This window comes from Dendronephthya gigantea, unplaced genomic scaffold (assembly GCF_004324835.1).
Source record: "Dendronephthya gigantea isolate DGI-Jeju-01 unplaced genomic scaffold, DenGig_1.0 000115F, whole genome shotgun sequence".
Taxonomy (NCBI): Eukaryota; Metazoa; Cnidaria; class Anthozoa; order Malacalcyonacea; family Nephtheidae; genus Dendronephthya; species Dendronephthya gigantea.
Genome location: NW_021163125.1, coordinates 443,671 through 515,759, shown reverse-complemented (window position 1 = coordinate 515,759; position 72,089 = coordinate 443,671). Strand labels below are relative to the sequence as shown.

Below are 72,089 nucleotides of genomic sequence, written 5' to 3'. Positions count from 1 at the left end.
GTTAAGTAATAATTTTCTGCATTTCGCCTAATTCTACAAATAATTGCCATCAAATATTAACAGCAGCCTCGCCCAGATTTTAGCAACAGTACAGTAGGACCACCAGAAGGATGACTGAGAGGCAATATTCATGTATTTTTGTTCTGAATTATTAATTTGTTTTGAAATCAATTGTTCTTACTGCCCTCTCCCAAATTATCATTCCAGCAGCAGCACTGAGCAAGGTCCAGGCCTAAGGCTCTTTTCCACTAGCTGCAAAATCAACTTGCAAACCTGTTGCAAGTGTTTGCATCTAATAAAAAATAAACTGTCTAGCATCATCATGTTTAGACCAAGCAGTGAGCTAGGGAGTGGAAATTAGTTTTTGGCTTTTTGCAATGAGTGTGTGAGAGAATTAAGGGGGAGCATTGGAGATAATCTTGGAAAGTGCACAAAAATTATGCCCAATTTCTGGAGTTCATAGCAAATAATTCTTACATACTTGTGTTTGGATACCAAGGAAAAATCTCAAGGTAACAAATGCATAATAGTTTCGAAATATGAATACTCCAAAACTTAAAATTCCTCCTGATAATTGAGAAACTGCAAGTGTAGGCTTTCGACCATACTTGTCAGCAAGAAACCCGTAAATGAGGGAACCAACCAGAACTCCACCAAAGTACACTGTTGTTGATAGTTCACTTTTATATGCATCATCGCAAACAAGATCAAACTGCAAAATTAATTTAAACAGGTTATTAATTTTTATTAATATATAGATATATAATAATAACAGCCTAAAATTTTTGTGTCTGGTTTATATTGCAGTCTGTTGCAATTTTATATCATCATATGCAACTAAATAAGCTAGCCCTATGCATGCTAGATTTATCAACAACTGCAATATGAATTAAACTGGATGAGCACTTACATAGTATTACTAAATATAATAACCGTACACACAGATGCAAACTACACTGACTGATTTTCTTGCTTTGAGTAATGTATTATTGCACAACAGAGATATTGCATGGGGGCTCAATTTTGATGCTTCAATCTAATTACATTTACTAGTCCTGAAATCTCGTTCGCACAGTCTGCATACTTTCCAGTCAGTGGTTACCTATATACACCTTGTTAAAACAAACCAAATTGAACATATGTATTAATTACTGTAATTGGAACAAACTAAATTTATTCCATCATTTAGTCAGATTAAATAGCATTGCTCTTTGTTGTTAAACTTTTACTCCTAGCTCATTACATGTACACTATGTAGTAAATCATTATTGTCGGTGATCAATGAATAAAGTGCTTTGTTATTTTGAATAAGTTTTAAGGTCATAATTAACATTTAAGCAAGGCAGGCAATTAACTATTATCCAGCCCTTATGGGAGGAATGATACAGGATCATATCATCAATAATCATATAATCAGTAGTTTATAATGTTGGTGGTACAAGGAGAGTTATAGTTTGTCAAACTCAATTTACACTAGTCAGCTATTAATTACCTCTGATATAATTGTATTCCCTCGCTCTTCCAAATTGTATGTCCATCCATTGCGGCATGGCTCTGACTCGTTCCCGCTATGTTTTGTGTAAATCGAGCAACCGTCGAACTGTTCTTTAGTGTCTCGCACCACAAGAGGTATAAAATCACGCAAGGTCTGATTTGCAGCTAATGTACAGTGATGTGGTGTCTTTGCCGCTAAAAATACCGCTAAAAGATGGTTACACATAACATACACTAGGTTGGTCGCCAGACAAAAATATGAAAGCATTTGAAATTTGCCAGGATCACCGATATTCTTGAATAATTCTTCCACTTTGTCCATTTATATAGAACTGATTATTTATATATTATATTTGATATATTACTTTAGATAAAAAATATATATACTATGTAAAACAAGAAGGGACCCAGTCACAGAGTCACCCAGATGTTTGCATCCAGTTTAATTTTGCGATCTGTGATCACAAAGGCGGGTTTCCACTTTCTAGGAAATTTCCTTTCTTGAGAAATTGTGGCCCAAAAACCTCCCTAGTATAGCTTCGTTTTTTAGAAAATATAAAAAGCATTATCCAATTGGACGAAAACTTCCGAGCACTGCGACATGTCCCCCAAAAAAGGGGTTTCAGCACTGAGCTATATAATAATTCCTGGAGGACCGGCTCCTGATCAGAAAGTGAAGCAAAAAACATGGCGGATTTTGAGCTTTGTGACGTCACCTGGTCCCCTTTGCCCATGGTAGTTACCACTGACATACCGCGATACAAAGTGAAAAACTATGTCCGTCACCCTCCCGATTTTTGACTGATATCAGTTTTTTGAATATTATTTTATTCATCTTTCCCGCCTCACTTTAAATTAAAAAATGCCTAAGTTTTGCTGCGTTTTTGGTTGCCATAATTCCTTCTCGAAGGAGAATATTACCTCCCACCGGTAAGTTATTTATGCAACTTCTTTATTTTATTGTTTTTATTGCACAAAAACACGACTTTTTTCACATGTAAAAAGAAATGGCGTCATTTTTTGCACACAAAAAACAGTTGTAATAAATTTAGAGTTGAATCTCTCTAAAGTTTAAAATAATTTGCATTATATTGTCGTGTTTTGACTGTTTTCAGCTTTCAGGATTTTTTTTATTGTGTTTCGTGACCGCAAACGGCCAATTTATATTTGTATTTTTAGCAACTATTTGCCGATGAAACTAGGAAATGTATTTGTTGATTTGAAAAATGAAACATGAATGTAACTACTCCGTCCTAAAACTATAGAATTCACTTTAAAATGCGATTTAAAGTTTGCCTTCAGCATTTTGTTGTGGACGTCGATCTTAAAGTGTCGTTAAATTACCGAATTTACTTACGCTTACTTGCTTTATAGAAAAACAAATCAAGCATACAATGCAAATTATTTATTAACCCATCCCTTTGATGATTATATATATATATAAAGGTTTTGTACGAAGTCCAGTCATTCAATTATTATCTGTGCTCACATCATGGCTGCATACAGTTCTTTTGATTGTGGTAATGCTTAAAAATGCGGTGATATCATTTTCATGCAATAGGCAAAATCAATTTTACAAAAACCCATGTACTACAAAATACATATTTTGATATAATACATAAATAAATGTATTTAAAATTTGAGTTAAAAAACATTCAACTAATGCTAGTTTAGTTATTTGTTAACTATATAGTTACTGTAACATAATACTTTATTTTAACATTTAAAAAAAAGCTTTCCTGATGCTGAGAAAAGACCTGAGTTACATGCCTTATGGATGGAGAATATAAACAAGAATGTTGCAGTTGAGTTTGTTCCAAATAAGGGAAGTCGTGTTTGCTCTGAACATTTTAGTGTGGACATGATGCAAAAAGTTGGGAAAACCAGAAAAACAATGCTGTTGCCATCTGCTATCCCAACAATATTTCAGAAGTCTCAGGTTTGTGCCTCTTTTAAATTGGTGAACAAGTACAAACCTAATTAATTATCACTGGTCACCTGCAATTCATATAGTTGTCAACTGTGGAATATGTATATATATCCCAATACAAGGCATGAGTACCATTTTTTCTTGTATTTTACACCTTAATGATTTTCAATGCATTATCAATATTAAACTGCAAATTTAACATTTCTGTCCAGGTAACACAAAGTGTGGAACATGTAGAGGTTGCATCAAAAGATGTCACAAATTGGGTGGTTGACAGAAATTGTGTAAGTAAGCAAGAAGTAGCTGAGCATATGGTAATTTGTGAAGACAGCGCAGGAGATACAACAACTGGGAGTACTAATAAAGTAGTTGCTCAGGGTGTCACTGATGGTGTCACTGAGGTAAGCTCTCTTAATGTAAGTGTACAGGATATAACTAAAGAGGTTACTACTGATAATTTAATTGCACATGGAAGAAAAAGAAAGGCTTCAGATGAAGACTTTGATGAGATGGTTATTAATGGGGTAAGTACTGCCAAAAAAATACACGTTAGTCATGTGAACCATGATCACACCTACCATATCAGTAAATCCCCTCGCAAAATGAAGAAACGTGTAGACAATCTTGTAAAGAACATGACTAATTTGCAGAAGAAGTTTAAGGTATCAAGACAAAAAACAAGGAGACTTAAGAGAAAGGTTAGCACTTTGGAATCAGTGGTAAGTGAACTGAAGCAAAGTAATCTTATAAATAGTGATTGTGCTGCGATTTTGGAAACAACCTTTTCCGGAGTTCCAAAGGAACTGATGAAAAGGTTAGTGTCGCAAAAGAAAAGCAAATATCCTGGGGCGTATCCACCCGAGCTAAGGTCATTTGCTCTGACCTTAAAGTTTTATTCGACGAAGGCATATAATTATGTTCGGAAAAGTTTTCAGCTGGGGCTACCACACGTATCTGTGATCCGATCGTGGTATACCTCGATGGATGGTGAACCCGGTTTCACGAAAGATGCCTTGACAGCTTTGAAAGCTAAGGTCCTCGCTGCAAAAAGAAAAGGTGAAGAAGTTGTTTGCGCCCTCACCTTGGATGAATGGTCCATACGAAAACATGTTGAGTGGGATGGAAAGAGAATGCGTGGCTATGTCGACCTCGGAACGGGCATTGAAGACGACTCTCTACCTGAGGCAACGGATGCTCTTGTATACATGGCAGTTTGCGCAAACTCAAGTTGGAAAATACCCTGTGGATATTTTCTAGTAAATGGACTCACTGGTGAAGAGAAGGCAACTTGACGAAAGAATGCATTCGAAAATTGCACGAAGTTGGGGTGAAGGTGATTTCTTTCACATGCGATGGTCCTTCGACCCACCAGGCGATGTTAAAGGAGCTCGGCGCAATTCTTTCACCTGATAGCCTGCAGGCGTATTTTCCGCATCCGTGTGACCCAGAGGCCAAGATCTACGTGTTTCTGGATGCTGCCACATGATAAAGTTGGTGCGAAACACAATGTCGGACTGGCAAGTTCTGAAGGATGAGATAGGAACACAATTCAGTGGCAATTTATCGAGAAATTGCATCAGTTGCAAGAATCAGAGGGTTTACATCTTGCTAATAAGCTCCGGGCAGGGCATATCAAATGGAAACCACAGAAGATGAAGGTAAACCTAGCAGCACAGGCGCTCAGTTGGAGTGTCGCTGATGCTTTAGAATACTGCGAAGGTAAGCATAAATTGCCACAATTTCAGGGATGTTGTCCAACTGTGAAGTTTATTCGTGTTTTTGATCGCTTATTTGATGTTCTGAATTCCAGAAACCGGCTGGCGAAGAATTACAAAGCGCCAATCAGGAGATCGAATTATCAGTACGCGAAGAAGTTTCTGGACCAGGCGAGTGAGTACATCCGAAATCTAAAGGGTCCTGATGGAAGATCGATTCTCAAGACAAAAGAAAGACCGGGTTTCTTGGTTTTCTTATTTGCATCAAAGCAGTTTTGGGATTGGGCCGACGATCTGGTTATGGCGGAGAAACCAGTGCTAAAGTACCTCTTGACGTACAAGATAAGTCAAGATCACTTGGAGTTGTTCTTCGGTGCTGTGCGAGCATGCGGAGGATGGAATAACAATCCAACCACACGGCAGTTTGTCGCAGCGTACAAGCAACTGCTGATGAGGCACAATATTGAAGGAGGACGTGGAAACTGCGTTGCTCAAGATGACACGGAGATACTGACTGTGTCAAAGACCAGTGTGAAATTGAAGAAACGCCGACTGGGATCTCAGACGTGGCGATTGCAAGGCGATACGACCTGGAGTTGAGAGAGCCAGCTGCCGTCGATCATGACTACTGTGATGTGTCTAATGCCATTGAACTGTCTGAGTACAAGGAGGCTGCAATATCGTATATTGCTGGGTACGTCGCAAAGATGGTGACGAAAAAGATCCATTGCACCCAATGTACAACGGTTCTGACGACGACGAAAGAGAACATACCGGACTTGTTCGTAACATGGAAGACGAATGGGGGTTTGCAACTACCGTCACACGGACTGATTAAGATTTGTGAAGAAACAGAAAAGTGCATTATGCGAATGCTGAATGCTAACCAAGGTGGTTTACCTCGTAGCGCTGGACTATCAGGAGCAATTGCGAAGACGGTGCTGGAAACATGTGTGAAGAGCGGGGTCTTTAGCACGTTAAACCAACACATGTTTGACTCAAGTGCATTGGACAACCACCTGTTCACTCTGATAAAGTGCTGTTCTCAGAGTTATGTCACGATTCGAATGCATCATTTATGTAAGTTGAGGAATGCAAGTATGCATGAGAAGGTAATACGCAAACAGTTTTCAAAGCTTGTGTTATTCAAACACCAGTAGAGTTGACACGTGTCCTGGGCACTCTTGTGGTGCTTTCGAGGTTTGCCTGTATGCCTTGGAATGCAATGTCAATGTAACTGACCATGTTCATTTAAAATTGCAAACAATTGAAATTTCATAATATCTTTCTGGTTTATACATCTTTGCCAAAATAAACAATTGTTGACCAAAAGATAATTTAATAATTTATTCATATGCGTCACAACCTCATTTCTAATATTTCAGTTATAGACATTGTATTTTGCGAAGGTTGGGCGTATCCTGGCACAATTATTTGTGTTTCGAGGAAGAGTGTGCATTGTTGAGAATGCATTATATTGTCAACGGAACCTGCACATTTTAGATGTGTCGATAGGGGTTGACAAATTGACGTGTGTATGGTGTTTGACTATTGTCAAGTTGAACAAATTATAAAATCTTTTGATATGTCACAAGAGGTAAATATTATGTTTTTCATGTTTCTCTATTTATTCAATGTGTTCGTATTCATGCAGTTCTTCCATTAATTTGTGTTTTTTGTTATCTGTTAGATTAAAAGCAACTGAGAAGATTTGACTACAATTGTGAAAGAAATTATTTATTATTATGTAAAATTTAGAATATACTAATTATGTTTTATATTTAAATAGATGTCAGATGACTTAATCCATTTAGACTTTAATATTAAATAGGAATATGACCACACACATGCAGGCACAAATAATTAGCATGTGTACAATATAATGTTAATGTTTGGTTAGCCATGCAGATACTCCATCTTTCTTGACACTTTCCTGAGTTGTCCAAAAAACATCCTCAAGATATTGCAAGGCAAATGAAAAGTATCGCTCACTAAATTGGTACTCTCGTTTAATATTGTAACCAAAGATTGTTGAAGATTCGAAATGGCAATGAAAGATTGTGGTACAAAAATCATGATCACACACTGACTTGGACAAGAAAAAGAAAATCTCCTCAATGCAGATAGATTGGTGTCAGTCAAGTTATTAACAATGCAGACAAAATGGTTAATGTTTTGTCACAGCACCATTATCGAATGGTCCATGATCCACATACCTGATACTGTGAAAATCTTATTAAATACGCTGACAATTAAATCATGGAGAAAAGATGATTAAGAAAACCAGTCAAGCTAGTCAACAATATATTAATTCTTGCTGTCGAAGTGTCATGATGCCAATTATGGTTGCCATTTGATGACACACAAAGCAGTGATACCACATAGTGTGAAAATCTCATTAAAACATTGATAAAATCATGGAGAAAAGATAACTAAAGAAACCAATCCAGTGAACAATATATATTCAGTTGCACATAATCAAAGAGTTTTACTTTCCATCGCTTGATCATATATGGTCAATGGTCATATAGATGGTCACAGAATGAATGGAGTTCAGCTAGGGTGTCTGAGAGAGAATGGTTTATATGCATTGGCAGTTATAAACATTAAAAATTAATGCAAATTTGTAAAATGTAGCTATAGTGTATTACTGACATTAGTTTATAATATTGCACAATAATCTCTAAATCTTCTAAGTTCATTTTTCTAAAAGCGAATTGTTTTATATACAATTTATAATTTTTTGAGGCAAAACATTGTATAAATTGTGACTATAATAATAAGGTTGCATTGTAAAGATGTAGTTATTAAATTATACGAATTAATGTTTATAAATATAGTACATATGGCTTTACATTTTTTGTCTTACGTAATTACTTTCAAGGCGAATAATACGAACCAGTCGCGAATATAATTAAAATTGCATGTACAGTTATTGCGTCGTAATGAAATTTTTTATTACATTTTGACAGAGAAAATGAATACAAATCTAAAAGTATGGATGACCGAATTACTGACCGAATACAGACGGAAGGCCAAGAGGCAAGAAGACCGCAAGCTAGAGGAAAAGGGTAGTTAGGGGGTACGTATACCTATGTTTCGCGATATACGCATTTGACATTGACAAATTTGCAAAATCCCTTCAATAAATGATTTTGTAAAATGAAACGAGTTTAAGGCATCTTTATTAATACGAAGAAGCCAAACCGAGCACGGTGATAATTGAGTAAATATGGCCTATGGGTAAAAGTTGAATGCTTGGAAACAGCTTTATATGATTATAAGATGTTATTTTTATTGATAAAGCATTGCATGAGCATATGCTTCTTTCACATAGAGAACGATACAGGATCTAGGAGTAGTAATGTTTTTTTGTAATGTGTTTTTTTACTTTTACCCCAATTTTTTCAAGTTATCTGGAGCATTTATATAGTGTGAACTAAACTATATATATTTACCATGAATATTTTATCTATAGGAATGATACAATTGCAAAGAAATTAAGGTGTCACCTTGCAGACAATTGCAAAAAAGTGTACGTGTTTTGATAGTTTTTGCTATCACAGAGTATGTCTATAAGCATTGAGAGTCAGCAATGAGACTGACCTAGCATATTGTACATGTTTTTAATAGTCACAATATCATATTTTATTCATTTCAGCACAAAAAAGAAATGGAATAAATTAATACAAGAGAAATACATGCAATATCATACTAAATGATGCCATGAAATCTATAATTTTTCTCGCAGATCTCAGTACTAGCTCCCACCTACAGGCAAAGTCATATTCCATACAGCTGTAACAATTGTTCCTTCACTTAGTGTGCAGGTTAAAAATGTCAATATTAATTAAATATGCTTCAATAATTATAAGCTCAATTAAATTCTTGCATCAAAATTTGAGACCCTAGCTTGCATAGCCAATATGTTTAAACAGAATTGTTCACATTTTTAACCTTCACACTTGTACTGGTTTAATTTTATTGATTCATTTAACTTTTGTTCAACTTTAGTTAATGTTGCATTATGCAGTATAGATAACCAACCACCTGATACTGCACTAAAATCGTTTCAAAATTCAACTATTTAGATAGGGTAACAATCACATGCATATATCTACAAGTTTTCAGAGAAATCTCAAACCATATATTGATTGGAAATTATAATTGAATATAGTACAACATACGTACAACATACAATTGTTAAAAATGTTTAATAAATTTTAAAGATAATTCATGATGTAAATAAAATACCTAATTTATAATTCAAATAAAATATTAAAATCCATTAGAATTTTGTGATTCCTTTCTTCAAAACAATTGGCAACACAAGTCCATAGGGAATTGGTTCTAAAGAGTATACATGTTTCATTAATGTAATTACAACAAATTTACAATTGATTACTGTGTATATGTGGCAGATATATGTTGTATTAATATGTTAATTAATTGCCAATACTAACACAGTATGAAATGTTGGGCTTATGCAAAAATTTTCAAATGAAAGATTTTCATGCTACTGAATTTCTAATACAATACTACTTTGCACAGGTTTAATGCTTGAGACAATTAATCAAACTTAGTATCTAATTACATGAAAATGGTGGTGTTAATGTTATACATGGTAGTGGATATGAAGGTGTGTGCCTCCTCTTAGGTGGTATGCAATTATTGCACATTTTATTAGTTTGTCACAGGCTTTATACTGAGGCTAAAAAAGGGCTAACAGATTTCATGATGCATTGGGTTTTTTGGTTTCGAAATGATTGGCCTGATATATATCAGAAATGATTGGCCTGATATATTTGGTTTCGAAATGATTGGCCTGATATATATATACACAAACCAGGCGAAGAAACCTTTTTCAATTTAATCTGTGTTAGCCAAGGATTCAAAAACGTCACCACTTCTGAAGTTTTCGGGCCTTTTTTTGTCTGTAGAAACAAAACCAAATGGTTAGTTACACAATGCAAGATTGCACATAAAAAAAACAAGTGTTTGAATGTGTTTGTCACTATCATTTCTTTTTAACCGTAGGCAAATATGCGAGTGTAAAAACTGCATGTAAATGTATTTTTTGCTTGTTCGGCAATCAAAAGCAATTTTCTGCAATTCTGCTTATCATTGACGTTATACTTCGGGCCAAAAGTTTCTTTAAAAACAAAGCATGTGCAAAAAACAATACTACATTGAGATTTCAAGAAAATATTGTGTGTTTATAAAATACCTGTTTTAGTTTACTTCTAGTTCAAGACTTCACTTGCAGTCACTTTCCTCAGGCTTGTAGTTGTTTGTTTTCCTTTTCCATGTGAACAGTGACAGCGCGAGCGTTTTAAAAAATATTTAATCACTTCAAAATTAAAAACTATGTTTTAATTTCCTTCGCCATTTTGAAATCTACATACAATGTTGTACATCTATGGCATCAAATAAATTGCATCATCTCAGTCAGAGACGGTCTTAGTGCATCATCCAAAAAATACTTGTGGCGCAGTCGTACTCGTACTTTTTTTGAAAAACCAGGGGGGAGCATTCTCTTGTAGCGGGCTCAGAATTGAAACTGGTCAGTGGTAATTACCATGGGCAAAGGGGACCAGGTGACGTCAAAATGACGTCAAAGAGGCCAAAATCCGCCATGTTTTTTGCTTCACTTTTTGAGAAAAAAACATTAGGAGCCGGTCCTCCAGGAATTATTATATAGCTCAGTGGGTTTCAGGGAAATAAAAGAATCAAGGAGATCTAAGGACATTTTAGTAATTCTAAGGAAATCTAAGGAATTTTTGAGATATGTTAGAAAAACGCAAAAATGAAAAATAATACATATTTTTCAGGACACTATTATTGCGAGATCACGTATTCTGTGTTTAGTTCAATTAAAAATTATTAGGTTGAAATCAATCCGAAATTCTAATGATGAAATCGGCCTGCGAGCAGGCTACCATGAACACCGCGGAAAAACGTCTGCGCATGCGTCAATTCTGCCTGTAAGTGATATTAAAATTAATTAAAAAGCGGTTGCGAACGTTTCCGAAGGCTAAAAATGGCGGCAAAAAGGAGTGATTTCATTCGTGTCTTCAAATCCATATTTCGAGGGCATAAATAAATATTGCATGATAGAAACTAAGAGAAAAAACGTCCAGAGAGTCCTAGAAGTGGCATCCTACAAAAACACCTGTAAAAGGTGACTGTTAACAAATTTTTCGTCTCAAACATTTTGTTTATCATATGAGCAACGACAATTTCCGAACTTTTAATTGAGACACGTTTTATTAAAAAAAAACATGTCGCCAGATACGAGACGTTTGCGTGTTCTCAATGATTGAAAAGTAAAATGTATTTTACAATTTAAATAGATTAGAAAGCTTAACTTTCCGCGGGTTTTCTTAACTTTTAGGTTTAAACTTTTGTTTTCGAAAAATATTCTAAAGCCACCCCGTAAAAAAAGGAAAATTTACCGTGAATTCCAGTTTGTTCGATACTCTAAATGCTAGAAGGCTTTTAATTTATGTTCTGTCTGGCCGTTTTGTATATTTTTGCCTTTTCTTAACTTATATTTTATCAAAAAATGGGCATGTTTTGTTCCAAAAGTTGATATTTAGATTTACCATCATATTTTGATATTTCGGCGCGTGCGCAGATATTTTTCCGCGGTGTTGCTACCATGTGCTACAACTTTGACAATGCAGGCTACGAGGTGTTAATACTTCGACTACGTTGGGACAATGTTTCATAACGACATCTTCGGTTCGTGCAGCTGCTGTTATTTTTTCTCTTTAACGTGCAGTAATAGTCAAAGACGAATTTTAACACTAACTCATTTTCTGAAGCAACCGTTTATTTCTATCTTGGACAAAATAATTTGCTCTGATAAGGTAACTAACAACCAAAGTGGCAGTGTGCAAATAAAACTGAAATTATAATTTGGTTTGACACTTCCACGCACTACCTTATTGGAGTATTTAAATTAACTTTTTACGGCATTCAAATTCGGTAAAAGTATCATTGTGTGTTGCATGTATCTTGGCCCGTGAGTTTCAAAATTTGCATCACATTTTCCTAGCAATAATCTTCGCACAAACAGGCATTCCGCAGTAAAAAACATCCAAGCAGAAATTTACAACAAGTTTATAGCAAGAAAAACACTTGATTTAAACACCAAAAACAGTGGATGCGAGTGCCTTAGCTTAAGCACATCCTGTGTCTGCCAAGTTTACAGATTTCAATTTATACATCAAGTTAATAATATATACAGCAAAGGATTTTACGACCTAATGAACATTTATATTTATCTAATGAGAATCCAGATTGTTCGACGACAGGCACAGGCCTATTGTGTTCAGTATTTTCACTGCTTCTTTTCTCAACATTGTTTTCATCCAAAAAAATATGACAGAGTCCACAATAGAAATGCTAAGGTTGAGCGTAAGGACCCAGATAAACAACACTAGGTTTTCAAATTTTTCAAGGTTTTTGAAGACCGACTGCATAGCCGCAACTGGGAAAAGGCATAGAGTGAAAAAACAAATTACTACGATAAAACAAGATTTGGCTTGTTTGATTTCCTGAAGAAGCACTTTTCTCCTTGTCGTGTTTCTCTCGGAGGAAGAATCATGTGCTCTTCTTTCTGAACGAGACAACCTTCTGACAACCAGGTATATTCTGGTGTAAGCAAATACGATGAAGATTACATTAATTGATGTCATAGTAGATGCGTATATCCTGACATACATGTCACCTAATGAAAAGGAAAGGACAGTAACAGCTAAATTCACTACAATACAGGAACACACAAATTTCACAAGCCTTTTCTTTGTTACTAGGGTGGGGTAAGCGTAGGGATGTAGGATAGCAATGTATCTTTCTACTGTCATAGCAATGATTATGAATATAGAAAGCCCAATTAATAGAACTGTCCCTCTTAAAGTCAAAATTGTAAGCAAACAGTTCGACGTTTCAACCAATAGACTGATCATAAAGGTGACGAAAAGGGGTATTGCCAACACACCAACTGCCAAGTCAATCACCGATTGCATTAAAATGATAAAATAGCAAGGCTTGCTTCTCAGTTGAGACGATCTTCAGATGGTTATGATTGGAACAACGTTGAGAATTATCGCAAGAATAATCAAAATGATGTTAACAACAATGACGAAGACGTGATTGATTAGCATTTTTCCAGATGTAAGTTTTGCTACTTCTGAAAACTTAGTCCCAAGGACAGTACATTCACCCGAAAGATTCATGTTGTTTGTCTCTTTCCTGCAAGGAGCAGATGCGCGAAAGTGAAGTATGAATCTAAAAGCCTTATCGTTAACAGGCTCAATTATAAGCCTACGCCTATAACCGCTGCATAATTGTAGCTATATTGCTTTATCTTATGCGTCTGAACATAAACTACAAGTTCATGCCGGTATTATTTTAATAAAAAGTAATATTACATATATATTTTATCAGTAACTTAGCCAGTCTGACAATTATCGCAAGAATAATCAAAATGATATTAACAACAATGGCGAACATATGATTGATTAGCATTTTTCCAAATGTAACTTTTATTACTTCTGAAAACTTAGTCCCAAAAACGTTACATTCGATTCCTAAAAACTTTTCTTCATCCGTAACATTCATGTTGTTTTTCTCTTTCTTGAATGAGCATCAGGACGCGCGAAAGTGAAGTAAGAATCTAAAAGCCTCATCGTTAAATAACCCCCAATTATGAGCCTACGCGTATAATTGCTGCATAAATCCATAATTGTAGCTACATTAGTTCATCTTATATGTCTGATGTCTATGTAGCTATATTAGAACATCATAAATGTCTATGTAGCTTTATTAGAACATCTTATATATGTATAAACTTACAAGTCCATGCCGGTATTATTGTAATAATATTAAATATATATTTTAATAATATTTTAATATTTCAATTTTGAATTAGCCTATTATTGTCGAAGTTTCACGATGCAACGTAATCGCCACTGGCCGATTTTGCTAAAGATAGTGCTATCCATCCGATAGTGTTCTTCAATCGATCTAAAATTGCGCGCGTTACTCGGTATAACCTGTAACAAACCTTAGTGATATTTAATTATAGGGATTATATTAACTATTAACTGTCAGCTCCAAATCTGTAGGTTTATGCTTTTCAGGCATAGTTATAACGGCCAATAAGTGGCTATCCGGCTTTCATGCAACTGACTCCTGCTTTTTACATGAAGCGGAAATTTATCAGGCCAGATTCAGACATCAAACTTCTTATGTGCCGAATCGAATGCAAATGAACTTAAACAAAGCCTTTAGTTCATTTACATTAGGTTAGCGCATAAAAAGTTCGACGTCTGAAACAAGCGTGACGGCCCGTCGACATGGAGTGAGTTATCCTGGCTAGGCGAGGTAAAAAGCGCATCAAATGAAAGGCTTAACCCGATTAGTCTTTCATTATATGCAGTTTTCACCTCGCCTAGCCGGGATAACTCATTCCATGTAAACAGGCCCTGAGAGATTATTGTTATTACTATTGCCGCCCTAAAGTGATTCTTGCATTGGTTGATTAACTGCAAACGGGCAGGTGCCGAAGGTCGGCATTATTGAAACCAGGCTTCACAATAAGGCTCATTTTAAGTCGATATGAAAGTGAAGCCGAATTTAATCGTAAATTTAAAATGCGATGCTGATTTTAGCCATTGCAATAAATGATTATTAGTTGCGCCAGGTGTTAGCGATTGTGATTGTTGTAGAACTTTGATCCAGAGAAATGTAGAACTTTGATACAGGATTCTCATTAGATAAAAATAAATGTTCATTAGGTCGCAAAATTAAAGTCTGTAAACTTGGCAGACACACGATGTGCTTAAACTAAGGCACTTGCATTCCACTATTTTTAGTGTTTAAATTTTTTTTAATGAAATATTATCAGTTTGTTACAATTATAGGTAAAGAATTATACAATAATGCTTGCACAATACAAGAGGGAAAAAATGACGCATATAAACTTAGATATAAACTAGAGAAAGTCTCAATGAAAAATATAAACTAGAAAAATATAAACTAGAGAGTCACAATGGCTAACACCTGGCGCAGCTATAATAATAATTTATTCCAATAGCTAAAATCAGCATCGCATTTTAAATTTACAATTAAATTCGGCTTCACTTTCATTTCGACTTAAAATGAGCCTTATTGTGAAGCCTGGTTTCAATAATGCCCTTAGACGTCCGCTTCATGTGAAAAGCAAGAGTCAGTTGCATGAAAGCTGGATAGCCACTTATTAGCCGTTATGACCATGCCTGAAAAGCAATAAACCTACAGATTTGGAGCTGACAGTTGATAAATAGAATCCCTATAATTGAATATCACTAAGGTTTATTACAGGTTATACCGAGTATAACGCGCGCAATTTTAGATCCATTGAAGAACACTATCCGGTGGATAGTACTATCTTTAACAAAATAGGCTAATGGCGATTACATTGCATCGTGAAACTTCAACAATAATAGGCTAATTGAAAATTCAAATAGTAAAATACAGTTGCGTAGCAAAACTGACGATTTTGTAAATTTGCAGTCATTATAATTATTTATACAAAAACCTTTTCCAGCAGACAGCTTTGCGAAATATAACAGAAAACATACTCCAAAAATAAACATCTAGTAAACTCAAGATATCAGTTGTTAAAAAACAAGACACAATATTCAAGGTGATATTTCGACTCTATTTCAAATTCACTGTCAAAATAGAGTCGAGTATCACCTTGAATATTGTGTCTTGTTTTTTAACAACTCGTATCTTGAGTTTACAAGTTGTTTATTTTCGGAGTGTGTTCTCCTATAATTATTCATGTCTTCAGAAATTCATTGTTTTCACAGTCAATGATTACAATGAACTTTAAAATATCAGCATAGTGGGAAAAATTGTCTGGCTGGCTACGCTACTGATAAAATATATATGTAACATTACTTTTTAAAAAAATGCCGGTATAAACTTGTAAGTTTATGTATGTGTGTATGTTTTAATATAATACTGATATGGCTACAATTATGCAGCAATTATAGGCGTAGGCTTATGATTGGGAGATATTCAACGTAAGGCTTTTAGACTCATACTTCACTTTCGCGCATCTGCTCCTTCAGGAAAGAGAAAAACAACATGAATCTTTCAGGTGAAGAAAAAATTTTAGGAATCGAATGTGATGTTGTTGGAACAAAATTTTCAGAATTAACAAAACTTATATTTGGAAAAATGCTAGTCAATCACGTCTTCGTTATTGTTGTTAACATCATTTTCATTATCCCAGCGATAATTCTCAACGTTATTCCAATCATAACCATCTGGAGATCGCCTCAACTGAGAAGCAAGCCTTGTTATTTCATCATTTTGATGCAATCAGTGTTTGACTTGGCAGTTGGTGTGTTGGCAATACCTCTTTTCCTCACCTTTATAATCAGTCTATTGAATGAAACGTCGAACTGTTTGCTTGCAATTTTGACTTTGAAAGGGACAGTTCTATTAACTGGGTATTCTGTATTTACAATTATTGCTATGACAACAGAAAGATACATTGCTATCCTGCATCCCTACGCTTACCCCACCCTAGTAACAAAGAAAAGGCTTGTGAAATGTGTGTTTTCCTGTATTACCGTGAATTCAGCTGTTACTGTCTTTTTCTTTTCCTTGGATGACAGATATATCAGGATATACTCATCTGCTATAACATTAATTAATGTAATTTCATCGTATTTGCTTACACAAGAATATACTGGTTGTCAGAAGGTTGTCTCGTTCGGAAAGAAAGCACATGATTCTTTTCCGAGGGAAACACGACAAGAAGAAAGTGCTTCTTCAGGAAATCAACAAGCTAAATCTTGTTTCATGTAGTAATTTGTTTTTTCATTCTCTCCCTTTTCCTGTTGTGGCTATCAGTCGGTCTTCAAAAACCTTGACAAACTTGAAAACCTAGCATTCTTTATGTGGGTCATTACGCTCAAACTTAGCCTTTCTATTGTGGACTCTGTTATATTTTTTTGGACGAAGAAAATGTTGAGAAAAGAAGCAGTGAAAATACTGAACACAATATGCCTGTGCCTGTCGTCGAACAATCAGGATTCTCATTAGATAAATATAAATGTTCATTAGGTCGTAAATTTCTTTGCTGTATAGTTTATTAACTTGATGTAAAAATTAAAATCTGTAAACTTGGCAGACATACGATGTGCTTAAACTATGGCACTCGCATCTACTATTTTAGTGTTTATATTGACTGTTTTTCCTGCTACCACCTTGTTATAAATTGGTGCTTGGATGTTTTTTACTGCACAATGGCTCTTTGTGCAAAGATTTTTAGTGTTATGGCGCCGCAAATGACCTGAAAATTTTGAAACTCACGGGCCAAGATACACGCAAACACATTGATACTTTTACCGAATTTTCGCCAGGAGAATTGCCGTACAAAGTTAATTCAAATACCGCAATAAAGTTTTATTTGCACATTGCGACTTTCGTTGTTAGTTATCTTATCACAGCGAATTATTTTGATATAGTTTACACTCCCGACGGAGATAGTGAGTTTTGTTTTCTCAAGAGGAATCGTTATCAACCAATGCAAAAATACGGCGGCAATAGTAATCACAATAATCTCTCAGGACCTGTTTACATCGAGTGAGTTATCCCGGCTAGGCGAGTTGAAAACTGGATATAATGAAAGACTAATCCGGTTAAGCCTTTCATTTGATGCGCTTTTTACCTCGCCTAGCCAGGATAACTCGCTCCATGTCGACAGGCCCTTAGACGTCCGCTTCATGTGAAAAGCAAGAGTCAGTTGCATGAAAGCTGGATAGCCACTTATTAGCCGTTATAACCATGCCTGAAAAGCAATAAACCTACAGATTTGGAGCTGACAGTTGATAAATAGAATCCCTATAATTAAATATCAGTAAGGTTTATTATACAGGTTATACCGCGAGTAACGAGTAACGCGGGCAATTTTAGATCGATTGAAGAAAACTATCCTGTAGATAGCGCAATCCTTAGCAAAATCAGCCAATAGCGATTACGTTGCATCGTGAAACTTCGACAATAATAGGCTAATTCAAAATATAATAAAATACAGTGGCGTAGCCAGCCTGACGATTTTGTCCCGCCATGTAAACTTCCAGTTATTATAATTATTCATGTCTTTAGAAATTCATTGTTTTCACAGTCAATGAACATTAACGTTCTAACGGATCCTAAGGCTCACATCAGTACGATAGCACACCAGCTCTTACACTATATTTTGCCCGCTGCCGATCGGTAGGGATGGAGACGGTATCCGAGCGAAACGATCGGGCTAGGGGTGAAACGGTGTTTCTTTTGAGTTTGCTGTTTTCGGCGCAGATAATAACTCTACGAACCATGCTATTTTAACGGTACCTCCTCCATCCCGTGATCAACTGTCACACGTGAGTCACTGAAGTGAAACCGTGGAATAAACGATACGAACTTCAAAGTACACACACACACAAAAAAAAAGAAAAAATACCTGTAAATGTGGCGATCATTAATGAATTTACCTTTACCCCCAAACACCAATTCAACGACCAAAACGGGTGTGAAAAGAACTGTGCTTAATCCTCCAAAACAAACTAACAAAAAAAACCCAGCGAGATTAATAAGACGCTTCTCCCGTAGAGTTCACAACATCGCGTGAAGTCGTTAGGGAAAAGGGAGGGGGTCACGCAAGCAACTAACAACTAGATCAGGCAAACTGGGCTCATATTTATACTCACCGGAGGGGGCAAGTAACCGACCGGACCAGCGTCCTAAGACCCGAGACACTACGATACGAAAACCCGTATAACATTAACTTCCTTATTATTTAATAATAAATACATTAAAATTATTACCATAGTGGGAAAAATTGTCAGACTGGCTACGCTACTGATAAAATATATATATGTATCATTACTTTTTAAAATAATAACGGGTTGAACGTGTAAGTTTATGTTCAGACAGTTTATGTTCAGACATACGAACTAATATAGCGACATATATGCAGAGATTATAGGCGTAGGCTTATAATTGGGGTTATTTAACGATAAGGCTTTCAGATTCATACTTCACTTTCGCGCGTCTGCTCCTTCAGGAAAGCGAAAAACAATATGAATCTTTCGGCTAAAGAAAAATTTTCAGGAATCGAATGTAACGTTCATGGGACTAAATTCTCAGATTTAACAAAAGTTACCTTTGGAAAAATGCTAGTCAATCACGTCTTCGTTATTGTTGTTAACATCATTTTGATTATCCCAGCGATAATTCTCAACGTAATTCCAATCATAACGATCTGGAGATCCTCTCAACTGAGAAGCAAGCCTTGCTATTTTATCATTTTGATCCAATCAGTGATTGACTTGGCAGTTGGTGTGTTAGCAATACCGCTTTTCGTCACCTTCATGATCAGTCTATTGCATGAAACGTCGAACTGTTTGCTTGCAATTTTGACTTTGAGAGGCACAGTTATATTAATTGGGTTTTCTATGTTTACAATCATTGCTATGACAGGAGAAAGATACATCGCTATCCTACATCCCTACGCTTACCCTACCCTAGTAACAAAGAAAAGGCTTGTGAAATTGTGTGTTTCTGTATTGTCGTGCATTCAGCTGTTACAGTCTTTTCCTTTTCATTTGATGACAGATGTGCCAGGGTATACTCATTTGCTATAACATTAATTAATGTCATCTTCATCGTATTTGCTTAGACAAGAATATACCTGGTTGTCAGAAGGTTGTTTCGTTCGGAAAGAAGAGCACATGATTCTTCTTCCGAGGGAAACATGACAAGAAGAAAAGTGCTTCTTCAGGAAATCAAACAAGCTAAATCTTGTTTCATCGTAGTAATTTGTTTTTTCACTCTATGCCTTTTTCCTGCTGTGACTATGCAGTTGGTCTTCAAAAGCCTTGACAAATTTGAAAATCTAGCATTCTTTATCTGGGTCTTACGCTCAAACTTAGCATTTCTATTGTGGACTCTGTTATATTTTTTTGGACGAAGAAAATGTTGAGAAAAGAAGCAGTGAAAATACTGAACACAATATGCCTGTGCCTGTCGTCGAACAATCAGGATTCTCATTAGATAAATATAAATGTTCATTAGGTCGTAAATTTCTTTGCTGTATAGTTTATTAACTTGACGTAAAAATTAAAATCTGTAAACTTGGCAGACATACGATGTGCTTAAACTAAGGCACTCGCATCTACTATTTTAGTGTATAAATTGACTGTTTTTCCTGCTACAACCTTGTTATAAATTTCTGCTTGGATGTTTTTTACTGCACAATGGCTCTCTGCGCAAAGAATATTAGTATTATGGCGCCGCAAATGACCTGAAAATTTTGAAACTCACGGGCCAAGATACACGCAAACACATTGATACTTTTACCGAATTTTCGCCAGGAAAATTGCCGTACAAAGTTAATTCAAATATCCCAATAAAGTTTTACACTGCGACTTTCGTTGTTAGTTACCTTACCACAGCGAATTATTTTGATATAGTATGCACTCCCGAGGGAAATAGTGAGTTCTGTTTTCTCAAGGGCCTTAAACATTGACACATTTCCCGAGGTAGTGTAAGTGCTTTGTTATATTGGAACAAAAACATACATACATGTTACACAACAATTTCATTTCACAAAAGCACTTTGTTATGGTAATATGCGGGCAACAATTTTTCACTATTCGCTATTGCATTTATTTATAAAGTCATGTGACTACGAATAAACCAATCACATTTGAAATACACAGCACCTGTATAACAAGCATATTTGTCTTATATGTTGGGCAACCACTTGGAGTGTTTCCTACATTACAACAATTTTCAGTGTCCTTTACAGAACAACCGGTGATTCGATCTGCTTTAAAAAACTCAAGGAAAATAATCTTTGAGATGGTTTGAGCGGTTTGAGGTTTCAAATTACGTCGCAGAAAAAGGCAGTTACTGTTGTTTGCAAGCAACCATGAGACGAGCTAAATTTTTCATGTTTGTCTACCTTTGACCGGAAATCATTGACGTTTCTAAATAGACCAATCAAAGTTTGACCTTGAAACGAACAACGTTTCGCAAAGCCTTGCCAAAACGTTGATTGGTGTATTTAGAAACGTCAACGATTTCCGGTCAAACCCGAATTTTAACGTAATGAAACATGAAAAATTTAGCACGTCTCATGGTATCTTGCAAATGGCATGGTAGAAAACATGGGTGACGGATAGCCGGATAGCTGGATAACCGGATAGCCACTAACTCTAGTAACTGATCATTGATAAATATCAATGTTCGATATCGAAATAAAGATTATGGAGAACATTTCTAGTCTTAACGGTAAATTAAATTACTTAATAGGTGGGGGCTCTACAGCTTTCGTAAAGCTCACCCTTGCTTTTCACATGAACCTGATGTCGAAGAGGTTATGTATCGTATGTTTTGAGATTATACTAATCACTGCACAATATTTTGCCGCCCTAAAGTCATTTTCACATTGGATGGTTAATTGCAAACGGGCAGGTGCCGAAGGTCGGCATTATTGAAACCAGGCTTCACAATTAGGCTCATTTTAGGACGATATTCAATTGAAGCCGAATTTATTTGTAAATTTAAAATGCGATGCTGATTTTAGCCATTCGAATGCATGATTATTAGCTGCGCCAAGTGCTATTGTGACTTAATGTTCTTTCAATATATTAGTTGCGCCGGGTGTTAGTGTTCTTTCAATATATAGAACGTTGATCGAGAGAAATGTCTTAAAATTTTTATTTCGGTGGAGATATGAAAAATTATCTTTATAGGCTTTAAACTAAAAATACGCGAAATAATAAAATGAATATTATTGTTCTAAAATATATTGCCATCTGGAATGGCGACCTTGGGACACCGTTGCAGCCAAAAATAATATACGATGACCACGAGAACAATAATAAATTACGAGAAGTAGCTTAATATTCTGCCGTATGCGCGTTATAACGCGTTATCTGAAGCAACCGTATTAATTTTTTATCTTCGACAAAATAATTTGCTGTGATAAGGACATAAGGTAACTAACTACCAAAGCGGCATTGTGCAAATAAAACTGAAATTATAATTCGGTTTGATACTTCCATGCGCTACCTTATAATGGAGTATTTAAATTAACTTTTATACGGCATGCAAATTCGGTAAAAGTATTATTGCGTGTTGCATGTATCTTAGCCCGTGAGCTATTTTCGGTAAAATTTTCTTCATATTTGCCAAGCAATAATCTTCGCAGAAACAGCCATTGTATTTGCGCAGTAAAAAAAACATCCAAGCAGAAATTTATAACAAGGTTATGGCAAGAAAAACACACGATTTAAACACTAAAAATAATGGCAGCGAGTGCCTTAGTTTAAGCATATCGTGTGTCTGCCAAGCTTACAGATTTTAATTTTTACATCAAGTTTTAATATATACAGCAAAGAATTTACCTAAATCAACATTTATTTATTTATCTAGCGAGTATCCTGATTGTTCGACGACAGGCACAGGCTTATTGAGTTAAGTATTTTCACTGCTTCTTTTCTCAACATTTTCTTCGTCCAAAAAAATATCACAGAGTCCACAATAGAAACGCTAAGGTTGAGCGTAAAGGTCCAGATAAAGAATGCTAGGTTTTCAAATTTGTCGAGGCTTTTGAAGACAGACTGCATGGTCAGAGCAGGGAAAAGGCATAGGGTGAAAAAACAAATTACTACGATGAAACAAGATTTAGCTTGTTTGATTTCCTGAAGAAGCACTTTTCTTCTTGTCGTGTTTCCATCGGAAGAAGAATCATGTGCTCTTCTTTCCGAACGAGCCAACCTTCTGACAACCAGGTATATTCTTGTGTAAGCAAATACGATGAAGATTACACTAATTAATGTTATAGCAAATGAGTATATCCTGGCATATCTGTCATCTAATGAAAAGGAAAAGACAATAACAGCTGAATTCACGACAATACAGGAACACACAAATTTCACAAGCCTTTTCTTTTGTTACTAGGGTGGGGTAAGCGTAGGGATGTAGGATAGCAATGTATCTTTCTCCTGTCATAGCAGTGATTGTAAATAAAGAAAACCCAATTAATATAACTGTCGCTCTCAAGGTCAAAATTACAAGTAAACAGTTCGACGTTTCATCCAATAGACTGATCATAAAGGTGACGAAAAGGGGTATTGCCAACACACCAACTGCCAAGTCAATCACCGATTGCATGAAAACGATGAAATAGCAAGGCTTGCTTCTCAGTTGAGACGATCTCCAGATCGTTATGATTAGAACAACGTTGAGAATTATCGCAAGAATATTGACTAGCATTTTTCCAAATGTAAGTTTTGTTACTTCTGAAAACCTAGTCCCAAGGACAGTACATTCACCCGAAAGATTCATGTTGTTTTTCTCTTTCCTGAAAGAGCAGATGCGCGAAAGTGAAGTATGAATCTAAAAGCCTTATCGTTAATAGGCTCAATTATAAGCCTACGCCTAATTGTTGCATAATTGTGGCTATATTAGTTTATCTTATATGTATGAACATAAACTTACAAGTTCATGCCGGTATTATTTCAATAAAAAGTAATATTAGATATATATTTTATCAGTATAGCGTAGCCAGCCCGCCAATTTTTCCCGCTATGCTAATATTTTGATGTTCATTGACTGGGAAAAGAATACTTTCTAAAGACATGAATAGTTATAATAACTGGAAATTTACATCGCGGGACAAAAATCGTCAGTCTGGCTACGCCACTGTATTTCATTACTCTGGCGTCAGCGACGGAGTTGAAAATTCGCCTCGGTTTTGTTTTGTTTTTGTTTTTGTTTTATTTTTTTTTATTATTTTTCGTCGTCGCAAGTATGTAATGGCGCGAAATATATACTATGTGATCGCACTTATCTACGTCCCAGTCTATATTTATCTACGTCCCAGTCGCAAGTGTGTAATTCAGTGTAATTTGAATTCAGTAGCCTATTATTGTTGTAGTTTTTCCATGAAACGTAATCGCCGTTGTCCTGTTTTGCTAAAGATGGATAGCGATACCCAGTAGCGTAGCCAGCCTGACGATCTGCCCGCTATGCTAATATCTTAGTGTACATGTTCATTGACTGGGAAAGCAATAAATTTCCAAAGGAATGAATAATTATAATAACTCGAAATTTACATAGAATATTTTGCCGTCCTAAAGTCATTCTCACATTGGATGATTAACTGCAAACGGGCAGGTCTGCATTATTGAAACCAGGTTTCACAATTAGGCTCATTTTAAGTCGAAATGAAATTGAAGGCGAATTTAATTGTAAATTTAAAATGCGATGCTGATTTTAGCCATTCGAATGAATGATTATTAGCTGCGCCAGGTGTTAGCTATTGTGACTTAATGTTCTTTCAATATATTAGTTGCGCCAGGTGTTAGTGTTCTTTGGATATATAGAACGTTGATCGAGAGAAATGTCTTAAAATGTTTATTTCGATATGCTTTCAACTAAGAATACGCGAAATAGTAAAATGAATATTATTGTTCTAAAATATATTGCCATTTGGAATGGCGACCTTCGGACACCGTTGCAGCCAAAAATAAAATACGATGACCACGAGAACAATAATGAATGAACAGAAGTAGCTTAATAATCTGCCGTATGAAAGACGTATAATGTAGTTAAAGAAAACTTTGGAAATTTCGCAAATTACATTCCGATCGCTAAACCAGTTTAAATAAAAATCCTTATGTTAATTCAAGTCATATAAAAAGTAAAAACAAATCTATTCCCTGATCTTGGACTCCTACTACACAGTCCTTAGATGATGCCGATAAACTTGCGGGTTTTCAAGAGTTGTGATCATTAAAAAATCTTTTAAATTGGTGATGCGTCGTTGAGATGGCGCATCCGGTTGAGCTGGCGCATGGCTTGCGTCAAAAACTTGGAGGAATAAAGCAGTATTATTTTACCAATGTAGAGTTGTATACTCAATACTCCGTTGCCCAAGTTTGCTGATTTTTATATATTTAGCCTGAGCGTCAAAATTCAAAATTATGGAATTTTTCAAATAGCTCAGAAGATACATTTTCATTTTTGGAAATAATTTAGGTTAAGATTTTACTGCTGTTTGCAAGGGCATGGTAGAAAACACTGGTATCGGATAAACGGATAGCTGGATAACCGGATAGTCGGATCCGGTTATCCAGCTAGATATGCCTGATAAGCAATACACTTGCATTTTTGTAGCTGACATGGTAAATAAATAGAATACCGATTTAAAGATCACTAAGGTTTATATAATATTACACGTTATACTGAATAACGCGGGCAATCTTAGATCGATTGTAGAAAACACTATCCGTTGGATATCGCCAGTGGCGCGTAGCCAGCCTGGCGATTTTGTCCCGCTATGTAAATTTCGAGTTATTATAATTACTCATGTCTTTAGAGTTTAGACTGAATTTATCATTTTCACAGTTAATGAACATAAAAAATATGAGGCTGGGCCAAGAGCATCAGGAGCATTGCACCGGCATTGCAAAAGCGCAAGGTCAATTCCTGCCGAAGGAACTATAGTTGACTCATTTTCACTTCAACTGTTGAAGTTTGTAATTCCACTCGAAATTAAGACCCTTTAAACTTCTAGAATTTACCTGCCTCGAGTGAAGTGCCAAAAATCATAATTATAGGCGTAGGCTTATAATTGGGGCTTTTTAACCTTTTAACGATAAGGCTTTTAGATTCATACTTCGCTTTCACGCATCCGCTCTTTCAGGAAAGACTGAAGACTGACTCAGAAATTGGTTTTTTAATAAGCCTTAAATCTTAAATCTTAAATCGTCAGGCTGGCTACGCTACCGGATATCGCCATTCATCTTTAGCAAAACAGGACAACGGTGATTACGTTTCATGGTGAAACTTTCAGAATAATAGGCTACTGAATTTAAAATAGAATAAAAATAATACAGCGGCGTAGCCAGACTGACGATTTCGTGCCGCCATAGAAATTTATAATTATTATAACTATTCATGTCTTCAGAAATTTATTGTTTTCACAGTCAATGAACATCAAAATATTAGCATAGCGGGAAAAATTGCCAGGCTGGCCACGCTACTGATAAAATATATATGTAATATTTTTATTAAAATAATACCGGCATGAACTTGTAAGTTTTTTTTCAGACATATAAGATGAACTAATATAGCTACAATTATGCAGCCATTATAGGCGTAGGCTTATAATTGGGGCTTTTAAATGATAGGGCTTTTAGACTCATACTTTACTTTCGCGCATCTGCTCCTCCAGGAAAGAGAATAACAACATGAATCTTTCGGGTGAAGAAAAAATTTCAGGAATCGAATGTACTGTCCTTGAGACAGATTCTCGCCAGGAAAAGTTGCCTTACAAAGTTAATATAAATACTCCAATAAGGTAGTGGGTGAAAGGGTCAAACCGAATTATAATTTCAATTCTAATTTCATGACTATTGCCCAAAGGTATATAGTGTAAGTGCTTTGTTATATAGGAACAAAAACATACATGTTACGCAACAATTTGATTTTACAAAACCACTTTGTTCTTACAATATGCGGGCAACAAGTTTTTTCATTATTCACTATTGCATTTATTTAAAGTCATGTGACTACGCAACCTCCTACCCAGGGTAAATTCGCTGTGTCATGGGGGTGGGGGAGACTGCCCGCTGCAAAATTACCCTTGTGTCGGCTGGTCACCTAAATCCCAGAATCTGGGATTTTTCTCATAAAACTACTTATAATGAAATAACGCGGAGAAATGAAGAAAATAATATGCAATATAGCATTTTTTCTGGTCATAAGATCAAATTACATATCAAATTACAATAGCATGAGCATTTGCATTTTGCAAAGTTTCAAATGTCATTTGCTCAGCATGGCTTTGAAAAAAACACCAAAGAAATAGCACAAATGTTTTCTTGGTAGGGAATTGTGTGCATCAATTTTCTTCCATACGTACACGATACAAAAGATTCTGAATGCGCAAACACAATTTTGTCGTATTCGGCCTCTAATTCTTCTCTGTCGATAAGGCTAAAATAACAAATCTACTCTTTTTCGCCGTCGTCAACCCTACTTTCGTCGTGCTTTTTACCAAAAAAGTAGACGCTCGAATTCCACTAGAACTTAACCGTGAAATTTGGTTCTCTATTAGCGCGTTCAAAGGCGAAACAACGATCACAATAGATGATATGCTTCCTACGGCGCATTTGACACCGTTCCTCGCAAAGAACAACGCAGAAATTAGGCAAAAAAAACAACGATTAACCGAACCCAGTCGGCAGGATGGCCAAAATTCAAAAATATTTTTTCTACGCAAATCACCTGTTTAGGCTTTAAAACCGCCTTACTATATACAAACTATTTAGTATAGCAAACTGTACACACGAAAGGTAAACCCCTGATTCGGAAACATGGCGCATTGAACTAATTATAAACACGATGACTGTTTGTAAATGCACAATGTAACTTCTGAGCAATTTGGAAAATTCCATAATTTTGAATTTTGACGCGCAGGCTAAATATATAAAAATCAGCAAACTTAGGCGACGGGGTATTGAGTATACAACTCTATATTGGCAAAATAATACTACTTTATTCCTACAAGTTTTTGACGCAAGCCATGCGCCAGCTCAACCGGATGCACCATCTCAACGCATCTCCATTTCCAAAGATTTTTTAATGATCACGTCTCTTGTAAACCCGGAGGTTTATCGGCAACATCTAAGGACTGTGTAGTTTGAAGTCCGAGATTAGGGGATGTAGATCTGTTTTTTACTTTCTACATGACTTTAACATAAGGATTTTTGGTCAAACTGGCTTTGCGATCGGAATGTATTTCGCGGAATTTTCAAAGTTTCCTTTAACTACATTAAACGCTCTTTCGTATACGGCAGATTATTAAGCTACTTCCGTTAATTTATTGCTCTCGTGGTCATCGTATTCAGTTACTTATGGCTGCAACGGTGTCCAATGGTCGCCATTCCAAATGGCAATATTATATTCTAGAATAATAATATTGATTTTATTATTTTCGCGTTTTATTAGTTCAAAGCCTATATATATAAAGATAATTTTTCAGATCTCTACAGAAATAAACATTTTAAGTAATTTCTCCCGATCAACGTTCTATATATCGAAAGAACACTAACAACCGGTGCAACTAACAATTATATTAAAAGAACATTATATTAAGTCACAATAGCTAACACCCGGCGCACCTAATAATTATATTAAAAGAGCATTAGGTCACAATAGCAAACACCTGGCGCAGCTAATAATCATTCGTTCGATTGGCTAAAATCAGCATCCATTTCAAAGGAGCCTAATTGTGAAACCTGGTTTCAATAATGCGGACCTGCCCGTTTGCAGTTTATCATCCAATGTGAGAATGACTTTAGGACGGCAAAATATCCTGATTAGTAATCTCAAAACATACGATACATAATCCCTTCGACATCAGCTTCATGTGAAAAGCAAGGGTGAGCTCTACGAAACCTGGATAGTCCCCACCTATTAACCGCTTATAAACATGCCTGAAAAGCAATAAACTTGCAGATTTGGAGCTGACATGCTTAATAAATAGAATCCCTAATTAAAGATCACTAAGGTTTATATATTATTACACGTTATATTGAATAACGCAGGAGGACCTATAGTTGACTCATTTTTCCATCAACTGTTCCTGCCTTGAATTTGAAGTGTGTATAATTTCACTCGATATTAAGACCTTTTAATCTTCTAGAATTTACCTGCATCGAGTGAAGTGCCAAAAGTCATAATTTTAGGCGTAGGCTTATAATTGGGGCTTTTTAACCTCTTAACGATAAGGCTTAATTTTAGATTCATACTTCACTTTCGCGCATCTGCTCTTTCAGCAAAGCTGAAGACTGACTCAGAAATTAGTTCTTTTAATAAGTCTTAAATCTTAAATCGTCAGGCTGGCTAAGCTACCGGATATCGCTGCCATTCATCTTTAGCAAAACAGGACAACGGCGAGTACGTTTCATGGTGAAACTTCCACAATAATAGGCTACTGAAATTCAAAATATTATAGAACACAGTGGGGTAGCCATGCAGACTGACGATTTTGTCTCGCCATATAAATTTACAGTTATTATAATTATTTATGTCTTTAGAAAGTTATAATTGTTCTCACAGTCAATGAACATCAAAATATTAGCATAGCGGGAAAAATTGTCAGACTTGCTACGCTACTGATAAAATATATACAGTGTATGTAATATTATTTTATCTAATATAGCTACAATTATGCAACCATTATAAGCGTGGGCTTATAATTCGGGCTTTTAAACGATCGATAAGGCTTTTAAACTCATACTTTACTTTCGCGCATCTGCCCCTCCAGGAAAGAGAAAAACAACATGAATCTTTCGGGTGAAGAAAAAATTTTAGGAATCGAATGTGATGTTGTTGGAACAAAGTTTTCAGAACTAACAAAAGTTACATTTGGAAAAATGCTAGTCAATCACGTCCTCGTTATTGTTGTTAACATCATTTTGATTATTCCAGCGATAATTCTCAACGTTATTCCAATCATAACGATATGGACATCGTCTCAACTAAGAAGCAAGCCTTGCTATTTTATCATTTTGATGCAATCAGTGATTGACTTGGCAGTTGGTGTGTTGGGAATACCTCTTTTCCTCACCTTTATGATCAGTCTATTGGATGAAACGTCGAACTGTTTGCTTGCCTTTTTTACTTTGAGAGGGACAGTTCTATTAACTGGATATTCTGTATTTACAATCATTGCTATGACAGGAGAAAGATACATTGCTATCCTACATCCCTACGCTTACCCCACCGTAGTAACAAAGAAAAGGCTTGTGAAATTTGTGTGTTCGTGTAGTGTCGTGAATTCAGCTGTTACTGTTTTTTCCTTTTCATTGGATGACAGATATATCAGGATATACTCATCTGCTATGACATTAATTATTGTAATCTTCATCGTATTTGCTTACACAAGAATATACCTGGTTGTCAGGAGGTTGTCTCGTTCGGAAAGAAGAGCACATGATTCTTCTTCCGAGGGAAACATGACAAGAAGAAAGGTGCTTCTTCAGGAAATCAAACAAGCTAAATCTTGTTTCATGGTAGTAATTTGTTTTTTCATTCTCTCCCTTTTCCCTGTTGTGGCTATTCAGTCGGTCTTCAAAGGCCTTGGCAAATTTAAAAACCTAGCATTCTTTATGTGGGTCATTACGCTCAAACTTAGCGTTTCTATTGTGGACTCTATGATTTTTTTTTGGACGAAGACAATGTTGAGAAAAGAAGCAGTTAAAATACTGAACACAATAGGCCCGTGCCTGTCGTCGAACAATCAGGATACTCATTAGATAAATATAAATATAATGTTCATTAGGTCGTAAATTCCTTTGCTGTATATATTATCAACTTGATGTAAAAATTAAAATCTGTAAACTTGGGAGACGTCGACACATGCACGATATGCTTAAACTAAGGCACTCGCTTCCATTATTTTTAGTGTTTAAATTGTGTGTTTTTCTTGCTATATAACTTTGTTATAAATTTCTGCTTGGATGTTTTTTTACTGCGCAATAGCTGTTTATGCAAAGATTATTGCTTGGCAAATATGAAGAAAATTTTGAAACTCACGGGCCAAGATGCATGCAACACACAACGATACTTTTACCAAATTTTCATGCCGTATAAAAGTTAATTTGAACACTGCCACTTTGGTTGTTAGTTACCTTATCACCGCAAATTATTTTGTCGAAGATAAAAATGCGGTTGCTTCAGAAAACGCATTATAAGCTAAATCTTGTTTCAAACAAGCTAAATCTTGTTTCATGGTAGTAATCTGCTTTTTTACTTTCTACCTTTTCCCTGTTGTGGCTATTCAGTCGGTCTTCAAAAGCCTTGACAAATTTGAAAACTTAGCATTCTTTATCTAGGCATAGCTTCGTTCTTTAGAAAGCAGAGAAAAGCATTATCAAATTGGACGAAAGCTTCCAAGAGCTGCGACATGTCCCAATAGATCTGTTTTTATACTTTCTACATGACTGGAATTAACATAAGGATTTTTGGTCAAAATGGTTTAGCGATCGGAATGTAATTTGCAAAATTTTCAAAGTTTTCTTTAACTACATTATACGCTATTTCATACGGCAGATTATTAAGCTACTTCTGGTAATTTATTATTGCTCTCGTGGTCATCGTATTTTATTCTTGGCTGCAACGGTGTGCCAAGGTCGCCATTCCAAATGGCAATATATTTTAGGACAATAATATTCATTTTATTATTTCGAGTATTCTTAGTTCAAAGCCTATAAAGATAATTTTTCATATCTCCACCGAAATAAACATTTTAAGACATTTCTCTCGATCAACGTTCTATATATTGGAAGAACACTAACATGCATTCGGCGCAACTAATATATTGAAAGGACATTGAGTCACAATAGCAAACACCTGGCACAGCTAATAATCATTTATTCAGTAACCAGCATCGCATTTTAAATTTACAATTAAATTCGGCCTCAATTTCATTTCTATTCATAGTGCTCTTAATGAGATGCGAGGATTGAATAAGTGGAATACCCTACATGTAAATAAATGGTAATGAATGAATCTATTAAACTAATGGTGCAGCTATAAATACTGAGTACAACCACACGGCCCCTTCCTTGCTTAGTTTTAAAATGGTCGTCGTGTGGTGTAGGACGGCCCACCCGGTCTGCATGCCTACCATTGCATTTGTGTGGGTCGAACTCCACCTACGACTTCCCCTCCCTCCTTGGGCATGCTGGAACAGCATGCCGAAGGTGGCTGATAAACATTTACTCTAATCCTTATTCTCACCGAGCAGGGAGAGGGGCACTATGAAATAGATTACTCTTGCGCGCCCAGGAGGATGTCGCAGATTAGCGACAGTACAGTTAATATAAGATATAGATCAGTAGGACATGTTACCGTAATAACAGTCTCTGAACCTTATTGGTTAGTGTTAAGAATAGACGGGAATGAACAGTGGTGATTTTTGGACATTGATTAAGTAGGAACTGTAACCACTTTTACTCGCGTGTTTTTTCCCTTTTATTGATACGTATAAATAATATTTATAAACTATCGATCGTCCGTTTGTTATTCGGAAGAACCTTTGGTACAAGTTCTCGGCTGTTTACGGCAATCACGACGCAATTTCCAGATTAATATTATTCATAACAACACTGAACAATCGAGACATTATTTTTAAGTTTACGTGCATAGACGTCGAATCGATCGACGTAGATCATAAGGTCCCTAAAAGTAATATCCCAAAGATGCGACCACCTATCACCAGATGAATAGCAAGCAGTGAATGATTGATGGCAAACAGTTGCTATTGTAGCTCTGTAAATTAGAATCATTTTAAAAGTGCTATTAAACTATGCAACGTTTGCAGATTGTAAGAAAATGTAGAAAATTGGTTCGTATTTGACAACTTGGGATACCTCAGGAGTAGAATTGCATTGCGGCAACTTGCAAGCTGCAATGTTGCGTACTGATAGCGTTACATGCACCGCCTGAAGCAATGGCGTAGCTGTAAATTTCTCACAGGCGTTGAAATTACTTTTCGTGATGTGCGAACAGGCAATATGCCCAGGTCTAACATTTAGAAGTTTGCGGAAAATTTTCAATCTCCAGGCTTGCAGCGGCGAGATCATGCATGGTCCATGCCTGATGCCTGCATGCCCACCACCTGTTTTTTGTGGTGGGGTTGTGATGCATATGGACCGCGAAGCAAGAAGGCGAGATGCCCTCAACCTTTTTCTCCCGCAAGAAAGTTACCGGACTGCTAAAATTCTGAGTTTCGTGTGAAATTTTCATCGATTTCTGGGCCCTCCCCGACCACTTTTGCACGAGCAAGCTCCACGTGATAGAATAAGAGATCGAGATGATTAGCATATTTAACAGACAGAAGGTAGGCTGTTTTGGGTATATTTGGTACTGTCTTTGGGGGGCGAAGATCACACCAATTGAGGGCACTAGTCTCTGGGCCTCCCAACCGGCCAAGGCCCTTATAGTTCTTGCCCTAACTCCTAAGTGAGAACCCCTAACCCCGGCTGCCGGACTTGTGCTACTCTACTTTATTTTTTTCTTGCGGTTCGAATTCATATTTTAGCGTTTCCTGCAATCTGATTGCCTACGCGAGCGGTCCGTATGAGGCCGTACGGACCGCGCGAGATTTAAAGCACAGAGCCAACGTTAAAATATGAATTCAGACCGCAAGAAAAAAAAATCTATTATTTACCAGTTTAGTCGGTCCGAATAGGGAAATATTTCCCTCGGTCTCAAAACGTAACTGTTTTTGGGACCTTGGGAAATATTTCCCTATATGGACCTCCAATTTCGTAAATAACATACATATATTGCCAGGGAGGACCAACTTTTTACATCTTAGCTGCCGTTGTGGAAAAGCGTACATTACTACCCTCTTTTTGGTTCAGAAAAACTATCAAAAGCGCGTAATTAATAATTATTAACTGCTTGTCGTGTTAAGGTTCAGAGCTGCCTATTGTTTGTGTCTTAATTTTGACGAATATAATTCCACACCACATATTTGCGTATGGCGGAGTCTAATATGGACATCGAACATCAAGCAATCGATATACCGGTAGGTTTTTGAAATATTGTACGTTGTAACAGTATTTAATTTTGTCAAGTAATTTATCACCAAATCGACATCGTCATGTCTCAATTTGATGCTAATAATGATAAAAAAAAGCATCCTGAATATAAATTGTATTGCATAATCGATCCCCATGTATATAAATAATAGATAACTAACATTTGGGGAGATTAAGACCGGAATAAATTTCTTTTCACAAACGTTAGCTATGTTGTAGTTAATAAAATTTGCTAATAATATTTGCTATATGTGGCTAATGAATATATAAGCTTTAAAATCTTACCAATCTGACCAATCTTTAAACCTTATGTATTGACTATATATATATATATCTCAGAATGGATGCCAAATCCCAAATGTTTATACACCTAGTTAGGCCTATATGAATTATTTCTAAATGGTGGTATAAAATTCCCTCAAACCTAAAATATTTCCTACACTGTGACTGCATGTGCATATAGTTTATAAAATGACTAAAGTATTTTAGCACATGTAATTCAACTATGATGATCAAACTATGTATATTTTATAATTGAACTACACAGGGGATTCCTGGTGCAAAGAGAAGTGCTTTCTCTGAAAAATTGTTAGAAACTTATGATGGGATAACAACTGCTTATGAAGCCTACTTAAAAGGAGCTGAAATTTCTGGTGAGATAATATTTCAGTTGTTTATAGGAAACAGCACTCTAAAGTGTTTAGATGTAATCTGTATATACCAGTATAATATACCTTATTTGTCCAGAACTTATTTAACCAAATGTTACAATCAGTAGCGTAGCCAGCCTGACGATTTGTCCTGCTATGCTAATATTTTGGTGTTTATTGACTGTGAAAACAATGAATTTCTGATTACAATTGTCAGTGCATCATTATGAGGCCATATAGTCAGTTAATAATTTTTTAGTATATAAAAGAATATTAAGTTCCTGGTGAGGCACATGCCTCTATACCTATAATCATCAGCTGACATTTATTGCACTCTTCACATTTGCCTTGCTATGATAGCTCTTAATTGAAGTAGGTATATGTTGCAGCTTCCCAAGTTTACAGTTTTTTATCATTGTAATAGTCACTCCTATACGTGTAAGTAAAATAGTATTACAGTAAAAATATGGTTGAATTTGGATACAAACTATCCAAAATTCAGGCAATTACAAAGTGAGGTCAATATAGATGATCCTCTTAGCATTTCCTATGTGGAAGATAAATACCAAACCAGGGGTGGATCAATGCTCTTCTGAAAGGAGAGGTGCATATTTTCCTAAGGGGGTGCATTGGTGTGCTAGCAAATGATTGCCCAGTTACAGTACTTCCTTGCAATATATTGTAAATTTGTGCAAATGCCAAAAAAAGGAGTGGTATGCACTAAGTTGGTAAAATGGGACAGTATGTAATCACCTTTCAAGTTAAAAAGTTACAAGTTACTCTACAGCAGCCTTATTGTACAATTTTCTAGCCTATAATAACATGCATGATAAGAGCCTTCAGTTCGTATACCGTTTTTTCAGGAGGGGGGTTCTAAAGAACTTTAGAGGGTGCACACACACCCTGCACCAAACTATTGCTAATATTGAGAAGTGAAGCACAGTGATCTCTAATAAATAACTGGAATGATACCTTTGTGAAGCCAAGACTTTACCTCCTGACACGCATCTGGTTATCTCCATTATTTATCAGAGTTCACTGGTGAAGCATCTTTTCTGTTCATGCATGTGCTGGTACCCAAGAACCCTCTGATTGATATGTAAAAACATAAAATTCAAAATAAATTGTTTTTGGATATAGCTGGCAAAAAGGCTTTATTCATATAAAATAATCCTGATCAGCTAAAACTGCTATGCAGTACTTAGTGTCTGTTTATGTCTCTTATCACCAGAAATTTGTCAAGTTGTGTAAGTCCAGTAGAGTGATTGTTTGCAAACAGTTCATATATCCATATGGTTATTTCATATCTAATTCATATGATTCATTAAATTATACATCATACTAGCTTAGCTAAAATGTGCATTTAAACATATACAAACCACACTTAATTATCCTGCTATTTGTTTAGGTGACAGGCCCTGCTTGGGGAAACAATTTAATGGCGCCTACGCATGGGTGACTTATAATCAGGTACAAAACTTTCTTTTTTACTAGGGTGCTATGTAGGAATCTTTTGCCAGGGGGGGGGCACTGGCAGCATTTGGAGCAGTAATGTAAACTTAGTTGAAGTCAATTTAGTGCTACAAAATTAGTTTTGTTTTGTCTAGGCAGAGGGGGAGGACAACTGCCCCTGTTCCTCCCTCATCCTGTCTATGTGCAGCTCTGCCTTTTACCTGTTAAATACTAATATTACATTGCTATCACCTTCCATCACTGGCATATTCCGTGCGTTCACATTAACTCGAAATGCGAAGTAATTATACAGTAGCATATTCGCTACACTCACTCTCGTGTATTGTTTTTGCCACTCGAAGTCTCGAACATAAAATCCATATCTTCTCATAGCCTTTTTGCCTGTTTAATGTTCTGTTTGACTAAATTGCATAAGAGTGACAAAAATAGACACGAAGACGAGAAGTGAATAAGCCGCGAAAGACCATTACATAAAGTAAACATAAAACTACCTAGAATAAGTTCAACTTACCTAAAGATGTCTTTAATGTGTTTTCCTTGTCTTTTCAAATTCCGACGTTAATTTCGTTTTATACTACGAACCAAATAGAATTTGTATTGAAATTTGTATTTTTACAACAACAACAATGAAAATGAAAATGGCTGGAAATTATTGAAACTCGTGTTATGTCACTCCCAGTGAACTCTAATACAACTGGAACGATAACTCAAATGATGAAGTCTCTAAAATTACTGTCCATACTAGAAATTCATGCAGTGCAGCACCCCTCGCCATTTTCAACCAAAAAATAATCTCCAGGGCCTAGATTCAACTATAACTAAAAGTTTATATTATGGAATGACTCAATAGCAAAGCGTCGATAGCCAATATTTTTATCATTCGGTAAAAAATATAGTCACAACATTGAAGGTGATGTCACCCATTTTCTACAGGCGTTTATGGACCCTACCAGCTTAGGTAACTGTTAAAATTTCAACATTCGAGGCTTCAGAAAAACATCGAAACAGTACACAATATTCAACTTAGTACAGAATCTCAAATATTCTTTGAATATATATATTAATCTTTGAATATATATGCAGTTGACTGTAAAAGCTCTATTTAAGAAATAGAAAACATTTTCCGTGTTTCTATTTGTTAATTAGAAACGCGCGTGGGAGTTTGGGAGAACGAGAAATAATCAGTGGGATGCCACTGATTATTTCGAGTTCTCCCAAACTCCCACAAGTGTTTCTATAACTGTATAGAAACACAGGAAAAAATGTTTTCTATTTGTTTTATAATATAACTCAATAAAAAGATTTTGTACAAATATTATAATTTGATTCAATTACAAATTCTCATTACATCGCTTCGCTTGTCAAGTTCGGCGGGAAAATTCCCGTGTTTCTACAGGGTGAGTCAAAAAAAGTCCCCCCTATTGAAATGAAGCCTTTGTTGATTTGAATGCATGATCAACGCATGCAGTAGTGTGTAAATAGCATAGTTATTAGGTTGAGGCATTCAAATAAAGCGTCTTGCTTTCAATTGGGTTTATCATAATATTAAGGCAATCAGATTCTAACAAAGGCTTGATTTCAATAGAGGGGACTTTTTTCTGACTCACCCTGTATACAGTTTTAGTATACACCCGACCATTGTCTATTAAGCCGGTTTTCCACTAGCGATATTTTTCGAGCGAATCGACATTTTACTTTTGTTTCAGAGCTCTCAACTGCAACCATCTGAAACAAATTGCTCAAATACAAAGGAATAAAGTCGCTTCGCGCGAAAAATATCGCTAATGGAAAACCGGCTTAACAAATCCTACATTCTGATTGGCTACTTAGCCATTGTCTATTCGTGATGGTGCACGCTTGGGAAAATTTCGCTCGCGCGACCGTATAAAATTGAATTATTTCTCGGTGTAATTGCGGTGTATCGATTATTTTCTCGAAATTAATATATCTAGGTACAGGGTGTATACTTGCCTTCGTTGTCTATGAGCGAATAGTCACCTTCGTTGACTATTCGCTCATAGACAACTCGGACTCGTTGTCTAATTGTTAAATAGAAACACGCTTCTCGACCAATCAGCACGCGCGTACGATAAATGTGTTATAAATTTTTAATTCTTCTATGCACGAGGTAGGAGATCTTTACAAGGGTTTACTAAAGTTCACTAATGTTCTCTTCTTTCTCCGTTCTTCTCTTCTCTTCTGATTATTCGTCCTTTCGGATCTCGTTGTTTTCTGTTCTTGTCTTCTTCGTCAGTTCTGTCGTTGAGCTTCCTAACGTTTCATAAGTTAATCTTTACTCCGTCAGTCCACTAAAGGTTGGGGTGTAGTGCACGCCCTTTTATAGTAACGGTTGAGGGAAACTTGCAGACGTCATCAACCAGAGTGGGCTGATTCTTATCCAACCAATCAGCGTTGTGAGTTAGAAATGTGGGTTGGTCTTAGAAGCTCGTTCCAGCTCTCATATCTTGTTTGTTTAAGGCGTTGTCGCACTAGTCGAGTTGGTCTTCTGCTCAATCGATCATTACTTAAAAATGTTCACAACTTAAAATATTCATCATCAACAACTAGTAAAATATACCAACAATATGTCTGTGAACAATATCTTTTAACTTAACTATTTTCACTCTTATTTTATCGAATTGAACTTTTGATGACGTAATCTATTACATGCTTGACCGAGCAACATTTTTAACACAATTGATTGACATAAGAACTTGAATGGCCTACAGCACGCACACTTTTTATATAAATGCAACCATTAAGATAAGTGAAGACTTAAGACTGTTTATCCAGGTATTAGTTCTGAGAGGACTATAAATATTTTCACCTTATTACTTATTTAATCCCACGATATGTCATACATGAAAGGGAAAGGCGATTAATGTTTGCTAATGGCCGAAAAATATATTTACTCAGGCGTCTTGTGGCAAAAATCATTCACTAATCCCTGTCATGCTCTTGATATTTCTATTTTTGCAGCTATTTTTATATGCATATCTCTAAACACAATAAAGCTTTGCGTAACAAATGTTATATTATAAATAGTTATAGAAACTCGCTTAAAGAATAATATTATTATAAACAACTACATATTATAATATAACATTTATAGTACACGTGTGCTGATTGGTCGAGAAGCGTGTATAACTGTATAGAAACTCGAGAATTTTGTGTAACATGTATGCTTTTGTTCCTATAAAACATAACACTTAATGTATTTTATTTTATTTTATTTTATAAATTTGCCATGTTAAAAAGTTAGAATGAACTACACATAAACTACAAATGAACTACACACATGCAATGCAATGGCTGGAATCACCACACAGAGATATGTCTCCAGTAACGGGGTTCCATAACTAACTTACAAATAGACAGACACAAACATACACATATAAACAAGTTAACAAATTTATAGGAATTTCTTGATACATGAAGAAACGATAACAACAAATATCAAGTGAAATGATTTAATCATAACCGAAGTCAGGATTCGTAAATGTTAATTCAATTAAATTTGGTTAGAGAAGATCTAGAAAATCACGGATCAGAAATACTTAAATACACTACTTCGGGAAATAGTGAGTTTTTTTCCCTCGAGTCTCAATGTTTACCTCGACTTCGTCTCGGGAAATGTTCAGACTCTTGATAAGACAAACTTCGAGCATGAAAGTATCTCGTCGTATTTTCCCGTCCCCTTCTGTATTTACGCGGTGTTCGTACTCGACCAAAAAGAAAATTAGTCGAAATATCCAGAATGCTAATCGTACTTTTGAAGTCTCTGGAGGTGTAGAAAGAAAATTTTCATAATCGTTTCGAATTATAAATTGCCCCCGAATCGGCTATTCGTGTATCCGCGAGTGTCTCATTGAGACCTTTGATTATCTTAGACAGCACTAAAAACAGGAAATATTTAAATTAAAAAGATATACAAATATATCTATAATATTTTAAAACAGATTTAGTTTTCTTAAACAACATTTTACGCTTTTTCGTCGGGCAGATTATTAAACTTCTACTGCTAATTTATTGCTCTCGTTGTCATCGTATTTTACTTTTAGCTGCAACGGTGTCCCAAGGTCGCCATTCCAGATAAAATTTTAAGACATTTCTCTTGATCTACGTTCTATATATCGAAAGAATACTAACACCTGGCGCAACTAATGTATTGAAAGAACAGTAGTAACACCTGGCGCAACTAATAATCATTTATTCGAATGGCTAAAATCAGCATCGCATTTTAAATTTTATTAATGCATCGCATTTTAAATTTTATTAATGCATCGCATTTTAAATTTTATTAATGCATCCCATTTTAAATAAAATTAAATTCGGCTTTAATTTCATTTCGATTTGAGATGAAGGGCCAAACAGACAGGGCGCGATTTTTTATTTTCCAAAAGCAAATAAATATAAACTATATCATGCATAATATTCTTGTAGATCACGTAACGATAATGTACTTTATAACTGCTCTGGCGTCTACGGATTCCAAATCTTGCTTCCAGAGGTTCATTTATATGCTTCTGAAACCCGAAAATTCGCGTCGCGTTGCCGCTTCGCGTCTGGTCTGCGTGGGCCTTAATTGTTTTCACAGTCAATGAACGTCAAAATATTAGCATAGCGGGAAAAATTGTCTGGCTGGCTACGCTACTGATAAAATATGTATGTATATAATAGTACTTTTTATATATAACCAGGGTGCAGCGTGGCAGCGTCTTCAAATAACTTAGCATCAAATGTTGTATGCTGCCTGAAATTGACAAAAACACTTCTCGACGTTTTGATTTGAAGGCCTTCTTCGTCAGGAGAGTTAGTATATGAACTAACTCTCCTGACGAAGGCCCTCAGCTCGAAAGGTCGAGAAGTGTTTTTGTCTATTTTAGGCAGTTGTTCTATCACATTTATTGCTAAATTACTTTCTTTAATGATACCGGCATGTACCGACATTATATTAATACATATAAGATAAACTAATATAGCAATTATATGGGCGTTGACTTGATTAAGGCTTTTATTTTTTTCACTCTCTACCTTTTCCCCGTTGTGGCTATTCAGTCGGTCTTCAAAAGCCTTGAGAAATTTGAAAACCTGGCATTCTTCATGTGGGTCATTACGCTCAACCTAAGCGTTTCTATTGTGGACTCTGTGATATATTTTTGGACGAAGAAAATGTTGAGAAAAGAAGCAGTAAAAATACTGAACAAAATAGGCCTGTGCCTGTCGTCGAACAATCATGATTCTCACTAGATAAATATAAATGTTCATTAGATCGTAAATTTCTTTGCTGTATATATTATTAACTTGATGTAAAAATTAAAATCTGTAAACTTGGCAGACACATGCAAGATGTGCTTAAAGTAAGGCACTGTAAAAAAATATGCAATGAATAAATACTTCAGTCATTCTTCTGATTGGCTTTGATCTATCTCAGTGATTTCAGCCTGGCAAACTTATCATTTTAGCCCGCAGAATATGCTGCAATTCCCATCAAAGTTGATGTAACAAGACGCCTGTTCTGGCGATAACTCCGGCGTGCCGCGCACGTACCATGCAGTCTTCAATATAAAGCTTCTGAACATAAACAATACAGTTCATACTCATTTAGATGGCTTGCGAACCTAAATGCTGTTCGATCGCAAAATTCAAAAGCACATCGTACTTTAAAAGTATAGAAGCTCAATTGTTCAAAAATGTTAATAAACAGAATGATACGTTCACTTTGTCTTAAACTTTGCCTTTTCGCGCTTATATAGTTATATTAAATCTTCAATCCTGTGCAAACTGCGACGTGTCAACGTGCCCATACACGACCACATCTTGTTAAACGGCGAAATAGCAGCGATATTATTAAAATAGGACCAGAATCTAAATGTATTCAATCTAAACTCAATCGAACAGCATGAAAAGAACGGTTTATTTGTTCCTCTTAGGGGAATTGCTGTATCATGCGAGCGAAATCGAATCGCGCATCGAAGAGTTAGCCAAAGATTTCAAGCTGTGCACCACACTCTTTGGAGACAAAACTGTTACGTCGTTAAATACGGTCACATACACCTTTTCAAATACTCGTGTATTATGCGCAAAAACACACTTGCGACGACGAAAAATGATAAAAAAAACAAACGAATTTATCTCAGCCTGGCAAGTGAGCGTTTGATGCAGAAGCCTGAAGCTGTTGTTTTTGCATGTGACGGCGTGTCTTTATTCATGCAATTACTTACACTTTGTTACATTTCGGTAAGCCCTTGGCATAACGAATATAACAAAATCCAGGTTATTCGTTATCAGCTTAAAAAACCTTCCAAAAAACAATAATTTCCCGTCGAAAATTGCGAAATTTGGACATAGGGGTTTGAGACGTTCCCAAAAGTCATGCAAAGATGGGGACATACGGTCGTAGTAGAATTTAAGGCATTTTGCCGCTTGCTTTGTAAGTTCCTTTCAAGACAGTTGATTAGTTTTGATCTTCATGGACGAAAGCGACTGATTCGTGTGAAATCACGTCTGATTCGTGTGAAATCGTTTTTGTGGAGAAACGTATTATAAAACTCATTAAAAAGAACCGGGATTTAAAATGATTATATTTCTTGACCGCCGTCCATATACGCTTTTTCGTACGGCAGATTATTAAGCTTCTACTGCTAATTTATTACTCTCGTGCATGATCATCGTATTTTACATCTAAGTGGAACAGTGTCCCAAGTGTTGTCCCAGTTCGAGATCAACGTTCTGTATATTGAAAGAAAACTAACATGCATTCGGCGCAACTAATATATTGAAAGAACAGTATAAGTCACAATGCCAACACCTGGCGCAACTAATAATCATTTATTCGAATGGCTAAAATCAGCATTGCATTTAAAATTTACAATTAAATTCGGCCTCAATTTCATTTCGATTTGAAATGAGCCTAAAGGCCCAAAGAGACAGGGCGCGATTTTTTTTCCAAAAGTAAATAAATATAAACTATATCATAATATTCTCGTAGATTACGTAACGATAATATACGTTATGACTGCTCTGGCGTCAACAGATTCCAAATCTTGCTTCCAGAGTTTCATTTATATGCTTCTGAAACTTGGGAATTCGCGTCGCGTTGCGTTTCCGCATTCCGGATCCGCAATTCCGTTTCTGCCATTCCGCATTCCGGATCCGCAATTCCGCATTCCGTTTCCGCAATTCCACATTCCGGAACCGCATTCCGGATCCGCGTTTTATCCCAACCCGGTCTGCGTGGGCCTTAATTGTTTTCACAGTCAATGAACGTCAAAATATTAGCATTGCGGGAAAAATTGTGTGGCTGACTACGCTAATGACAAACTATATATGCATGTATATATAATACATATATACTTTTTATATAACCAGGGTGCAGCGTGGCAGCGTCTTCAAATAACTTGTGGTATAACAACTGCTCGAAAACCTCTCGACGTTTCGATCTGAAGGCCTTTGTCAGGAGAGTTATATAGTATATGAACTAACTCTCCTGACGAAGACACTCAGGTCGAAATGTCGAGAAGTGTTCTTGTCTATTTTAGGCAGTTGTTATACCTCATTTATTGCTAAATTACTTTTTAAAATGATACCGGCATGTACCGGCATTATATTCACACATATAGGATAAACTAATATAGCAATTATATGGGCGTATAGACTTGATTAAGGCTTTATTTAATACTTCACTTTCGCGCATCTGCTCCTTCAGGAAAGAGAAAAACAACATGAATCTTTCGGGTGAAGAAAAATTTTTTGGAATCGAATGTAACGTTGCTGGGACTAAGTTTTCAGAACTGAGAAAAGTTACATTTGGAAAAATGCTAGTCAATCAAATCTTCGCCATTCTTGTTAACATCATTTTGATTATTCTTGCGTTAATTCTCAACGTTGTTCCAATCATAACGATCTGGAGATCCTCTCAACTGAGAAGCAAACCTTGCTATTTTATCATTTTGATGCAGTCGGTGATTGACTTGGCAGTTGGTGTGTTGGCAATACCCCTTTTCGTCACCTTTATGATCAGTCTATTGGATAAAACGTCGAACTGTTTGCTTGCAATTTTGACTTTGAGAGGCACAGTTATATTAATTACGTTTTCTGTATTTACAATCATTGCTATGACAGCAGAAAGATACATTGCTATCCTACATCCCTACGCTTACCCCACCCTAGTAACAAAGAAAAGGCTTGTGAAATTTGTGTGTTCCTGTATTGTCGTGAATTCAGCTGTTACTGTCCTTTCCTTTTCATTAGATGACAGATATGTCAAGATATACGCATCTGCTATAACATTAATTAGTGTAATCTTCATCGTATTTGCTTACACAAGAATATACCTGGTTGTCAGAAGGTTGTCTCGTTCGGAAAGAAGAGCACATGATTCTTCTTCCGAGGGAAACACGACAAGAAGAAAAGTGCTTCTTCAGGAAATCAAACAAGCTAAATCTTGTTTCATTGTAGTAATTTGTTTTTTCGCTCTCTGCCTTTTCCCTGTTGTAGCTATTCAGTCGGTATTCAAAAGCCTTGACAAATTTGAAAATCTGGCATTCTTTATCTGGGTTTTTACGCTCAGCCTTAGCGTTTCTATTGCGGACTCTGTGATATTTTTTTGGACGAAGAAAATATTGAGAAAGGAAGCAGTGAAAATACTGAACACGATAGGCCTGTGCCTGTCGTCGAACAATCACGATACTCACTAGATAAATATAAATGTTCATTAGGTCGTAAATTCCTTTGCTGTATTCCTTTCATTGATGTATAAATTAAAATCTGTAAACTTGGCAGATGATGTGCTTAAACTAAGGCACTCATATTCACTAGTTTTAGTTTTAAATCGACTGTTATTTTTTGCTATATAACCCTGTTATAAATTTCTGCTTGAATGTTTTTTACTGCTCAAAAATGTGCAAAGATTATTGCGCGGCAAAGGCCATGAAAATTTTGAAACTAACGGACCAAGATACATGCAAACACAATGATACTTTTACTGAATTTTCGTCAGGAAAATTTGCCGTACAAAGTTAATTTAAAAGTAGTGCATGGAAGTGTCAAATCGAATTATAATTTCAGTTTGATTTGCACACTGCCACTTTGGTTGTTGGTTGCCTTATGACATTAAATTATTTTGATATGCATATTTCTTTTATATGTTGGGCAACCACTTTGAGTGTCCCTACATTAAAACAATTTTGTCCGTTACAGAACAACCCGTGATTAAAAAACTCAAGGAAAATAATCTTTGACATGGTTTGAGGTTTCAAATTACGTCGCAGAAAAAGGCAGTTAAAATCTTAAATTATTTGCAAAAATGCAAAATGTATCTTCTGAGCTATTCAGAAAATTCCATCATTTTGAATTTTGACGCGCAGGGTGAATAATAGATATAATATAATATAATAAATCAGCAAACTTAGGCGGGGTATTGAGTATACTACTGTGCATTGGCAAAAAAATACTATAGTTATTTCATCCGAGATTTTGACCGAAGCCATGCATGCGCCAGGTCATGTGAAGGACCCAGAAGTTTATATTCACGTGAGATGTGTTACATGAATGATTATTCGCACTTATTTTATAGCATTTATTTTATCGCATTTATTTCAAATAAGACTATTAAAAAATTACGAATTAAAATTATATACAAATACCTATGTAATCTTTTAAACAAGATTTACCCTAAATCTCATTACACATATTTCAGGTTTTAGAGAGAGCCGCCGATTTGGGGTCAGGAATATTGGAACTCGGTTACCAGCCTTCCGCAGAGACGTTCGTTGGCATTTATGCCGCAAACGGAGTTGAGGTTAGCTTCAAACTAATTTCAGGGTTTTTTTTGCTACTGAAATTCACAAAATCCGCACTAGTTTCGAAATTGTTTCCTTACTTTAGAATTTGTTTGAATTAGTTTCAGAAACCGTTTAAAATAAACATATTTTAATTAACATAAAGGGCGCTGATTTTTCAAAGGGTGGTAAAGTATGCTAAAGTAGATGTCTGCGGCCCAAGCACCGGCCAACACGCCTATCCCTATAGGGTGACCAAGGGAATTTTTTTTAAAAAAAACTGATTTGGCTATCACTGTTATTGTCCCAAAATAATACTTGCTGTGGAGATTATATGAAAGCAATTTTAATCTGTGGCATATGAACCACTATAATTGGGGGGGGGGGCACATATTCATGTAGCTATTCATGTTAACAGACTGTAGGCAGTCGATTTGAGAAAAAAATGATCTTGCGGAACATGAATATATGAATATGTACCCCCTCCCCAATGACTATGCCGCTGATTTTGAGTCCCGGAGAGACGAAAGAGACTATTGCATCGGTAAAATGAAATAAATACTATAATACAATGTCTGTTCTTTTAGTGGATACTGGCAGATGTGGCATGTCTTACCTACTCAATGGTGTCTGTACCCCTCTACGACACACTGGGTTCAGATGCCTGCACCTTCATCATAAATCATTGTAAGTCATTAGCTCTGTTGCACACGTGGCTGAGCAAAATATCACTCGTTAAGGCCCTCACAGACAGGACGCGATCTGGCAACACGGCGCGAATTTTCAAAGCTTTTTATTCTTCAACAGCATGCAACTATTATAATATTCTTGTAGATTACTTAACGAAAATACATTTTGACTGCTCTGGCAACCATATATTGCAAAATTTCCTTCTAAAATTTAATTTATATGCTTCGAAAAACTCAAAACTCAACCTTTAGGCTGCTTTCCACTGTTGCGTTTTTTAACGCGCGGAAAAATTTTAAATGTTTCGAAATTTTTATTATTTAACACATGCCGGGTCAACAATTGCATACTAAAACATGCTGAAAACTAAGTTCTGTCGACGTATTCACCTAGCTTTTTCAAATATGACATATATATGGATTTATACTTATATATAAAAACTCGACAATTGAAAACTGCCCGTATAGCTTGGCGTGTATATACGACAAACCTCTAATCGGAAACCGCAAAATCCATCAGGAATTTTTCAACAAATGCGAAGTTTTTGAAGCCTGGAAATCTTTTGCGTTATTTTCAGACATGAAAGTAACTATATATTAAGACGAATAGTGGTCGAGGGAAAGTACCAAAAATACTACCTGAAAACGTGACTTGAAATTAGCCGTTTACCGTTCGCAGTTGGCCGTATTGATTGGGATTAGGGTCCTTAATAGTTTGGTTTTTCAGGAGGCTTTTAAGAAAAATTTAAGAAAACTTTAAAAAGAAGAAAAATTTTGGGGTTTTTGGCTATCGATGAGACTAATATTACGAGTACATGTATATGAGTTATTAGCTCAGACAATTTATATATTTGATCATTTTAATATGTCCCAGCGCACTTAACGCGAGGCTGCCTACTCCACTGCTTCCGTCTTCCGGCCATCTGTAATTTAAACCCTAAATACGAAGTGATTTAAGACAAATGGTTTATCTCTTAGCCAGTACTTGCTAAATTATATGGGCCCAATGGCACAATTGCATATAGACCAGCTAATGAGGTAACAAGAAGGGAAAACTTCACCACAGCTAAAAATAATGTTAGTTCTGTGTGATATCGAGTGTAGATTTTTGTTATTAACATGTAGCCAATATTTCACTGATCGTGTGCGATGAAAACAAAGTAGAAGTTTTGTTAGCGAAAGCTGAAGAGTGTCCGAAGTTGAAACACATCATTACAATTGGAGATGTTAAGGAAGAAGTCGAACAGAAGGCTGGGAAACGTGGAATTATGGTGAAATCGTTTAAAAATGTGACGGTATACAACGTGAATTTTTTTCTTTTTTTCGTTGGACTTGCTACAATGCTGTTCCAATCTTGTATTGCCAAGTTTGTAGCAACTTACAATATCTGTATTCGACTTGAGAGAATAACCTTTTAGCAACTCTGATAATGCCATCCAATGAGTAGGTTTTCCCACAAGTTCCACCTTAACCACGTATACCATATATATCTATTATATTATTATATCATATCTAATGCAACTATTTCTCGAATACTTTTTCAAGGATTTTGGAAAGAATAACCGGAAAGAAAAATCTGTAAGTTCGTAGTCTTGTCTTACTATAGCAGTCAGTATCTCAAGGAATATATCGAGCATTTATATCGAGCCGATTTCAAAAGTTGGGATTTCCGTGTGCTTAATACAACGATATATAATTGAATTTTTGTATCGCGAAAATGAGTAACAAGTTTGTCTAACTGTAGTCTTTGGTGTGTTTAAAATAAACGTACAAATCGTGTCTTCTTAATTAACGTGGATCATCAAATTATTCTTTGTAAAATTTATTCTAATAGTGATATTGAATCCATATACTTATTACCTATATCATAGGGGAATTTCTTTATTATACCAATCAGCAAGTTTGTTTAATTTCATTAACCCAATCAGAATGCATAAATTTTGATAAAAAGTACAATATATACCATTTTACATGAAGTAATAAAAATTTAGGCATTCTGATTGGCTTTGCCTAAAAAATGCAAACGAATATGACGATACGATTAGTTCAAAACGAAATTCCTCCTTGTTAGCGATTATACTTTTCGTTATATTATATATATAGTATTTTATATTTTATTCATATTTCTAGCCTGGTAAACCTGATGATCTTGTTACAGTTTGCTACACAAGCGGGACGACAGGTATATTTAAACATTTTCGTTATTATCTTCGTTGTTTCCTGAAGGTTGGTCGTGTCAGGGTGGTTTAATTGTATTCGAAAATTTGCCTGACTAACTACGATTTCGGACATCAATGATCATAAGTGACTTGAAGATTAGTCGTTCAATTTCGCCTTTGAGAGCAAGTTTCACCTTCGACTCGAGATGTTTCTCATGTTAGCATTTTCAGCCTGAATGCAGTTACAATTTCTGCCCGTAGTACAAAAGTATATACAAACTTGTAAACATTGCAACATTCCTTATTTTGCAACATTTTCAAACCAAATTTTGCGTTCTTAGTAATTTTTGTGCTTAAGCTGTTGTGACTTAATTAGCCATTTCCCAATCGAGCTGGGTACTGGGTCCAGTCACGAACCGCAAAGCATCTATGTACTGTATGGAGGGAAAGTCTGAAATCATTTGTCCCTCCAAACAGTCCATAGTTGCTTTGCGGTTCGGGACTCGACCCAGTACCCTGCTCGATTGGGAAATGCTAATGGCGTTTCCTTTCCGATATATTCCAAAGTAATCAATAATGCAATTACAAAGTAATCAACTATTTACCTGTCTTGCAGGCCAGCCGAAGGGAGCTATGATAACAAACAGGAATATAGCGACTGGGATTGCTGCGACGCGCATACATTTTGAACGGGTATGAATGATTTATAGTTAAAGGCATGCTGGTACATTGGCTAACTTTGTAAACTACACACGAAAGGGAAGATTAAACTAGCTAACTTACTTAAGGCGGTGGTAAAAAAGTCTTTCAAAGAATGGGTGCACACCGATATTTTTCATGATAAATGGAGGTAGCCCCATTAAATATATGTTTGTGCATATTTATTTAGTTTTCTGCACCAGTTAATACTGTATGTAAAATTTGTATTTATAAACTCTACATTAATTAGGTGACCATGCATTTGTATCGAAATCGAAATTATGTAATTGCGTGCATGTTTGTCAAACAAATGTCTGATTCAGAACAAATTCTTCAGAATATATAGGATAGGTTTGATCAAGTCTTCCCGACTAGATTCCCGAAAGCGTTAATTTGTTTTTAGAATGGCCGTCCACTAGTTCCAAACGATGTTCAAATCTCCTACTTACCTCTACCTCACATTTACGAACGGACGTTACAGGTAATGGATTTTCTTTAACTTGTGATTATATATTCTGTCGTACATATTTGCTCATGTTGCAAAACTGTTGTCAATTACCTATTGCTTTTCGTAGCAAATTTGAAATTAAAGTTCAAATATTGTCTCTAATGAAAAAATAGGTACGCAATATGCGTACGTGCGTCTACGTTGCGTATCATATTTTGAGAGATTTGGTCGTATTTTGAGTAATATGCCGAAATAGACACATTTTCGTTTGGCAATCACTCCTGCTCCAAATATTGATGCTTAACCGGCGTTTACCGATTTTGCTCCGACGCTTAGCCGGTAAAATCCGACTGACGTCAGTTCCGATAAAATACCGGTACAAATTTTCAAAGCAAAAGCGCTTTGTTTTCTCTCCTTTTATTTCTTGAATACTGAATGCATGTCAAACACAACAATTTCATGGTGATTGAATTGTGAATTTGGCTAATCTTTGTTAAGCTTTGCCCATGCAGTAAATGTTTCAGTTCAGCTAAATAACAACGACTTCAATAGTTTTTTCCCTCATAAAACTCCTAGTTTACATACATGCATTTGGGAGGTTTATCATACAAGATGCGTGTTTGATGTTTTTTGCGAAACATGCCAAAAATGTTTTTGGGTACTGCGTTTTTCAAACGTTTATCTTTATATAGTTGGTATTACGTAGTTCTGGCTCAAGGAGTGGGTTTTCCCGAAATGTTGTCGAACTGCTATTCGAAGATATACGGTTGTTAAGGTAAAATGTTTATTTTATTTTAAAAGAAAAGCGCAACATAATTGTAAGGTCTCAAAATTCTATTCAAGATATGAAGGAGTATTTGAACATTGTAACTAATTCACTCGTTCACATCTATCAGAAGAAGAAAATCCCACATAAAATCGCAGAAAAAATTGCATTTGTAAACGGGCCGTTCGGTGGTTTATATTTCTTCCTTTTATTTTCTACAAATGTCTGCTGTCAAAGAATGATTGATGCTTACTTGGCTGCAAAATATTATACAAGTCGTAATTAGGCCGTTTTTAGCTATATATTTACTTTTTTATGTAGACCTACGGTTTTCCCATCCGTTCCTCGTTTGTTAAATCGCCTTTACGATATGGTAGGTTGAGTTGAATTCTCGTTGCTGTATGAAAAATGTCCCATTTGTTACATATTAAACAATTATTTGATGGTTTTCGTGTTTGGATGGCCTTATTAATCCAAACAGGCAGGAATGTTGCAGAGTTAAGGTAACAACAACGTAGTGTTCCAAGTTTGATTTCCATAAGCGAATTAAAGCGAGCTTCGACCAATAAGAACACACGTTATATACATGTTATTTTATAATATTTCTTTCATGAACCATATCGGTGAATTTCTTGGGTAGTGTCGCAGCTCCTCGCAAGAATGATTTTCATTGGCTGAACTTTACAATAGCTACATTTCTGTTTCAACCAATAGCATAGCTTCGTTCTTTTGAAAGCATAGAAAAGCATGATCCAATTGGACGAAAGCTTCCGAGAGCTGCGACATGTCCCTATTTCTTCGGACGTAGCTATTGTATAAAGAATGGGTGCATACTGTCGCTGATCTTTAGTAGGACAATATAATAGACTGTTTAAAATATAGTAAATATACTAAAACGCGAAGACTACGTACGTATAATGTTTAACGTAGGTTATTAAAGATCGTGCCCACATGCCGCCTTTTCTTTATATTTTAATTGCTCATTAAACGAAGAGTTATGAATGACCAAATAAATATAAGATTTTAAAATTTTGTTGAATTTATTCTGTAAAAATTTGAATTAAAGCAATGTGAAAAACAATAATTTTTCATTGCAATTCAATGTTTTTCTGCAGATAGTTGCATCCGTAGAGGGAAGTGGTGGAATAAAGAAACGTTTATTCAACAGGGCATTTGCCTCAAAATTGGCTGACCTTGAAAAGTAAGCAATGAACTTTACAAGACTGCGGGGCAGCAATCCTTCGTTTCAATGCATATCTTAGAACTAATTTATAAACGTTCTCTGCAGACCTGCTTTGATTACTGTTTCTCTTTGTGGGCCACTTGTGGTAAATCGCCAAGGGATAACTATACCCTTTTTCAGCCTCTTTACAATGTTTTAAGAACTTATAAAGTTTTTGCATGTTTTGAAAAATTGTAAAGATCGCTTAAAAATGTGTTTGTCTCTTCCAGAGGTCAAATTTACAACAATAGCTTTTGGGATAAAGTGGTGTTTAGAAAAATCCAGGTACAACATGGAAGTAGATAAAAATAAGTCGCATAACATGCGTGGTTTAGTGCTTCACGAATATTTCTCAACCGTTTTTTTGGATTAGATACGGTCGTTTAGAAAATTATGAAACTTTGTAGGAACACTGAGGTCTGAAATTCTCTGTTTAAGGATTATAGAAACACTGAGGTCTAAGATTCTCTGTCTACTTTTTAGGCAGTCCTGGGTGGAAGGATTTCTATTATAGGTACTGGAGCAGCACCGATCGAAGCAAAAGTTTTAACTTTTTTTAAAGTTGTTTTCGGGTGTTGGGTATGTGTTTTAACAAGTAATTCAAACATGTTTTTTTTTCGAAAACCTAAACCTTAAATAAACCCTGCTCATTGTTGCCCCCGTCTCATTTTGTGTCATTTTGAAATACTATTTATATTTAATATTATACGCTGTACCAAAACAACAATTTCCCTAAAAGGTTGTCGAGGGTTATGGTCAAACTGAAGGTGTTGGATGTGCAGCCATGACCAATTTGCGGGATAAATCCGCAGGTACATTTATTACCACAGCACGTCCGAAGAATTGCTCCTCTTGATGGAACGTTAACAATCAGGGCATAGAACAGATTTGTGTTTGATTCGTAATAGCTGAAAAATATTTAAAATATTTTAAATCCATTACACACTGGGTTTGACTATTTTGTCGCATTTATTGTGTTCCGGTCAGTTACCCCACATTTCTCGGAAACATGTTAATCATATTGTTTCATTCGACATATTTCTTGAAATACAGGTCATGTCGGACCTCCCACAGCAACCTGTTATATCAAGCTCGTTGATGTCCCAGAAATGGAGTATTATACTTCCAAGAATCAAGGCGAAGTAATTATCTTTGTTAATACATAAAGAAGTGTCTCTTTTAGCGTTTTGCATTGGAAAACTGTTCTAAAAGAAGTCGTAATATTTCATAAATATTCATATAACAGAATTATGTTTAGTGAAATAAGACTTACCCGTAAAAGGTCTCAGGGTATACCGAAAATTGTATGAGAGAGTTTTCGCCAGAAAGGTATCCGCCTGTTAGAGAGCCATTTTAAATTCAAAAGTCGCGCAATCTTAGAGGGTTGTTTAATTATATTAAAGAGCAATATCCATAAATTGATAAGATATATCCATATAAGATATTGCAAAATGTCAGAATTACCTCGGTTGTAGGCGTTATATAGGGAAGTGCTGTCTTGATGATGAGGTTTTCATCTTGAGTCGAAAGTTCATATGCAAAAGGTCCGTGTTTTTTATTAAAACGGACTTTTTAAATTTTTGCCCATATTTAAGAGGTGCACACATCACATAGTCAAAGCATTCATCATTTATACTCGCGTTTCCAATCATTTTATATTTCAGGTGTGCATTTACGGTACGAATGTGTTCAAAGGATACCTAAAAGAACCTAAGAAAACAGCTGAAGTCATAGATAAAGATGGATGGCTTCATAGTGGTGACGTTGGAGAGTGGAAGCCGGTGTGTTTCCTAAGCCTTTTGCCCCATTGAGATTTACGGTTACTTCTGCGGTGATAAACCAATATCATACAGGAGACGTAAGGATGTGTTTGTTTAAATAATAACGACATTGATACGACACTGTTTTCATATAGAACGGTACTTTGAAAATTATTGGACGAAAAAAGTGTATCTTCAAGTTATCACAGGTGGGTTGGTTTTATAGTAGGTCTACGATTTATAGTACAAAGCAGAGTGGCGCGTTAAAATGATTGCAGTGAAATTCAAAAACAGCCTGAATTAAAATGTTAGTTCTTAAAATGTCCTTAAATAATTAAATTTTATTCAAAATATTGTTGATTTAATTAATTTTGTGAAAATTGCATGTGCGAAGAAATTAATTTGAGCACCCTAAAACGATATAGCTTTGCTCATTGAAGGCTCTGGGACTTCTTCTAGGCTATTATTGGCACCATAAAGATGACATTAGGAATACAACCATAGGGCAAATATATAAAGCTAGAATAAAAAAATTGACGTATCGTTTCTGCATCATTTAACACAGGGTGAATATGTTGCTCCGGACAAAATTGAGAACGTTTACATCAAAAGCCCTTTCGTAGCTCAGGTGTTTGTTTACGGTCACAGTCTGAAGGTAAGATTTTTAATTATTTTTACGCGCTTCTCCTCAGCCCTGTTAGGTTTTCTATTGAAACCGAAGACGAAATCAATCAAATGATATTGATATGCGATTATTTAAAGATTGTTGCTACAGGTCACGGCACACCCATCACCATATGTAGCTCAGGGTGATTCGAAATCATTTGCGATTGATAAACTTTGCTTATTTTTTACTATAGTCCTTCATTGTTGGTATTGTTGTGCCTGATGAAGCTGTCCTTTTGAAATGGGCCTCAGAAAATGGTTTTTCTAAAACATTCCAGGAATTATGTGAAAACAAGGTATGTATACGCACATATTTCTTTTAGGTATCGTAATTCGTACGAACAAGGAGGAATTTCGTTTTAAACTAATTGGCCTATTTGTTTACACTTTTCAGGCTAAGCCAATCAGAATACCTAAATTTTTTATACTTCATGTAAAGCGAAAAATAATGTACCTTTTACTGGTAGTCAATATTTATGCATTCTAATTTGGTAACTGAAAATGTAAACAAAATTGCTGATAGGTCTGAAACGAAATTCCTCCCTGTTATTCGTAGGTAGATCAAATGATTTGCGCTTCAGTAATTCGTTCTCTCGGCACTATCTCTCCGTCTCCAATTCCAAAATTCCAAAAAGGCTGAGTAGCAATATAGTGTGGGATTCCTGAAAAGTATTTATTATTATATATTCAGTCTATATTGTTTTATTAAAAAGGATGTGAAAGACATGATTTTTAAAGATATCGTTGCCCGAGGAAAAGAAGCGAAGTTGGCATCATTTGAACAGGTTCGAGATTTAAAAAAACAGCTCTCACATGCCGCATTTTTCCCCTTATACATTATTTTCAAATTTTTAAGTTTTCACTGTTTTTTCTGTAGGTCAAAAATATCCTCTTGCATTCGGAGTTATTTAGCATTGAGAACGGCTTACTTACACCAACATTTAAATCGAAACGTTTCACGTTGCAGAAGAGATTCGCCGAAGAAATTGAAAAATTGTACAAAAATCAAGAACAAACAATTCGCCCCAAACTTTAATTACAAACTTAACAATATTTTTATAACCAGTAAAAACTGACTAGCTATATTAGGAGAAAAAAAGTCCGAACATTTTACATGCATGTATCTTTTTTCTCAAAATGCATGCATACAAATAGTCATTTAACAAGTACAATTAATTGTATAATATTCCAGTTTAATCTAAATTGTTACAGTGTCCGACCTGCTTTCTCTCAGATAATGTTTCTAAAAATATTAATCACAACAGACAATAGCGGTTTTGTCAAACTCGCACGTGTACTGAGTTCACAAGTTATATAAATCGAGTTTTTTTATCTAGTTCATTTTTATAAAAGGGGATTTCAATATTTTGTTTATGATGAGAATTGTTTGGATATGAAAATGTTGTTTAATTAATAATCATGCTAATTTTTGTTCTTGGAATTTTTGAAAATTCATAGTTCATAATGATGTCTTTATAACTAGCGGATTTAGCGATACAAACACGAGGTCGTGAGGCATATTTCAAACCTTCTGTCCTCTCATAAATATTTTCTATACTTATTACACAAAGTTTCGAGGTATAATAACTGAATGGATTTTTAGACCCTTTGGAATTGAATTGCAAATTGGTTCTAGTAATTTATGTTGTAAACATGCAAGCATGCATAAAATTTTTCAATTTTAAATTCTGCAAAGAAATGTGGTTTTAAAGATCTCGTGTTGGCATGATTTCGCTACAAATAAAAAAGCTTGCATCTTAAACAATTTTAATGTTAGCTGCGCTGTCGTGGATGATGCCTCCAAACTGTAGTCCCCAACAAGTCACAATCACTTGTACTTTTCGAAATATATTTATTGATCACAAAACACTAGTGCAAGGCTATCACTTCACAAGTACGCACCCAACTCTTTCTCACTGACTAATATATGGATGATAATTAGGCTATTACATTACCCCTGTCAACTAAACTGAAGACGAATAACAAGACAAGAAATATTGAAGCCGGACGCATTATGCATCTCTTGTGTGAAAACGGCCAATAAACAGTATAGCTAGGCCCTGGGGACGAGGATGCAGTATAACAAATTAACAATTCCTTATAACCAGATACCAGTCTCAGTCTCCAACTTGTCTCCAACAGTCTAGTCCCTAGGCCAATCTCGAAACCAGAGCCCCCGATGGATCGAGGGCTCTGTTTTCGAGATTGGTCTCTAGGCCTCTTATACGTTCCTTAGTACACGCGGCGAGGCAGCCTAGTCGCTAAGCCTCATTGCGCGGGTTTTAAAAATCCGTGACGTCACCGAATGAAACACGCGCGAGAGGCCCAGTGAAGAGGGCTAGCACAAAATGTTTTCTAATGTTAACGGGGACACTTAAAAATTCAGTGCTTCCACATCTATGGAAATTTCAACATCTTATGGAAATTTAAGCATAAGCAGTACAAAAAGTGGGTACTAAGTTGCTAACTCACGCGAAACGTAATTAGAGTACTTTTTCAAGGAGTATGCTTTTTTTGAACACCGCAGCTGTTATGACCCAATATATTTATATGACGCTGTATATGATTTTGTATATATGTATGTTACATGATGAATAATATTGATATTTCATATGATTGCACAGTATACTGATGTTTTGGATGCTCTGTGATGGTACTATTTAATATTTGCATTCAAATATGAAACTGAAAGGTGATCTATTCCACAGATTGTTTACTTTTCTGTCAACATGTATAATAAATTATGATTGATTTGTTTATCATTAAACACAAGGCCATGTATTTCATCGACGAATACCCTGAACAACAGCGTGTTTATATTATATAACGTGCTTATGCAAACGTTCAGTCATGTTGAACCAAAGTTACTAAAGGCGATTCTCCATCACCGTTCGCTTCACCCGCGCGGGCGAAGCGGCCTTTGAAATTCTGTCCATGCGACCGTGATGGGTCTGAAAAACAAAGCGCGCTTCGCCCGCGCGGGCGTAGCGGACGTAATGGAGAATCGCCTTAAACAAAGCCTGAAACGTGCGCCGGTGAACATACGTGGCACATCATAATATTGGATGATATCATGATGATTGCTATTTTTTACGCTATTTGCAATTATAATCTTGTCGCGGGTTTTACATTCTACAGTTAATTCTGGACATGAACCCTATTACCGCGAGCAAGTCTTCCAGGAATTATAGTACAGCTTCGTAGAAATGGACATCGAAAATCAGGGAATCGATGTACCGGTGGGTGGTAGAAATATTGTAACAATATGTTGTATGCCGAAATTCAATGCGATGAAAATCATCAAGTCTTTGTCTTTGATGCATATGTAATTTTAATAAAAGGACATTCGGGCACATTCCATTATAAATATTATCGTACTGGGGTCGGTTGTATGAAAGCCGGATAGCGCTATCCACTGGATAGTGTTTTTTTCAATCGCTTTAAAATCGCCCGTTGTTGGATTTAACTTTATAAATTAAATGTGGGAAGATAAGACACAAACTGATCTACTTCGACAACTCGACAAGCACTACTTTTTCATTATCTATTCGCTGAAGTTATAATATAAACAAGCTGTATGAAAATATTAAATGGATAATAATTATAGCATAACTCAATAAATAGATAACGAGGCTAAATGAGAATTACTTCGTGATATAAAATCATCGTAAAATGACACCAGTAATTCAATTATGTTTTGTAATTCAACTATATTCTGTCGTTGAACTACACAGGGAATTCCTGGTGCAAAGAGAAGTGCTTTCTCTGAAAAACTATGTGAAACTTATGATGGGATAACAACTGCTTATGAAGCCTACTTAAAAGGAGCTGAAAAATCTGGTGATTATAATTTATAGTTAGCCAAGGAAACAGCACTGAGTGTAGTACTTATTAATTAAACCATTAGAAAGGTCAGTGGAGATTCATTAGGCCAGCTAGCTAGGTAATGCATAAGTTTTTTTTAAATATTTCTTAAATATTTTTTATAACAAAATATTAAGTTCCTATATCACAATGCAATAGGAGATAGCAAATTGAGATAGATTTTGAATTTTTGGTTTCCACCTAATGTATTTGAAAACCCAATATCCAAAATTGAATGTGTTTAGGGTTCCTCTCCATATTGCTGGTGCTGTGGGTAAAATGAATGTGCCCTTTTCTAAAACTCTACTCTGCTACCACCCTGAAGTCTGAACTATACTAATTGGTGCCCCTGGTTTCTGTTCATATTATGGTATATGAAGATACAATTATTGATTTATTAAGTTTTTAAATACCCAAACGTCTTGACCTAGTAGCTCATTTGGAAGAGCATTGGACTAGCTAGCAAACCAACACTCAAGGGTTCGATTCCCACCATGGTCAAGCTAATTTTTCAGCTTCCTTAGTTGGTGAAACAGAGTAGCATCATCACAATATTCAATGTTGTTTGATACTTTATCACTGTCCTGAAAGCTCTACGTATTCTTTAAAAAAATGCTAGTGTTAAACATGAATCATAAATCATGTTTCTTCAAATGCTGCAATTTGTATTTTCCAAACTGTGTAAGTAATTGTGATGCTAGTGCTTATTTATTGTAAACAGTATATATATGCATAAAATGTAATTGAATGGTAATATATATTTTGTTGGTGTAGACATCTAGCTTGCTTTAATAGGTGTGTGTACGAACCATACGCTTGATGCTTCTAAACATGCTCTCTTGCTATTTGTTCAGGTGATAAGCCCTGCTTGGGGAAACAATTTAATGGCTCCTACACATGGATGACTTATAATCAGGTATAAAATTCCTTTCACCTGTTAATATTTCTTATTGTATACTGGCAAAAACCTCCCAATATACATTTAAATGGTTTAATACATTCAAAGCTTTAACCCCTGTCAGCTAGCCCTGGGTAAATTCTGACCTGTAGTTACCTACATGCAATTAACTATTTTCGTCATTAAGATAAGTTGTGTCATAATACGTCATACTATCTTATTAGGATAAGTTAGTATGACGTAACCGCGTTGACTTGGCAATGATGTCATAACTTTAGTTACGATTATTGTCTCCTTGATCTCAATGTATTCTATGATTAAACTGGTATGATTAAACTGGTATCCTGACATCTGGTATCCTGATTAAGACACTGTTTTAAATGCAGGCCGGGCAAAGTAAAACATAAGGATCATGTTGAGTAAAACAACAGAGCCAGGAGAATTTCCATGCACAATTACAATTCAGCCCGCTAATCTGTGCTAGTTAGTGTCAAATGTTCTTGTCTAAGCATACGGGTTCTTAGAACGTTTCATATTTACTGATATTTAATTTAAAAACACAAAATAACTTCGGATTTCTGTCAGCCGCTTTTTTAAAGTCTCGGGCGGTTTTTCTATACTCTCGGGCGGTCTCGGGCGGTTTTTCTATACTCTCGGGCGGTCTCGGGCGGTTTTTAGTAGGACCCCAATTTGCTGTGTCAGAAATTTAATTGTGAAATGAGGAAAACAACAAAACGATTATATAAAAACATACAACATGCATGCTCATCACATTTGACAAGCAGTCAATATTCAGTGACTTACATATTACATACATACTCTAAAGCTGGTGGCCACATGAAGCTCATTCACCCTCATTGATATGGTCCTAGAAGCAGCCATATTGGTTTGATTAAACTTGTTCCATTTATCAACAACAATGACCTGCCAACTGGCTGAAATTCTGAATGAAGAATCATTTGTTTTTTTACTCTAAATCACCTCAGGTTTTTACTCTAAATCACATCAAACACATTTCAGGTTTTAGAGAGAGCTGCCGATTTGGGGTCAGGAATATTAGAACTCGGTTACCAGCCTTCCGCAGAGACGTTCCTTGGCATTTATGCCGCAAACGGAGTTGAGGTTGGATATTATGATAAATTCAGGGGCCGGTTGTATCAAGCCCCTTTAGCTTAAACGGTGGATAAGTCAAATTTAAATAACACCCTTACGGTGGATAAGTCAAATTTAAATAACACCCTTACATCTCTCTTGAATGAGTCAACTTGAATATTATGCACTGAATATGTACTTGTAAACAGTATTGTTGTATTCAGGTTAAAAACATTTTGTTTGCTTCTTCTATAAAACGATAGACTTGCTTTCTATTTTGAACTTGACCACCGTTTAAGCTAAAAGGGCTTAATACAACCGGCCCAGTACTTTAATCCACTAAATCCGCATGGCCGGCAACGGCTCGAACAGTTTCAAACTGAAACTTTTTGGTTTAGATTAATATATCCCTTATATCCAGGTTAATCTCCACAAGGGATTGATTTTTCTATGGGGGGGATTTAGCTTTCTATTCCGCCACGAGTAAGGCGAATATGCTCAATTATGCTTATATTCATATATCTTCGTCTTATGCCCGACTGATTTCCTTTGTGAGCTATTGTTTCTACGGTTGTGAGAACATGAATATATGAATATACCCACTCCCCAACCTTGAATTACTTGATGACTGTAAAAATATTTATAAATACTCAACAAGCACTTTCGATAGCGATTAGCGATACAGAAGTGATTAGATTTTCCGGTTGAAACTTCATAAAAACTCATTTCCGCCGTGTTGCGTCATTTGCGTGCACTCCGAGCATCGATGGGGATTACCTGGCAAATTAGTTTCCAAGAAAACTGATTTTGGGTTAATTCTTGTTCGTATAAATACAAAAGTAACAATTGGAAATTCTGGCCTCGTTGTTTGAGCAACCACGGAGTCAGTATTACGCCATAATCACCTTTTTCAAAATTGCGGAGTTTTTTTTTGTTAGAGGTGAATAAATCAGTATTCGTTAAGAAAATACCTCGCGTACTTTTGGCAATTTTTGACACCCTCGTTACCCCCTTGGACGATTGTGTGTGTTAATATTTACATGCATGTCTGTATACACATATATAAGAAGGAAATAAATTATCATAAATCACGTTCGGGCTTTGGGGGGCGCGAGGGACACAGGTCCCCTTGCTAAAATTCTATCTTATTAACTCTTGGCTATACAAGTCAAAAGCTATCTAGTTAAGTTGTCCAGAAAATCTTTACGCAACATTTTTTAGACTAAAGACGTTCTGTATTTAGTGCATCGTTTGCATAGAAAAGTTTAACCTAAATGACATATATCAAAGAGCCCCCCCCCCGCTTGCTAAAATTTTTGCAATGCACCATTTACCCAAAATTTAAGTGACGCTGAACCATATACCCCCTCCCACCATGAATTGAAGTAATAATTAACTCCCCTCCACAAATGCGCACGTAAGGTATAACCGTTGACATCAGATTCCCGTTTTCTTAATTGGCGAATTCGTTCGTGCGAGCGATTTTGTTTTAAAAACTCTACGGGGAAGAAACAAACTATTGCATCGACTAAATTTGAATGCAGGTTCTGTTATTTTTAGTGGATTCTGACAGACGTTGCATGTCTGACCTACTCATTGGTCTCTGTGCCCCTCTACGACACACTGGGTTCAGATGCCTGCACCTTCATCATAAATCATTGTAAGTCATTTTGAGGTGTTGTGATACTTTGTGTAACTTCCATAGAAATAATAGACGTGTCTATTATTTCCAGGGGCGTAACTAGAACGATAATTGGGGGGGGGGGGTGAATATTCATATATTCAGTTCTGCAAAAGAAATCCGTAGGGCAGAACTGGATATATGAATATTCACCCCCCATTTATCGTTCTAGTTACGCCACTGATTATTTCTATGGTAACTTCTGGTCGATACAACCAAGCAAACAGATTAGTCTTGCGGTCGTGACGTACTGTTGGAGACGAATAGAGCTTGCCCATTGTATGATAAGCCAAAGAAAGTGCCAACGGATCGTTCAGTCAAAATCAAGTGTAGATTTCATTTTTGTTATTCAACATGTAGCCGACATTTCACTGATCGTGTGTGATGAAAACAAAGTAGAAGTTTTGTTAGCGAAAGCTGAAGAGTGTCCGAAGTTGAAACACATCATTACAATTGGAGATGTTAAGGAAGAAGTCGAACAGAAGGCTGGGAAACGTGGAATTATGGTGAAATCGTTTAAAAATATCCTGGTATATAACTTGTATGAGTTTTTTACGCAACTAGCCCCAGAGAATCTTGTATAGTAGCTACATGTGTTTGTTTTCACGTCGTACGTGACTTGTAAGATTTTATATACATGCAGTCAGCTCTAAGGTTGTCTTTGTAATGAACTATCGACCTTGATTATTGCCTGAACTTTTTTCCAGGAGTTGGGACGAAGTAATCGTCAAGAAAAATCAGTAAGCCAACTTTTCTTATTAACTGCTAGTTTGTCCAGGGGCGTAACTAGAACGATAATGGGGGTTGGGGTTGGGGTTGAATATTCATATATTCAGTTCTGCCCGACGAATTTCTATATTGTAAGCTATTGCAATTACAAAAGAAATCCATATATGATTATTCACCCCCCCCCCCTCCCCCCGCGATAGATTGTTCTAGTTACGCCACTGCATGACACAGCTGTTTTTACTGGATACCGTTAATGTCTTCTGCATTTCTATTCCGCCGAAAAGAACAATCGACGTGGGAAAAGACTCGGGTGGGAAAAAAAGACTTTACGAATTTAATAATTTCGGGATGGTCACATTCAAGCTAAGATAAAATAAACAGTAAATTTTTCGTTATAAATATGTTTACGGTATTCTTTCCCTAATTCTAGCCCGGTAAACCTGATGATATTTTTACTGTTTGCTACACAAGTGGAACGACAGGTACGTATATACAGTTTCGGAATTTATCTCCTATTAAAGCGAATTTGCTAAAAGTGGGCCGTAGCAATTGTATTCGTGGAAGCTCAACCCCCCAATGCATGATTTCTCACGTATATGGCCGCGTTTGTACACGATACCGGCCTTATTTACCTGTCAGGATATCTATTCAAGTCTCTCATAAAACTGGTTTGTCTTTATTCAACCTCAGGTTTTGAACTAATTCGTCTGTTCAACCTTTTCAATCAACTGCTTTTCAGGTCAGCCAAAGGGGGCTATGATAACAAACAGGAATGTAGCGACTGTAATTGCCGCCAATCGCATACATTTTGAACGGGTATGACTTGAGTCACCGTGCTTATAAATATAATGATAATTAGATTAATTGAGACGGACTAAATAAATTTCATATTAGTTGGACTACCAAATAGGTAATCAAATAGAAGGAATGCGTGAATTGTCATCAAGTATTGGAGCTAGATTAATTCTTATCATGTCCTATAATCCTGGACAGAACTGTTAAAAAAATATCTGAAATCATAAAAATATTGTGCAAATTCTCATTTACCCCCTTACCCCCGAAACCAATATTGGATACCTTGTCGCTCTGACTTTGCTTAGTAAATACAACATTGGCAAAGGTGTGGGGGGACTGGGGGAGTATGTCACCCAAAACAAGTAAGTTAGTCTAAATGGAACCTGAATTTGCCTTAATTACAACAACCTTGTTAACAGGTTTAGTTTCCACGATTGTAGGATGTTTTACATTGCATCAAGTTTAATTATTTACGTCGTATAGGAAGGACAGTTAACAAAGTTCGATAAAATCGAACTTTCGGGATTAACGTTAATCAAGTTCTTAACTTATAGGACGGTATACATGAATGGATATAAAGTTTTAGCAAGTCTTAGTTCTAGTCTTCTAGCTGCGTCACAGAATACCTATCAGAAGAATAACTCTATACTATTTTTTTAAGTGTGATTCGTCATGATTCGTCACTTAGCAAGTGCATTTTTTTGAGGTAGTCACCCCCCTGCCAATATCTAAAATCAGCCTATTTTTAATATTGGCAGGGGGGTGACTACCTCAAAAAAATGCACTTGCTAAGTGACGAATCATGACGAATCACACTTACGAAAAAAATACAGGAGTTCTACTTCTGATAGGTATTCTGTGGCTGCGTGGTGATGTTTAATGAAATTTTAAGCTAGAGCCTGAAGATTCCTTTTTCTGCGTCAGTAGCTACTTATTTATGTTTCAGGGCAGCCAAAAAACCTGCCTGAAAGTGAGACAACATTATTTACATATATTATACCACTTCTGCGTTTTTGTGCAGTTATAAAAGTTTTTTTTTTAATTATATCCCTGACTGATGAGACAAGGTTTCAACTTTCGACCATATAGACATACGTCTCAAGACCGAATCAATTTGGAGGCCCATAGCCAAAGGACACATAAAGTTTATAATTAAGTCTCGTGTCGTGACTAATAAAGTGTAAACAAGTCTTAGGAGTGGATGAGTTTGATCTGGACCAAGTGCTAAATTCACTAAAAAAGCTTTGTCTGACATGTTTTTAGAATGGCCGCCCACTGGTTCCAAACGATCTTCACATCTCGTATTTACCTTTACCACACATTTACGAACGGATCGTACAGGTAGGTACATCAGGATGTCGTATAAACAATACCGGCAAAACCCGTTGTTTGAACATTTATCCTTGCTCAGTTGATATTTCGTAGCTCCGGTTCAAGAAGTGGATTTTCCCGCGGCGATATCCAATTACTATTTGAGGATTTACGGTTGTTACGGTAAAAATATTTTTCTTTTCATAAAACATTGGCATAAAAACGTTCTTAATCTACTGTAAATCGTATTGAAATCGGAAACATTCATCAACTGCAATTACACGTACTGTTTATATTTTTAAAATTAGTATATTATTTTTATTACAATTCGTGTTATTTTGAACTAAATTTAACCTCAATTTGGGGCTGAATTTCGTTCAGAACACAAAGTGGAGTTAAACCTAACACTTTAAAAATAACAGCCTGTTCGAACAAATAATACATTGTTTCAATACTAGGATTCAATATTCAAACAGTTTGAATAAAATATATGCCTTTAATATACTCAATACTCGAAGACCATATATAGTCAATGTATATGTTTTTCCGCCTTAAATTTTTTAAAATTTTTCCTGTTGCTAAACTAAGCCAAGATTGATTGTGTCTGTCTGTCTGTCTGTCTGAACTGTCTTGGAAATGGCTTAACAAGTCGTATGTTTCGTTTATTCTATGTAGACCTACGGTTTTTCCATCTGTTCCTCGTTTGTTAAATCGTCTCTATGATATGGTACGTTGAGTAAATTTGTAATTAAAATCGTAGGATATTTAAACCTGTTCTAACGGTCAATTATCATGTCATGGGTGCAGGCAATTAATACAGTACTGTCCAGAAATAACCTAAGGGGCCGATTACATGGACCGGGCTAGCCCGCTTTACCGGGCTGAAATTTGGCAAACGATTGTGTATGAGTAGTTTTTGCCGGGCTGAAATTTAGCAAACGCAGAAACCATTGTTGTTTATGAATTTGTGTCACACTGTGCATGTGTTGACAAATTCCTAGCCCCAAATTTCTAGCCCTAACTCCTAGCCCAATTCATGACAAATCATCCACATCCATATAACGTTGGAAACTAAACATTTTCCCAGTTGAAATTATTAAATAACTGTATTATAACTCATTAAGCTTAATTTAAAAAAGAATTCACTCCGTAAAAGCATTCATTTTCGGATTATAAGTGATCATGACTGGCATGAGTGTTTGTGCTTCAGGTAACTGCATCTATAGAGGCAAGTAGTGGAATAAAGAAAAGCTTATTCAATAAAGCATTTGCCTCAAAGTTAGCTGACCTTGAGAGGTAAGCAGTGGCCTTTATGATTCACTGTTATTAAAGGGTTAGGGTCTTAGAGACTGTTGTGACAGTTTTGTTTACTAAGTTTACAAAGTTTACAAAGTCTCTAACACTTTTAATATACAATCTGAGTTCATTGATTGCTGCATTGAAGATCCAAGCTTCGCTGCAGGCTGTAATTACTCGGGGCTACCGTAGGTAGACCGGGTTGTAAAATGGGCTCGATTTTTTCTTTTGCGTCTCGAGTTTACAAAAATCACGCGTGGGCGGCACGAAGTCTTCGAACCAATCGAAATCGTCCTAATCGAGATGGTTTCTCGCATGGGTGTCACGAACATACCATGTGCAAACTTACAAGCTCAAACGAGATAACTGTAGCCAGGGTGAACGCCTCAGCAGGCGTCTTGTTTTTGAATAAACTATGATTTTCATGAGTTATTGCGAATAAATTAAGATTCCTATGATCTGTCGCCAGGCAACAAGAAACCACGTGATTGATTTTGACCACTCGCGTGAGTAGAATTAGGCCAATGCACGAAGATTGTATATTAATCACCAATATTGAAATTTCTTGTTCATTGTATGGTCAGCGCGTGCGTTTATTTGTGAATAAAGCACGAACATGAAGTCTCTAAGCCTTAAGTATTAACTCATAAACGAAAAATTTAGGCTCGAAATATTTTATATACATATTCTATGAAAGATTATAGCTATATATTTTTATCTTTCAGAGGTAATTTTTATAGCAATAGCTTTTGGGATAAAGTTGTGTTCAGAAAAATCCAGGTACAAAAATTAAGTAGAAAAAAGTTGCAGTAAAAATATGTTACTTAATTCATATTTCAGGATTCTGCATGTTCGCGAGGTTACAAAATTAATGAAGTCACGGAGACCCGGTCGTTTGAAACTCCGAAGTGTGAAATTGCCCGCTTATATTTTAGGCAATTTTAGGTGGAAATGTCTCTGTCATTATTACTGGAGCAGCCCCGATCGAAGCAAAAGTTTTAAATTTTTTTAAAGTAGTTTTTGGATGTTGGGTAAGTGTTTGGTAAGTTTCAATTGATAATATTTCATGAACTCATTGCAAGTGGTGTAAAATTGACGCTATTGGACTTTTCTCTGTGTAATGGGGCTTTAATTATATTCTAGCTCCTACAGGGTGTCCCAAAAAAAACGAAAACTATTGAAATCACCCATAACCATGCAATTGTTAGAGTTTGAATGCCTAAGCACTCTGTTGGGACCCACAGGTGTATAAATGTTTACCATACTCATTTTTACGGATGCAGGCATATGATGCAGTAAAATTTGCTTGTTCGCAAAAATGATATTTATTAACAATATTTACAATTTACAAATATGGATAACATTATTTAGATGTGCATCTCAAGGACCATGACCTTCGACATGTCCCCTTTCTCTAGCAACACAAAGCATTTAGCATTTTATAAGTTGCATTAAATCCCCACGGACTGAAATTTGTTAGCACGGCATTCAAATTTTAACAATGAGTGATTTCAATAGTTTTCGTTTTTTTTGGGACACCCTGTAGAGTGAAAGTGATAATTAGTCTTTTGTGATGCTACTCAAATATCATATCTACCCCACTAATACAATTTCCTCTTTAAAGGTTATAGAGGGTTATGGTCTAACTGAAGGCGCTGGATCCGCGGCAATGACTAATATGATGGATAAATCCTCGGGTACTGTATAATAATGATTACACCACCTCTCAGTAGCGTAGCCAGCCTGTCGATTTGTCCCGCTATGCTAATATTTTGGTGTTTACTGACTGTGAAAAAAATATATTTCTAAAGATATGAATAATTACAATAAGTCGAAATTTACATAGCGGGACAGAATCGTCAGGCTGGCTACGCCACTGCCACCTCTTAGCTTTTTCTGCGTACTCTTTTATACAGTAGCGTAGCCAGCCTGTCGATTTGTCCCGCTATGCTAATATTTTAGTGTTCACTGACTGTGAAAACAATAGATTTCTAAAGGCACGAATAATTATAATAACTCGAAATTTACATAGCGGGACAAAATCGTCAGGCTGGCTACGCCACTGCTTATATACATGTTTACTTTGCGTAAAAATCGTCAGACAAGCACATGCAGGAGAAAAAATCCAGGTAGCTACATGCATCGCTCATATTTAAGATAATCGCCACAGTTTTTGGCTATTTTTATGAAATTTATTTAATTAGGTTTGATATTGCAGGCAGTAATCCTGCGGAAATATGCAATACAGACGTTTTTACTCTTGAAATAACTAGGTCACGTTGGACCGCCTGTAGCAACCAGTTATATCAAGCTGGTTGATATACCAGAAATGGAGTATTACACGTTCAAAAATCAAGGCGAAGTAAATATTCCTTATATATTTTATATATAGCTGGTGCACCGTAGTCACAGATATATCACCATTCATTTTAAAGGCTCAGGAAAGGGAGTGAATATTAAAAAGCTATACTTATGTTTGGGGTTACAAAAACACCTTTATCAATACGGTCAGGAGATATCAGCTATAGAAAGCTATTCTAAGAAAAGTTTCCAAAATTTAGGCGATTCCTAAATTATAGAGAACTGTACAGAAATGGATGCATGGTATAAGCAGGTGTCTGTACTTAGAAGGGTTTAATTTGGGTTGAAAATAATATCCTTAGAAAGTTACCCATATAGAATAGAGGTATTACAGAGGTGTTAGTATTAAAGAACGCTCCGTATTTGCTTGCCATGCCACAATATTTGAGAATTGAAAAATTCCGTGCAGGAATTTTTTCTAGTTTGTTACGTTACCCCATTTTTTATATTTTAGGTATGTATTTACGGTACGAATGTGTTTAAAGGGTACCTAAAAGAACCAAAGAAAACAGCTGAAGTCATCGATAAAGATGGATGGCTTCACAGCGGTGATGTTGGAGAGTGGAAGCCGGTGTGTTGGGTTATTATGGACTTATTTTACCCTTTTGAGATTTTGGCGTTAGAGTTAGGATGATGGACACATTAATTACGGGACCTTTTCATGTACTTGTTGAAATCATCACGATACTAATACCACACTGTTTTCATATAGAACGGCACTTTGAAGATTATTGGACGAAAAAAGTGTATCTTCAAATTATCACAGGTGGGTTGGCGCTTCATTTGCACGGATTAAAATGAGGGTGAAATGATCAAAATGATGCTGAGAAAAAAAAGATTAAACAATTTGTGTTCAAATATTATATTCGTGTTACAAGAACTATATGTTGGGATCGATCAGCTGGCCTTACAAATACAATCCTTGGAATATAACATTAAAAATAGATTGCTCAGATCTGTTATTATCGATTTATCTGTTCTATTTTGCAGCAGATATTGATCTCCTAAATGTTCATGTCTCAGAAACATGAACGGATATTGGTATTGGTCAGAAAAATGAATTTTCTATTATATCATTTATGTATTATAGACTTTTTTCTTTTAAAGCACTATCAATGTTGTTTTTGGGTATTACACATATATCGCAGGTTGTGCATGATCATCGGAAATACATATAGCTATACGTTAAATTGATTTTTAACCTAACATGAGGCTAACCTTATTTCGATCATGGAAGGAGGGGCCTATAATTATGAAGATAGTCACGATATGTTTTACTTCAGGTCCTAAAGTCATATAATGAGATTTTAATCGTCTTTTCTGTATCATTTAACTCAGGGTGAATATGTTGCTCCTGACAAAATTGAGAACGTTTACATCAAAAGCCCTTTCGTAGCTCAGGTGTTTGTTCATGGTTATAGTCTTAAGGTACGTTTTTTGTTGTATTTTGTACATCTCTTCATCGTATATACGCTGTATAATGATCGTAAACAAATAATTGCATGTCCAAGGCTATTGGGTTAATGATAAAATCACGTTCCTGCGGATTCTGAAAAACATATTGAAATAATTTAATCAATACCGCAGTCCTTCATTGTTGGCATTGTTGTACCCGACGAGGCTGCCATGATAAAGTGGGCCTCGGAAAATGGTTTATCGAAAACATTTCAGGAGTTATGTGAAGACGAGGTATGTACATGTCTAGTAACCAATATAGTATTGTCTGTGTAAATTTTTTGTTAGCGCGTTAAATATTTTAAATACGATGGATCACGTCAATTATTCCTTTTCTCTGCTACCTCCACCTTCTCTCTATTCTGCCATCCCAAAAGTAGTTAACAGTGTTGGATCTCTGAAAAATATTTATAAAACTTGTGAATAATCACTATGGTATTCACCTTTGTACATCTCCAGATTGAACTTCAACAAATTATATTATTTTATCAAACAGGATGTGAAAAACATGATTTTGGAAGATATCGTTGCCAGAGGAAAGGAAGCAAAGTTGGCATCATTTGAACAGGTTTGATATTTAACAACGAACCGCTAATGACCGCGTGCATTGCGTATTTTAATTACACTTTCATAAGGTTTTCAACAATTTTGTTAGATTATAAACGCTCTACGTAAGATGTTTTTTAGCAGTGACATACTTAAGATAGCCAATATACCATTGTTGATACATCTAGCGAAACAATGTGTTTCACGTCTGCCGTATAAAACGATGTTCAAGACTGCGATGAGTTTATATGCAAGTACGGCCGCCAGTTGGTTATTTAGGACAACATGCATACTTTGTTCGCGAAGCAGGTTGGGTACGTCCAAGCTGGAGAAAACCCTTTAATTTTTACTGTTTCTATTGCAGGTCAAAAATATCCTCTTGCATTCAGAATTATTCAGCGTGGAGAACGGCTTACTCACCCCAACTTTAAAATCGAAACGTTTCACGTTGCAGAAGAGATTCGCCGACGAAATTGAGAAATTGTACAAGAACCAAGAACAAACAGCGCGTTCTAAACTTTAGTTAAAAACTAGCTACCAACAAATGAAGTGCAGCTACATGCTGTACAAGCCGGCGACAGTAGTCGGCGCGCAGTGTATTGTATGTCATACATATAGCTAGTATATAAATAGTGCTATCTGCTATCCCCCCTATTACTATTTATTTGTTATAGATATTGTTTTACAGATTGAAGCTGAAGCCTGCTTATTAAAATAAATATTCATGAATCTGTCAATCTGGGAATGAGAGCCTTTAATCCTTTCAGTAAAAGAAAGTATAAACGATTTTTTATTGTCGCGTATTAATAGATCAGTTGTCTCGTCCAGTTGAGTATACGTATATTAATAACTATTGACAGATGTGCGGTATTTTTTTCTAAAACCCTAATATGGCTTTCAAGTTGGGTTAATTTCCATGCATATCCACAATCAATCCCAAGTTATTCCCAAAACTATATTTTGTCATAAAAACACTAGTTCATATTCAATTAAAGGAAAACGTACCTAAATTAAATGTCGTTAGATATTCTAACAACACAAACGATATTCTAACAACGAAAAGGCAAACGGCGTTGTTTAAATACTTCGAATGTCTGTTTTTGTTCAAGTAAGTTTCAAGATGGTACTAGACCAACACCTCGGCTGTATGATACCATCGCGACGCCCACGCCTCGATTATACGACGGACGCCAGATGAGATGGGAATCTCTTCTACAAGTACAACCGTCATTGTGATAACCAGAGGGACATTTGGTGCATCCGCGGGCGAATGTCAATCCACACAAGTCGTACCATGGACATCCTCCGTTATTGGCGTTGATTATGCGAGCATCTCTGAAACATGTGAGGCCATCGTTGCGATAGCCGCTGGGACAGTTACCATAGCACATGTAAGTGTTGCCATGAGGCGTTGAGCTCGGGCATCTTCTGTAACATAAGCCAGCAATTTGTACAGGACGATCTTTAACACAGCCCCAACAAATCGTTCCAACACCTAGCGAAAAGGCCCAGTGTGAGAGGGTTCTGCATGGCTGGTAGCACAAACCTGCGTGCATCACTGAGTGACTGCTCGGACACGATCCAGCTAAAGTGCTTTCTGAATTGAATAAGAACACGAGAGAAAACAGAAAATGAAGATACTGCGAAGCCATCTTTTGATAGTCTATCTTGTGACGAGAGACAAGTTGCAGCAATACTGGTCAACACCACCTATCAGCCAGAGAACGAGATGGGCTTTTATAATGCAGGGAAACGTCAGCAAAATAGTAAACAGATTCAGTCAGACATAAAGACGGGGGTAAAATGGTAAACGATGATCGATATCCCAAGTGTATGAATAATTGGATTAGATTGATATGCACGCAGTAGGAGTCACAAAAATAATGTTGACCAGGGTTCAACTTAGAAAGAATGTGTTTTCTT

The 72,089-nt window shown here is 36.0% G+C and overlaps 4 protein-coding genes across 5 annotated transcripts in view; 3 read left to right on the top strand and 1 right to left on the bottom strand.

Moving 5' to 3' along the window:
* The window catches only part of LOC114535305 (organic cation transporter protein-like), an 11,288-nt gene extending 9,174 nt beyond the window's left edge, over nt 1-2,114 (bottom strand). The window contains exons 1-2 of the mRNA XM_028556674.1: nt 1,493-2,114; nt 482-712 (exon numbers count right to left, since the gene is read on the bottom strand). Coding sequence (XP_028412475.1) covers nt 482-712; nt 1,493-1,816 — 555 coding nt within the window. The 5' untranslated portion in view covers nt 1,817-2,114. The remainder of the gene's footprint in view (nt 1-481; nt 713-1,492) is intronic.
* Nucleotides 2,115-33,638: 31,524 nt separating this feature from the next.
* On the top strand, nt 33,639-55,489 carry LOC114535260 (long-chain-fatty-acid--CoA ligase 5-like). The gene is made up of 23 exons (XM_028556634.1): nt 33,639-33,814; nt 34,375-34,480; nt 35,886-35,947; nt 45,651-45,752; nt 46,320-46,419; nt 47,544-47,713; nt 47,964-47,996; nt 48,549-48,600; nt 49,194-49,270; nt 49,680-49,757; nt 50,417-50,499; nt 50,812-50,863; nt 51,606-51,691; nt 51,943-51,997; nt 52,196-52,291; nt 52,452-52,524; nt 52,766-52,854; nt 53,377-53,493; nt 53,628-53,681; nt 54,038-54,127; nt 54,333-54,434; nt 54,852-54,923; nt 55,016-55,489. The coding sequence occupies exons 1-23, from the start codon at nt 33,767-33,769 to the stop codon at nt 55,172-55,174; spliced, it is 1,956 nt and encodes a 651-aa protein (XP_028412435.1). The 5' UTR covers nt 33,639-33,766; the 3' UTR covers nt 55,175-55,489.
* LOC114535262 (adenosine receptor A2a-like) lies at nt 43,656-44,721 on the top strand. The gene has a single exon (XM_028556638.1). The coding sequence runs from the start codon at nt 43,675-43,677 to the stop codon at nt 44,647-44,649; it is 975 nt and encodes a 324-aa protein (XP_028412439.1). The 5' UTR covers nt 43,656-43,674; the 3' UTR covers nt 44,650-44,721.
* A 1,690-nt stretch (nt 55,490-57,179) lies between the features above and the next one.
* Nucleotides 57,180-71,029, top strand: LOC114535261 (long-chain-fatty-acid--CoA ligase 5-like). Of its 2 annotated transcripts, none has more exons than XM_028556635.1 (23): nt 57,180-57,377; nt 57,873-57,978; nt 58,857-58,918; nt 59,921-60,022; nt 61,553-61,652; nt 62,034-62,203; nt 62,381-62,413; nt 62,833-62,884; nt 63,142-63,218; nt 64,461-64,538; nt 64,609-64,691; nt 65,184-65,235; nt 65,719-65,804; nt 66,530-66,584; nt 66,740-66,835; nt 67,429-67,501; nt 68,078-68,166; nt 68,620-68,736; nt 68,878-68,931; nt 69,504-69,593; nt 69,753-69,854; nt 70,117-70,188; nt 70,531-71,029. In XM_028556635.1, exons 1-23 carry the CDS (start codon nt 57,345-57,347, stop codon nt 70,687-70,689), a joined length of 1,941 nt encoding a protein of 646 aa, XP_028412436.1. In that variant the 5' UTR covers nt 57,180-57,344; the 3' UTR covers nt 70,690-71,029. The 2 variants fall into 2 exon arrangements, with proteins under 2 accessions (XP_028412436.1, XP_028412437.1); XM_028556636.1 differs by lacking the exon at nt 57,180-57,377 and adding an exon at nt 58,248-58,372 and having other exon boundaries at nt 57,893-57,978.
* Nucleotides 71,030-72,089: the final 1,060 nt, after the last annotated feature.

Bases quoted from the DNA above. Each gene is read 5' to 3' on its own strand.
- LOC114535261 (XM_028556635.1), top strand. From the start codon at position 57,345: ATGGACATCGAAAATCAGGGAATCGATGTACCG. The intron at 60,023-61,552 runs GTTGGATATTAT...TGTTATTTTTAG, and splicing joins ATGCCGCAAACGGAGTTGAG to TGGATTCTGACAGACGTTGC. The intron at 69,594-69,752 runs GTACGTTTTTTG...TCAATACCGCAG, and splicing joins TTCATGGTTATAGTCTTAAG to TCCTTCATTGTTGGCATTGT.
- LOC114535262 (XM_028556638.1), top strand. From the start codon at position 43,675: ATGAATCTTTCGGGTGAAGAAAAATTTTTTGGAATCGAATGTAACGTT.
- LOC114535260 (XM_028556634.1), top strand. From the start codon at position 33,767: ATGGCGGAGTCTAATATGGACATCGAACATCAAGCAATCGATATACCG. The intron at 33,815-34,374 runs GTAGGTTTTTGA...TGAACTACACAG, and splicing joins ATCAAGCAATCGATATACCG to GGGATTCCTGGTGCAAAGAG. The intron at 53,494-53,627 runs GTGTGTTTCCTA...GTTTTCATATAG, and splicing joins ACGTTGGAGAGTGGAAGCCG to AACGGTACTTTGAAAATTAT.